Source organism: Oenanthe melanoleuca, chromosome Z (assembly GCF_029582105.1).
Source record: "Oenanthe melanoleuca isolate GR-GAL-2019-014 chromosome Z, OMel1.0, whole genome shotgun sequence".
NCBI classification, from domain to species: Eukaryota; Metazoa; Chordata; class Aves; order Passeriformes; family Muscicapidae; genus Oenanthe; species Oenanthe melanoleuca.
Genome location: NC_079362.1, coordinates 11,337,072 through 11,409,160, shown reverse-complemented (window position 1 = coordinate 11,409,160; position 72,089 = coordinate 11,337,072). Strand labels below are relative to the sequence as shown.

General features: G+C 39.2%; 1 protein-coding gene across 2 annotated transcripts; it reads right to left on the bottom strand.

Annotated features, from left to right (window-relative positions):
• Positions 1-18,895: 18,895 nt before the first annotated feature.
• CEMIP2 (cell migration inducing hyaluronidase 2) lies at positions 18,896-68,521 on the bottom strand. 2 transcript variants are annotated; one of them, XM_056513624.1, is made up of 24 exons: positions 68,245-68,521; positions 55,851-56,187; positions 51,355-51,495; positions 50,257-50,818; positions 46,982-47,151; positions 45,570-45,758; positions 42,668-42,837; positions 39,936-40,145; positions 39,328-39,533; positions 38,673-38,742; positions 35,945-36,073; positions 34,214-34,302; positions 32,308-32,439; positions 31,860-31,895; positions 31,016-31,171; positions 28,277-28,454; positions 27,602-27,817; positions 26,716-26,927; positions 25,993-26,178; positions 24,667-24,886; positions 24,024-24,122; positions 22,764-22,912; positions 21,965-22,071; positions 18,896-21,245 (listed from the first exon to the last, which is right to left on the bottom strand). In XM_056513624.1, exons 2-24 carry the CDS (start codon positions 56,173-56,175, stop codon positions 21,049-21,051), a joined length of 4,149 nt encoding a protein of 1,382 aa, XP_056369599.1. In that variant the 5' UTR covers positions 56,176-56,187; positions 68,245-68,521; the 3' UTR covers positions 18,896-21,048. The 2 variants fall into 2 exon arrangements, with proteins under 2 accessions (XP_056369599.1, XP_056369598.1); XM_056513623.1 differs by lacking the exon at positions 68,245-68,521 and adding an exon at positions 67,413-67,592.
• Positions 68,522-72,089: the final 3,568 nt, after the last annotated feature.

Genomic DNA, 72,089 nt, shown 5'->3' with positions numbered 1-72,089 from the left:
TACTGCCATGTGGGAACAGATGCCACCCGTGCACGCTGTGCGTCCCACAGAGGTTGTGGTGACATTTCAGAAACCTCCAGGCCTCTTCTCAGAACGTTACTCTAGTCTAGGAGTCTCTATTGTTGCAGCATAACTAGTCTGGAGGCTCAGGGCAGTACTTCTGAAGAGCCCAGGGTCTAGGTCTTGTAAGGTCCATCTCCAGGCTGTGACCAGAACACTCCTGTGTTTTATGGAGAAAATCATTACATACTTCTCTGCTGCTAGCTCTCCATCAATAAAGTGAAGGGTAAAAACATTACAAACTTACAAAGGGAGGATTAAGATTTAGTAACTTGTACACAAAATTGTGTATAAGATGTGCACTAAAGATTGCTATGTTTTGTCTATTTGTAATCATGCAGGACAGAGCACACATACTGAGGAAACTGAGCCATCCAATATACTTCAATGCATTTTGTGCTGGAAGGTATTGAAACATTAAAGGGCACTTATTGCACAAACTCTTCCACATAGAAATAAGAGATCTGAACCAATTATTCATGCTATATGCCTTCCTTTGTATCTCAACACCATATACAAATTCCACTTCCTTTTCTAGAGAGTGTTTGATTCTAATAAGATCAGAGTAAGCAATCAAAATAATCAAAGTAATAAATTTGTTATTGCAATTACCAAAATAATAGTCTTGTTGATGGTCCATAACACAAAACACTTTGAAAATTAGATTGAAGGTGTTAGGTGTCTTGAACTGTTTGAATAGTGAGGAAAGCAGTGTGTTTCCCTTTTTACTGGGATTTTACCTTTGATTTCTTTTTATTTTATTTATAAAGGAAAAAAATTATCTTTTTAATTATCAAAAAATAGAAATTGCTCAATGCAGGTTTGAATTTCACTCATGCAAATATTTTTTCCTAATAGGAGCTCTGTAGATTCTCAGTGCTTTCAGGTGGAGATGATGAGATGCACAAGGACTACTTATTCTACAGACTCTGCTTCTGATGTATTTTGTGACTGCATAAATTTTTCTTTTTCCCAGCACTAGCATGGAAGTAGTGCTGCTTTATAAAGTAGTTTTAAATTCTTCAAATAAAATCTGTACATTAAAAGAGCAAAAACAAAATAGCTTGTGTTATCCAAAAAACCCTATCTGGGATGCTCTCTCCTTTGACTCTGGAAAATTAAATTCTGTTTTCACTTCTGAACAGAGCCAGAGCTTTGTGTTGGTCAAATACTTCATTTTGCCATCTACATAATGAGTAGAAAATACAGTCCCTAGAATAAGCAATATGAGTCACTCATGATCTTTCACTTTTTTTCATTCTTTTAAAATCAGAAATTCATTTTCAAAGCTCATCTTGTTTTGTTTTAGCATGTGTAGAGTTTATCTTTTAAATGGAGATGAGTCTTTAAGGGCCAGCTAAATGGCGTGTTGGTTTTTAATGGCAGACACACACAGACTCGTACATCCAGACCTCCAGAAAGATATTACAGCATTTTCAAACCCTATGGTTTGCCATTGGGTGGCAAAAGGGAATACTGCCCTTAGCTGAGACAAGAAAAGCAGCTGTCCTAACCCACCACCAGTGGGCTGGCACTATTTGGGATGCATCCCTCAAGGAATCCCAGACTGCATACGTCTTACGGCTCATCTGCTCTCAGAACAATGTTTCTCAGTATCATAACTGAGAGGACAAAATGCTAGTAGAGTTTTTCATTTAAGCTTCAAATTATTAGCTGGAGATTGATGGAACAACTTACTTGATAGTGGATTCATTAAAAAATTAGTCTACTACTAAGTTTGTCATTTAACAATATCAGAATGGCTTTTAAAAAATATCATTCTGTACACTAATTACAGGTACTTGCCTAGTTCTGTAGAGAGTCAATTAATTTTTTATTTTTTTTTTAGTATTTTAAGAACCTTCCCTGACGCTACTCTATGACCATGGAGGACTTGGAAAAGTCAGTCATCAAGCAGAAGGTACCTGGGGTATCAGAATCACCCTGCACATTTGCAATAAAGGTCACGAAGATCACTCTTTTATTTGACACCATTGTAGAATGAGTTCCATGAAGCATCTTCTAATTTTTTTCCCTCTACTTGTACTTTAATAGTGTGATAAGAGATCCACTATGTCATAACAATGCTATGCTTACAAATGTTTACATAGTTTCTTTTGCATTAAATGATCAAAGAAAAGTGGAGGTTAATTGTAGATTGGAAATGGTTTGGCCTTCTCCAGCATCTAGCCACAGAATAGAGGGTGCTTCTGGCACTGCAGATAATGTAGAATAAAACCCCAAAAGAGAAAACTAGATCATGCCATTGAAAATACAGTTAATTTGGTCCAAAACTCAGCTGGCAGAAGAGGACAAAGAGTTGGATCCACAATAAGAAACCCCTAACAGAGTATTCTATATAAAATTGTCATCAATCTGGAAATATTTTAATGCATAGAGAAATATATCAGACATTTGTCTACAGATGTTTCCATTTTATACTTCATTTATTTATTTTATTATTAGTTATTTATTATATGCTCTCCTATTCAAAGAGTACCTCTACAGGAAGAGAAACTTCCTGTAGAAACTTCCATTTGCAAAGATTTCTTGAAAGACAGCAAACACTTTTTGCTCTCACCTTGACTCACAAGTGGGCTGTGTTCCTCATAGTTAATGCTTTCCTTCTCTCAAAATTATTCACCATTCTCCACAAACTTTGCCTCATTCCTGTACCTAGACTTCTATGACTGCCTCATTTCCACTATTTTTGTTGGAGTCAGTGAGTTAGGAGTCTCTCTGAATTCTTCAGAAAGAAATCAGAGTGCAGGGATTGAATAAACCTGAGAGTGAGTTCTGATGTTTTTGGTAAGTAAAAGGTCTGGATTCCACAGTAGTAGCTTGTGTTCTACTGAAGGCTGAAACATTGTGATGTCTTCAGTAGAGGCTCCAGAACCACAGTGGTGGTTCTTAGGACTTAGACATACCAGAGTTATAGTAAGAATATTGCTTACCTTTCTTAGATGGAACAAGATGGATTCTATGCGTAGTGTTATACATAACCTGATGTGCTAAGAAACTAGAATTCAAATGGACTAAAGAGTAGTGGTCTGAGCTTGCATCTTTTCTTATTGGAAAAATGCTATATAAGAGTATGTATTGGGAGAGCTGTTGCTTTTAGCCATTTGGCTTTCAGCCATTCTAGCTTTTAGCCATTGTTGGTTTTAGCTATTGGCTTTTGCCAGGCTTCTAGCCATTCGCTTACTGCTTATTGCTACTGCTTTTGCCATTGCTTGCCATTGCTTTTGCTATTGCCTGTTGAGACTGATGTGCTTTGTAATGAGATGTGCTTTGTAATAAATAACCTTTTTAACTATTAGCTGCTTTGCTTGTTTAAGTTACCAGACAAGCAAGAGCCTAAGAGCTCAGAGCAGGAGCCCACAGAGCTCTGGGAGTTAGGTGCCTGTAGAGCACCTGGGGGCCAGAAAGAACCCCCACATCTGTTGCCACATCTGCTGCCACAACTGGTGCCCTGTGGTGGATGCCCACAATTTTCTTTCTGGTGGTTGATATCTTCAGGAAACCAAAACTTTCTTGTGCATAAGGTGAAGCTGTGATTATCAGCATACTGTGGATTAGAACAAGGCAGTGGATACTGATTGTAAAACTGTAGATGCAGCTTTTCAGATGTTGTTAAGTTACTTTAAAGGAGAGAGAAAAATAATCCAAAACAAAGGAAGTTTATCCATGAAGGAACTGGATTGCCAATATAACTGATTTAATGCTTACACATGAAACATTTATGCATGGATCTTTCACCACATATTCAAGTCCACATAAAAATTAGTATTACCTAAAAACCTCATTACTTTAATTAGAATGAAAAGTCCTAAAAGCCATGTGCAAGGTAGCAATTCCTGGTATTTAAAACTACTTGGAAAAAAAAAAATTGGGAACTTTTGATTTATGCTTTTTCTTTGAAACCATCCATGTTCCAGCTGCCTGATCTTCCTGAGGTAAAGCTGTAAGTCTACCTTCCAGTCAGACCAAATGGAGACTGTCATGTGTGTCACAACTCTCTCTTCACCAAAACCCTCACATTATACTGTTAGTTTCCAAAATATGTCTAAGACCGAGCCAGAAGACTGCAACGAGCTGTACAGTTTAAGCATCCTGCAACATAAATATGTTCAGGTTATCTAAAATGATAGTTCAATAATTTCTGCCAAGGTGCCAAATTTTCAGAGGGTTTCTCTAGCTGCACTGCAAAACTTTTAAGACATATACTTGTACTTAAGGAAAAAATCTGAAGAGTCAGACACATCAGACATATGTTTCTGTGTATAATTTTTCATTCATATAAAAACAGCTTGCTACACCAACCAATTAAGATTAATTTACCAAATCTTAAACAAAATTATTCTTACAAAATATTCTTCCTACTATTGAATAGCAAAAGATTAAAGTATTAATTTTTAAAGCGCTCTAACAGATATGAAGGAACACATAGAAATGGATAAGATAGTAGCACCTGAAAGAACAAAGAACAGAAGCATTTCTACAAAGAAAAACCTGGTAAATCTAGCTAGTGAGGGCAGCAGCCCAACATGTAATTTGACCAGATAACAAGTTTGAATGTGACAGATTTCCAATGGATGCACTTTATTTTGCTTCAAAAATCTGAATTTCTTTTGCAGGCACAGCAAAAACATGCCATACAAATATTGTATATTTATAATGCTTATAAAATTTAAGTAAAACCTCTCACAAAGTGTTCAAGAAAAGCCTCTTCACAACAGTGGGAGAAAGTTGCTGTACAAAATGTCTTCAAACAGATTTCCATGCACAAAAACATGTTGGCAGGGTCTGTAGCTGGTGATATTTAATTACTCTAATGGTCAAGGCTACATTCAGAGGAAAATTAGGCAAATAAAGGGGGGCACAGGAAGCAAAAGTGCTGTGGTGTCCTCAGAGGAGCATCCTCCCAAGTGTGGACCTTCCTCCCTCATACAGCAGGTGATTTACCTCAAAACTGTTTCCCATACTAACACTACAGGTTTTCATCAGGGCCTGTTTGAAGTCTCTGCTGGCCGGTGGTGCTTTTGATGTTCAAGTGTTCGAAAGACAAATTACTTTTTGGTAGAATCATTTTGCTAAAGTTTGGGTCTTGACATGCTTCAGTGATCTCAGACCTAGGTGGGAGTTAACAAAGCTTAGGAAGAAGGATGTATCAATCATAGCAGACACAAAGAATGCAGAATTTACGGGCCACAAGGACATTTGGCAAAGCTCTCTTGAGCTTTGTGCTGGTGTGTTACTGGGTCTCCTGGGTCTCCAAAGGAAAGCCAGAGCAGCAGCTGCAGAGTAGGAAAATAGAGGAATGAATCTCATCCCACCAGCAACCACTTCCCAGGAAAATCTGCTATAACAACATCACAGAGCTGGCCATGGGCAAGGCCATGAGACCCACAGCATAGCAACAGCAGTGTGGCCACAATAAAGAGAAAATACTGCAGTTTTCTCCTGGCAAAAAAGCAGCCACAACACTCCTGCTGGAACATGAAAACTCCAATTGCAAAGCAAGAACAACTAGTTGAGAATAAAGCAACACATGCCAAAATTGATGCCTTTTCCACCAAAAGGTTTTTTCAAAATGTAATCATCAGATCCTGATAGTACAAAACAGGGTCACTGGAACAGCTGCCCAGGGAAGTGGTCCCAGCACTGAGACTGACAGAGCTCAAGGAGCACCTGGATGCTCTGAGCCATGTGGTTTAGTTCTAGGTAATTCTCTGAGGAGCAGCAGTGGGACTCAATGAGACTTGTGGGTCCCTTCCAAGATGTTCTGTGATTCTATGATTCTCTGTGAACATGCCTGGAATCAGCATTGCAGGGTAGCAAAGCTGGGTCTTGAGGTAAACATAGTCTGCTGCTCTTGGCTCTCAACTGTGTTTGAGAGCATTTATAATACAGTGCTCCTGCTGGGCTAAACATGTGCTTGGATTGTAAACTGGTGGGTTTGAATGACAAACGTTCATAGGCAGCTGCTCTTGGCCTGACTCAAGATTTTACCCTCCTTACCACAGCACTCTTTTCAGGTCAGTGTTTCCAAGCTTAAGCACAAAGACAGTTCTTCATTTCAACCAATATCCATCTCAACAAGCTTTCATAAAGATTTGATTGCCCTGTAACCAGCTTAGACTGAGAGAAGCAGAAGTCATTTTGGAGCACCAAGTCATATTAAATCACAACATCCAGGGCCTGACAACATTTACTGGCACCTCAGCATAAAGAAAACAGGTATGCCATTTTCAGCTACCTCCTTTTTTATGACACAGTGAAATGTATGTGTGATCATCCCAGAGGTTCTAACAGTTAGACTAGGTGTGTGTACACAGCAGCAGATGCTACAAAAATTTGCAACAAGAAAGCAGTGCTGAGCTAACAAAAAAACCTGCGTCAAAAATGGGAAGAGGTAGAAGCCCAGAATGAAATCAGAAAAAATTGCTGTATTTCTGCACAAATTCAAAAGCAATACCACAGCCAGTGTTAAATGTGAGATGATAAATTATCTTCACAGGCATCGGATCTAAATTAGGTAAAATTGATTATCAAATGAATAATTACAACCTAGTAACATGCTTGTATCACTTTTAAACCAAAACCTAATCAAAACCATGCTCAGAGAGTCCTCAGTATTTCTGAAGGGAAGAGCATTAAGCTCAGAATGGAGCCATTTAAACCTTTTCCAAGGCAAGAATCAAATAGGCTTGATGGTTTAAATTAAATAGTTTATGCAGAGTCATTAGTCTAACCAACATGATTGATATGTACACTGGGAGAGAGACTGTCCCCGCAAGGAGCATGTAAGGAACTAAGGAAATGGGCAGAGGAAAGGCCCTGATGGGGAACAAATGATGAACCAGACAATATTTCTCTTTCCTGGCATCCCCATCTTAGTCTCCCTGCCCTCTCTTCCACCCTGCAGAGTCTCCTTTGCCAACCAATGGCCAGGGCAGAAGTGTGCCACGAGCCTGTGGATGAGGCTGGCTCTCAGAAATCTGCTCAGCCACAGGGTGCTCCTGCCCTGGGGAGAGCTTGACATCCTGCCCTGGCTCTGGGACAACCACTTCCACTGCCAGCCACAGCTGCTCGTGGCCACTGTGAGCAGTGCTGTTTCCCCCACTCCTGCTTGTGGCCCCCCAAATGCTCCTGTGGCTGATGGGGCCACTCAAACCTGCACAAGTGTTTCCCATGTCTGCATCACAGCTTCTCATCTTCAATACTGTCCCCTCTCAGACCAGCTCTTCATCTAGGACACACCTCCATGAAATGCCACTATAGCAAACTCATTTTTTTCTGCAGCCTGACAGGGCATAGCTGAGCTTTCACGGGGACAATTTGCATTTTTATCCACAAGAAATAAAAGGGGATGATCTTGCATTACTGAACTACTATTTACACTGACAGACTGAAGTTCTAACTCATTTTTGTTGCAATTAATGTGCTACAAATGACTAGAATTCTATTAAAAATTTTTGTTCAGTTTTGGTTTTTTCAGATCTATAGATATAAATGACAGCATAGCTATATAAAGTCTATCTTCACATGAAGGGAGTATTATGTCAGTCATGCCATAGTTTATTCTCATCACTCTGGTCATCACCTATTTCTTTTCAAGCCAGTACAAATGCACAGTGTATCTCTTTTCCTCTTTTTTCTCACATAACGTTAAATCATTTTAATCTGAAAAAGTTAAACATTTAACCTTATTTTCCATGCTTCCAATTTTATTCAAGCTGAGGGTGACAAGTAAAAGGCAGTGTAGGATCTCTTTGTGTATTTTGTAAGACAAAAAGAATGAATAGTAAGTGGCAGCTGTATTGTAAATGTCAGTGTATAAATTCAACCCTGCTTTCTTAGGGACCTTCACTACCTACAGGATCACAAAAAGACACCAGAGAGAGGCTTCTAAACACATTGGGAATAGCATCATTTAGCATCATAATCATAAAATTTTAAATTGCTTGGTTTGGCCATGCAGGGCAGAATGGCCACAGAGGTTATTTCTGTGGGGCAGTGGGGGACAAATGGAGTCACACAGTAAAACACATCATTCTTCTGAAAGCAAGATTGGCAACATGTCAAATGAAAAGCACAAGTAGAAAAAACAGGCACTGTTCTCACATTGTCACTGAGGATCCTGTTAGCCTCAGATGTCATGTCTACCCCCAAATCAAAGTCACAAAAAATTTCAGACAAATTGTACTACTGCTACTCTTCCTGTGGGTGGAATAGGAACAATAATTAGATAGAGGTCACTGTTGTTTGACTTGTACAAACAGGTAGATTTGTTATTTAGTACATTTTGAAGAAAAAACTTGTCTCATTAGAAGGATCCTGCTGACAGCTTCTTGTTAAGGCAACCTGTCAACAAGATGGTGGGCAAATATGCCATAAACTTTTGCCTAAAAACAGTGCATAACTATTGTTTTTGTTAGGTGTATTGCATATCCATGAGGCTAGAAAGATTTCTCAGGACATCTGACTCCAGCAGGGCAGGACAGCCCCCAGGAAAGCCCCATTTTTGTATTTCCTGTTTCCAGCACTGCCATTAGAGACCTGCAAACCACAAAGAGCCTCCCAATGTCTCTCCCAACCTTCCCAAGGTCCCATTGTACAAGCCCTGTATAAAGGATCAGAGCAAACACCAGCAGGACAACCACATGGAGTGGATCATGTGCAACAGAAAATAATAGGTGTCTAGCACCACAGCACCCTGCAGAACCCAGGATTAAACACCTTATGTCTAAAACATAAGGATGCTCATATTTCTGTTTTGCAAAAGTATCATGTTTAATACAGAGAGGAAGGGAAAGAAGAGGGTCATTCTTAAAAAACAAGTTCTTTTTCCTCAGACATATTCTACCATCAAAACCAAATGAAAATATCTTGAATAAGATTTCCTATCTGGAGAGCTCAAAGTTGTCCTGTCAAGTCATGTATGATCTGTGAGAAACACAAATAGCACTTTGGATAAAATAGCATTAAATAAATATAAGTTTTGCACAGTAGTGACTCAATGCAGAAAATTTCAAGGATGGTTTTACTAGCCTGTATTAGTTACGTTTTGCTATTCTGACCTCATGTTTTCATACAAATATACTCATAAGGTCCTGAAAGATTTGACTGACTTATCTCTTAGAGAGTATTATCAGCTACCTAAATGGCCTTATATGAAAAATCTCTATTGCTACCCTTTCACTGGCACTTTCTGTGCAGCAGCTGAATGAATAGGATCAAAGTGCAACTGATAGCAACACTTTTGCTTCGTATTCACACGGGAGCTGCTCAGCTCACAGCAGAGCAGGGGCAGCCTGGCAGCTGAAGATGCTGGAGGTGCAGTGGCCAGTTTACCTTGGGCTACAGCAAGGACAAAATGTTAGCTTTGGTGGGTTTGTCCCTTGTGTTGGTATCCTCTGATACAGTAGCTGCTGTAAATTCTTTGTTAAAATCCTGCTCAGTACATCGTTGTACTGTGGGAAGCTATGGTACCCTAGAGGAAAAATGTCCAAGCCTTTATTTAGCTAATTTTTCCCTACAGAAAAGTGGGGAGATAATTTTATTTTTAAATATATTAATCAATAACTAGTTCTTCTCACTTGCTTCCCACCTCTTAGATATGATGAAGAGGCAGTGATTAAACTGGAGAATAAGTAAATCCTACACATATACTCCAGTGGTTTAAGGACTGAGGAAAAAGAGAATAATATTTTTCCATTTTCATGTGACCCAATCAATGGATTGCATTCTAAGAATGGTCACAGTGCCCTCTGCTGAAATATAAAGGCCTACATGAAAAAATAAACAATGTTAAAACACTCAAACAGCCATAGGAATAACGTAGTTACTATTCAAATATGAAAGATAAAAATAGTTTTGAAAAGCTATTTGGGACCCTAAGCTTTTCCTTCACAACAATGCCGTTGGGAAACATTTTGTTCCCAACTTTGTTGCTCTGCTATGAAAACTGTGCAGCATGACTCACAACAAAAACCACAGAGAGATTGCAAAGGGCTTGTGCTGACAGTCCCACTCCCACCCCAGGGACTGTCACTGCTGGGACCGAAGCCCCTTCATGGTGGCCACTCCAGTGACCTGACAGGTCCCACCTGAGTCCTGCATTCTCACAGGGTCAACCCAGGTTTCCTGGTGGTTTCTTGAGCCTTCTTAGTGGTTGACAAAAAAAAAAAAAAAAAAGGATGGCTAAGCCCAGGAGAGAGAAAAATATCTAATAGATGTTTAAGTCTGTACTAATGTCAACTAATGAGATTCACACATTTGACATGTCTTAAAAAAAGTTGATCTGGAAGGAAGAACTTTATAACAGGCAAGAAAATAGGGACTCAGATGTCCCTCCTGATATGGTGTGCTGGGCAATGCATGGGGCCTGACCCCCTGCACTGTATTTAGAGGAGATGTGTAGGCAATGGTTTAGGAGCAAACAGCTCCACAGGCTCAGCCACAAGCATGTTTGGAGAAGGCTGCTGCAATTATTAGCAAATACCCTAATGCAGTTACTGTCCTCTATCTCCATCTGTACCTTTCAATATGCAAGAGGCAGAAGCTATCAAGCTGCCATGCATATCTGCTCTTCAGAGCCCACACACTAATGTTTGGTGAAAGCACAGCTTTAGAAGAACAAAAACCCAAGATGAGAAAAACAAACTCATACCTTCCAACCAAGTTCAATTTCTCCTGTCTCCAGTGCATTGTTGCCATGTTTTATAAAAGAAGCCACTGCTTATGAGGCTTTTGTGTTGTGCTTTTAATTACAGTGTAAAATGGCATGAGAGCTATGAGCTACCTGAGAACATCTCTGTTGGTTGACTAAACCATGATCCTCAGTCATGCTGAGAGTCAGCCTCAGATTTCACTCAACAGACTGCTTTCAGGTTTTTGTTTGAAGATGGACATGTGTTGGAGATTTTCTGTCAGTAACATTTGCAGTTTAATGCTCAGGTTGGAGTGGGAGCTAAGAGGCAAGAAAAATCACCTCTTCAAAGACTTGTGTTGTCTCTTTAAATTCTTCCTTGATTTCCCCAGCACTCCCATCCATGATACTCTTTAATATGAGCTCTTTGCAATGCACGTTTTATGTTCCTTATTGTGGTGCTCAAATGATAGCTCCAGCTAAGTTCACTCAAAGGTTATTCTAATTCCCTCCATCAAGATTTCAATTTAGAGGCTTACATTAAACCATTAATTAAAGTGACCTTTTTTTCATTGCAGCAAATTCATCTTAACCAGTTAATGTGGTGGCAAGTCTTCCTTTGCTGTTTTGCCCGGCAGGGAGATCTTCTAAAATTGCACTATCTTCTGGACAGGTGCCAGGTGGAAAAGCAATCCACAATCCTGCCATTTGGCAGTGCCTTTTCCAGCCCCAAGCACACTGGAGCTGCCAATACCCCAGCAAGGGATCCATTACCATTACAGGCTGTAGCTGAGACATCAAAAACACCTTTTGCAAACAATCACAAGCCTCCAGGGTCTGAGACACTATGCACTAGCTAATACTCCTGAAAGGCTCAAGAAAAATCGTGTTTCAAAGAAGCATCACTCCAAAACACTTCATTCCAGAAATACTTGGTTGCAGGCTCTTTCTAACTGAATTTATGAGCTGTTCCACCATATCCTTTCTCTGTCTGTCTACAGCTCCAGCCAGGCAGGTGTGACACCTCTACTTCTGTGAGTTTGGCTGTGGTTTCTCTGAGTATGAGATCACAGCACATGAAGGATTTTCTCTGCATCTGATGGCAGTGTTTGTACAATCAATAGGAGTAAATTTTAGTTTTGCAGATCACAGCACTTCTTGCTTCACAAGCATTACCTTGCTGGAGGCACAAAAATGTAAATTCTACTGGTCAAAGCAGTCTACAGCCTGCCTGCCAAACTTCCCTTGAAAAATTTCCTTCAGAAGAGAACATTCCTTTTTCTGGTAATATTCCTGGGAAAATTATTTTGCTGGCAAATGTATTCATCTGCCTGCATTTGCTTTTGCACGTCTGTTGTCTTTTGATCTAAGTATCTCTAGGATGAGAGCACACATTACTCTGTCTGAATCAGTGATAACTGTATTGAAAGCTGGAGCATTAGCTTCTCTGCAATTCTGCAATGAATTATGCATGACAGAGGAAGGAAATCAGTAGCCACTGTACTTGTTTTGCTTGCTCTGCCACCGTCTTGACCTAACACACTCTGTTCCCTGGCCCCTTTAATGGAAGAGCTGTTTCCTGCACAGGAACCTATTCCTGTTTGTGACATACTTTATCCAAAAAAGAAAGAGCATGCCAACATTTACAGACATTTCTTTTCTAAACTAATTGTCTTCCATGATGAATCATGGAAGTTCTTTTTCTGTGTCCTGTGATTCCCCCCACATTTTCTTTGGGGCAGCCTTTACACATCCAGTAGAAGAAGCTTTGGGGATGAGCTTTTGTGACTTTATATATATAATATATATTTATCTATATGAGTATATATATTTCTATATATAACTAGTGAATTGGACTTCAAAACTAGACCTGAAGATCTGGATATCCCATTCCTAGTGGACTGTTATATGGATTGCATATTCTTCAGATCTGTATAATTTTTTTTAAAATTATGTACAATTGTATTCCTGTTACTTACCTGTCACATAAAAAATAAACCATATTACAGCAAATGTATCAATGTCATGGAAGGGAGGGAAATCTGTGAAAAGTCAGTGAAAATGCACACACACAAACCCCCATACCTTGCTACCCACTGTTACATGGAGAAAGGTAGGTTTTGTTTGCTTTTTTTTCCTCTAAATCTAGCTGATGGGTCCTCTGGATGCAGCTGGGTTCATTCAGTTTTTATGGAGAAGGTTCACAGGTCCAGTATAAGAACTTGGTTTACAAGGAATTTAAAGCAAGAATCAATGGACTACAAAAAGAAAAGCAGAATTAAACACTCACTTTAGGTACAAATGGCCCAATTACTTCTGCAACAATTATGAACAAAACTCCACAATTCATTCAGACACTTGTTCGTATGACCACAACCTCACGTAGCTGATTGTTCACAAGTTAAACATTTGTTGGATGACAGCTTAAAAAAAATATTATAAGGTTGTCCAGTGTAACTCCTGTCTTTAGAGATCAAGGATTTGCCTGTACCTATATTGTTGCATCTCTGCCTAGTGAGAAAACTTTGTACTTTCATTTTGCAGTTATATTCTAGCAAATTACATGTCACTGTACAGCTTCATTACTTTTGCATAACATTTCTGAGAATTCCTAATGTTTACAGTCAAGATACAGTGTTGAAGCCCTTTAAAGCCATGACCAGAATTGGGTTAACTGTAGGTGTGGGTTCACATATTGGTTATAGTGTATGTATAGTCCCCTGTGAAAGGGGAAGCTTTCTCTTTTTGGTTTTTACTCAAATTTACCATACACTGTGCTCCTAATAAACCATTTGCTCCCTTATCAAGCTCTGTATTGAGACTTCATGCTCTGGGGTGATTCAGACCTTCCAAAACAATTTCAGTTCTAGGCAATTTGTGATATAATTTACTCTTTCATATATCAGGCTTTCACAGGCAAACAAGGGAGCTGATTGAACAGAAAAATATTTTTGTAATTTTTAGGATCTTCTTTGGAAAATAGAGTAATACAGTTGTTTACCCACTTGTGTTTTAAAGGCATATAAATTTAGAAATTTTAATTCACTTAGGACCCTTGTTTTCTACTTGTACAATCAATAACTGTAAACATATGTGTATTTGTGTGAACTGTATTTATAAGCTTCATTTTAGAAACTGATCTTGTATGCCACTATTAGTCATGATGTTATTTGTGTAGGACTGCCCAGGGTGGGAGCTTGTGGGGGGTAAAGACAGCACAGTGACTGAAGTGTGAAAGTAAGGAAGTTGAAGAATAAGAGAAAAACCCAACCAATTATTCCCCCAAAGAGGGGATATCAACATTTCTAGGCTTCATATTGATACTCATTCTAATTCCATAATCTGCATTGCAAAGTGCTTAATCTGACTCATCCAATGTGATGCCTATGGAAGAATTCAAACCCACCCTGACTCACAGATTACAAAGGGCCTGTTTGATGCTCAGCAAATAACACTGTCCACAAAAACAGGGAGTGGAAATCAACATTTTTACACAAGTTCTGTGTTGTTAAATCCTTCAGTTTGAGGCTGAGAGGTCATTCAAGAACTATCTGGATACAATGCCTTTAGCTCCAGATCAACCCTCCCTGAGCAGGGAGGTTGGACCACATGACCTGCTGGGGTCCCTTCCAAGGTGACTGACTCTGGTTCTGCGACATGAGCACTGTCCCCACATTTTATTCACCAAAAATATTTCTATGAACATATTGCTACAATGTGAGTGACAATGAGCAGAGAATTTTATAAAAGAAGTATATTTTGAGTGATGACTTTAGAGAGACATGAATGAGTGTATTAGGTTGCTCAAGGAATCACTGGTAAAACAGGTTTAATATAGAAGAGAAAGTATAAAAAATTTTGTGGGCAAACTTCACTCTGTTATTTACTGGATAGTTAGAGCACAGAAAAAAATCACTCTAAAATCTGAATCAATCAATCTAAAAATAAAATCTATTTAAAATTATCTACATAGAAGCTGGGGATGGGAAAAGGGTAAGGATGGGAAGGGCAAGGATTAAAAGGAGTAAGGGAGACTGGTGAATCACAGGCTTCAGAGTGGATGCCCTTGCCAAACTGAGTCTTAGACTTCACCTAAGGTTTTAGGCCTAAAGGGTTTAACATCACTTAAACTTAACAGCACTCAATCAATAGCCTGACTTAAATAATTTGTCACAAGATTCTATAGAATTAACTGCAAGCACAACAGTAACTCACTTGTAGGTCTAACTTACAAATCTGAAGTACCTAAAAGAGCCACATTCACAGCAAATTTGCCATAGTGTATTCACACCTGTATGCACACAGACCCAGAGCAGTGTGCACAAACACACACTGTGAAAAACTGCCCCCAAGTTCAGTGAATGACTCACATGGGATGCCTTTGTGCCTTCTCAATGGGTGAAGGGCTGAGCCCCAAAGATGAGGACAGGTTCACTGTGATCCCCAAGCATCCTTCACTGGCTCCAAAAGGTGCCCACTCCAAGGGAGATTTCTAGTCACACCCCACAGTGGGCCAGGGGAGTTCAAAGGGTCTCACTTGGCACCACCCACCACTGCAGAATTGGCTTTAGCCACAGTGGTTTCCCACATCTAGGCCAAAGCCTAAGGAGCATTTCTGAAGTCAGTGCAGCTCAAGGAGGCAGCAGGAGGGATGTACCACCACAAAAAGACAGATTACATTCAGAAACTCAAAAAGGATGGGAAAACAGGAGAGGTCCAACCCACACTCTAACAAACTTTGTAAATAGATTTAACAGAATAGAAGGATTGACAATTACTCAGACAAATCTGCAGGAGGCAAAATGTTGGAAATATCAGAAATGGAAAATTATATGGGAATATTTAACCAGAGCAGCATCCCAGCCCTTAAGAACTGAGAGGAAAGTGGTGAGAGTCCCTACAAAGCAAGAAGAGAAACACGTGAACAGCTTACTGCAAACAATTTTTCCTTATATCTTCACTTTCTTCCCTGCTCACCTATTAAAGCCTGACAATGAGTTCTTACTGCATGTTCGTCTGCTGGCTAGCAGAATCAACCTAGTGGCAATTGTGCATGCTGCTATGATTCACATGATTATAGATACTCTTATCTTCTAACATTCTGTATTTCACTGCAGTGAAGGACACAAAAACCTGGTATCAATAGAAGAAGATTAATAAGAAGAATGTAACCAAAACATGCTGTATATGGAAATTTATATTGCACTATTAAAAACAGTTAAAAAGCAGAAAAGTGCAATATATACTATTGAGTGGTGCTTATCATAGAATAATTTTTCAGAAGTAGAAATGAGACCACATATAACTATAGTGTTGTTTGCTGTTACCACGAACATACACCAGTCATTTGCACCAGAGCTGAAGGAAAATTATTAGATCATGGTTCACACCCTACAGATGGAATAAACCATCTTCTGGTCATGAACTTCACAGATATTAAAAAGATGATATCATCTGACATCCATCCCCAAATGCTACCAGTTACACAAAACACACCCTGAAACTGACTTGAGGGTATCTGTTGAAAATGTCACTGAAAATGCTGCATGGAAAGAGACAGTTATGTTTCCAGCTGCTTATAGCAGTTCTAGCAAAGAATTTTCTATTTAGTATAATTGCACACACCAAAATTATCCTGAAATACCACTTTTGTTTTCTCCATTTAGAATAAAGTATATATAAATTCAGGTCTTCATATGTTCTACAAACAATTCCTCAAAAAAAATGATTATAAATTAGGATATTCACCTGTCAACCTATTCAACTTGGAAAAAGACGAAACAAAGAATCTCTTCAGGCAAGGCAGTTAAGTCTGCTTTGCACTTGTAAATACAACAGAAATAGAAAAAGTTTCAAATTTCCCCTTTAATAAGAAAGTTTATAGAGACTGATTACTTTGAAATTTCTCTGTGATCTGACGAATCCAATTTCTCACTAACGTGAGAAATAGCAAATGCGACAGCTATAAACCTTTCAAGAAAAGCTGAAGTTTCTCTGATTTTTTTCATTACTGGCTAGGAGCACAAGATGATGTACCAAAAAGGCTAGGCTGATCACAGAAGGTCCAGAGACTGTCCTCTCCCAGAGTTCATAGGTTCACATAATGGCTTGGGTTGGAAGGGACCAAGGATTGCCTAGTTCCAACCCACTACCATGGGCAGGTCACCTCCCTCTACAACAGGTGGCTCACAGCCCCATGCAGCCTGGCCTTGAACACTGCCAGGGATGGGGCAGCCACAGCTTCTCTTGCAACCTGTTCCTTTGCCTCACCACCTTTACAACCAACAGTTTCTTTCATATATCTTACCTAAGTACACTCTCACTTTGAAGCCATTCTCTCTTGTCCTATCACCACATGCCCGTATAAAAAGTCCCTCTCCAGCAATCCTGTACCTTCAGGCACTGGGAAGTAGTGGTAGTGTCTTCTCTGTCTAAAATTTTTCCTATTATATCCAAAAAACTACCTCCCCACCCCCCCCACCCTTTTTTTTCCTTCTCTTTTTTTTCCAGAATTTCATCATGAAAAAAATAGAAGGGGAACTCTATGAGTTGCCAGTCCCATCACTCCCAGCCATGCAAGTCAGTCGCCGTACAAGCCTCTTTTTAATTTAATAAGTTACAACTGGTAGTAAAAGTTTAATCTCCAAAATTGCAGTAGTCCCCAGCTATACAATTAAAAAGCTATAAATTTTATCAAGCCAGAGGCGACCTTATGTACTTCAATATTGAATATTATTTTAGAATTTTAACTAGCCCAAGACAGAGGGCAAAGAGAAGACATTAGGAAAGAAAAATATGTTTGTGAACTCTAAGAAGGGTCAAAACCTTCCCATAAAGTGCTAGAACAAGTATAATCAAAAGACATTGAAAAATGATGACTGGGTAAAGCTCACATTTTGAAGCAGAAAAGTTATTGCTTTTCACAGATATTCAGGCACATCAGGATTACCTTAAACAAATACAACCATGATAAACACTAAGTCCTTCACTGACCAGTGCAGCTACAGATCCAGATAGCATCAAGCCCAGCTGACTGAGCTTTTCAGTCAGAGCTGGATGACCATCCTTAGATCTACATCCTTCCTACATAAGGTGAAAAGGAGTTGAGTGGAAGCAGAGGAAGTTATGCGACTTGCCCTGAACAGGAAACTCATGGCCTGGGTCAGAAGTTATCTGGGGCCTCAGCTGTCCCTGCTGTCCCACAATATACAAAACTAAGTCTGTATTTTCCTAAGCATGTCCTTGCCATCATCCTGGCTCTTTGGGGAGGGTCCTCTTCCCTAATATACTGAATTTCCAGTGGTGCCTTTGGCCAGAGGGCCTTATTGATAGTACACTAATCTGCCACTGGCTCCAAGGAATTTGTTTCTTTTTTTTTTTTTTTTTTCTCTCTGTTTTGTTTTGTTTGTTTTTTATTTCTTTACTGCTAGAACAACATAATTGGAGCAAGGAATGGAAATCAGCCTATTTGTATACAAAGCCTGAGCATGAAGAAACAATTACAATGCCTTTTGGAAAGGATGTGGGGACTCACTGAGTTTCAGACATGAGAAGCGCATGGCTCAGCCCTTGCAGTCTGCAGCAGCTGGTGCACTTGGAGAGAGAGACTTTAGTATATCAGTGGCTTTAACTGTCCACAACTACAGCACCACTGTAGGGGCTGTAATGGCAATCACCACTGGAGAGGGCCCAGGACATTTGCTGTCCCAAAGCAGGGTCAGTTAAATCCACTCCGCCACAGAAAGACACTCCACAGTTGCTCTGGCAACCAATTCCAGCGCTTGGCCACCTACCCAATAAAAACTTGGATTCTGTTTTTGTGGAACTGCCTGCGTTTCAATGTGTGCCCACAGAGAAAAAAAGTTTCTCTGCCCCTGAGTACCACTGAGAATGGCTGGCTTCACCTTCTTTACTCCCCCAAAAGGTAGTTAAAAGACATGGATAGGATGCCCCTGAGTCAGTTAGCAGAGAAACTTTGAGATATCTGGGTTTCAAGACAAGCCCATAACTTCAGACACCATCACTGTCTCCTTTCCAGTGTTGCTAACTTATCTTTGAAGAGTAGGGTATACTCCAAAAACTTCATGAGTAAACTGGTGTTGAAATAAGACATTTAAGACATATTATTCACACAGCACACATTACAAAATTACTTGATACAAGAACAGAAGACACCCAAAATTTTATTCTTGTGCCAGATGTAAAAATTTATTTATGCTATTTATCAAGTATTTAAATTTACACAAAAGACAAACACTTTAACTTCAGGTCCAATTGTTCATCAGTAAGCCCTACATCAGAATACCCTTGACACATCAAGGACAATTTTTACAAGACGCTTAGAACAGCAGAATATCATAAATAATGGCCAACTTCACAAGCCTGAGGGTCACTACCTCATCACTATTTCTCTGCTGAGCATAACCCACAGAATAGAAGAAGCCTTAAAGCCATTTTAATCCCCAAACACTGTCACTACTGCACTCAGAGCATTTAAATCACACTGCCCTGCATTATTAACATCAAACATTACAGCTAGTCTTAAAGATTTATCACAGCTTCCCCTAACAAAATGACTTCTCTTTTAAACATTACAAGAGAACTGTGCATCAGAACAACTGCAAAATACACAATCATCCATTTGGCTTGATTTTGCAATAAAAATAATATTGGTCATCTATTTGTTAACACCAACTCTTGTGTTATACTCCTTAATCCCTTCCTTCTCACTTAGGAAACTACACTAGACCAGGCAGTTTAATTGTAGCACTGAGGTAGCATATTTTAATTGAACAGAGTAATACATCTGATATTGTGCCTCCTCTCCTTTAAAGCACAAAAAAAAAAAAAATCCCCACAGTTTTTTCAACATCTTTGGAGAAGACAGGCATATAGTTCACTTCCAACAGCACTCTATTTTGAATTCAAAGTATCTCTGAATGGTAGATACATTATACCAGCTTGAATGAATGAGAACATATACAAGAAGAAGGAAATATGTCAGTTTTATTAGAACTAGGTTTACATTTTAGCCCTATGGCACCTACTGTTCCCTATTATGAAATGCATCTTTACAGTCCCTGAAATTTAATTTCAAAGACAAAGATCCTGAAAAAGGGCAGCTGTGCCACTAGTCTACATGATTTTCCCACTACTGGCCGAGCCTAATAATTGCAACAAAACCAGATGAAATCAACGGACCTAATGTAAAGTCATCAGGAATTAACAACTTGAGTATACTAAAGGAATCAAAGTTAAGGCAGAAGGTATGAATTAATGAACTGAGAGCACTTTCCATGCACTTAGAAGTTAAAGCTGAGATAGCCCTAAAAATTAAAAACAACACCAAAAGACAAACAAACAAAAACAACCCAAAACCAACCAAGCAACCAAACGCCCCAAACAACAAAAAAACTTAACAAAAAACAACAACAACAAAAAAAAAAAAACCACCACTGCAAGAGTTCTAGAAGCCTAATTTCCTAACAAATTGAGAATAACAGTATCTCAGCTTTGCCCTTCTGGCTAAAAGCTTCAGAAGACTAAGCTGAAGTCAAGCTGCATTCAAGACTGCAGCCTTAACTTCTAGACTGTTTATTGAATTCTTACAGACACACCTGTGCATTTAGAGGGAATAATAAACAGTGTTCCTAAAGAACAGGAGTAATTTCCTGCTCTGCATGCCATGCTTGCACACACAGGCCTTGTAAAACTTCACTGAATGGTACACAATCCTCACCCAGCCCCAGGCTGGATCTTTGAATTCCTCCTTCAATCTTTGAACAGAAAAGCAAAAATTTTTACTGCAGTTAAAATCCCTTGAGTCAACTGCATGCTTAGGAGAAATCAGGTTTTTACACATTGGAAAACAGACTGAGAATGCAACTGAGCTGACTGATAAACTCCCAAAGAAACACCTAAACAGCTGAGGGAAAAATGCTTAAGTTATAATGACCAACTCAAGCTGTTTATGAAGGCATTGATGTTAATCTTTCAAGTAACCCAAAATGGACTCCAACACCTGTTATTAAAAACTTAAGGCTTTTATGAATACCCTCTTACATACAAAAGAAGTATTAAACAGAATGAACTTGTTTACAGTAAATACAAACATCTGAAAAATCTCTGAAACCTGTTTATACAAATACTAATAAATTCTTTATTATTTTGTACAACTAGAAGGTGCACAGATTGGCATTCAAGCAGTCAATGCTGGCAAACATTTGTCAGACAATAACATGATTTACTTGGATAACAATATAGTTTACAATGCCATAAATTAAAAAATAAGTTAGTTCACATTTTTTCCCCAGATTTTATGTACATCTTAGTCTTTAATGAGATCGTGCAGCCTTCTTCAGAAGCTCGAGGTCTTTCCGACGGCTTTTAATCGCTCTGGCACAGCCATACTCTTCCAGTTGCAGAGGGATATACTTTTCTATCTGAACGAGCCCATGCCCAGCAGGACTGGTAGAGAGCTTAATCCAGGATGGCTTAATGTTTCCTCTGAAGCCCAGAAAGGCCAAGCTTCCTGTGACAGAAAAACTCAACATTACCAAACCAGCCAAGCTCACTGCGGCACAATGCAGGACTGGTTAGGTAGGAAAAGGCATGCTCCCCCAAAATTTCTTCCCACACATTAGTCAGGACATTAATCCACTCTCAGGAAATAAGGATTTGCAACTTCCTTTCTCAATACTTAGTAGTAAACACCCTGAAATCTAAATTTGAATAATACAGCTAATTGGACAGTTATAAAATCTGCTTTCTCAAGCCCAACTTGTGCCATCACTCTGAACAGACAGCTACTCCATGTAGCCTATAAATTCATCATCCCTCAAAATACCAATAGCTTCTCATTTCCAGCTTCAAGTTTTTTTAGAACAGAAAATACTAGGAACAGAAATTTGCTTAAAGATAGATTTGCTGGGTGAGGCACCAAATATATGCTTTAGGAAAAAATTCTTTTCTGTGAGGCATAAGGAAGGCATAAAGAAGTGCTAGTCACTTCTATGTTTGCAACAAGCTTCACACAACAGGATAAAGGGGTTTTCTGCCCCATCTGCTGAAGAGCTGCTCACCTCCCCTCTCAACAAGAGCTGACACACAGCAGCCACACCAGTGCAAACTGGCAACCACCCTTCACCAGCTGCATCCTTCTCACATGCCCCATGAGAAACCCACCCACCACGCCAACATAAACACAAAGACCAAGGCAGTGTCAAAGAAATATGCAACATTTCCACCAACCGTTGCTCTGAAGATAAGGTGGTTTCACTGTCCCCAGGGACATAAAGGCTTCAGCTAAATTATTAGGAATTGCTACATCACCTCTTGTGCTCAGCAGAATGATAGACCTGCAACAGGAACAGCATAGGAACAGCTGCTGTTATAAATATGTTTTTTAATATTTTGCTACACGCCTTTACAGCTAGCTGCCCTCAGAGTCCAGTTCCTTTTGAGTACTTATGACTGTGGAAATAGTCAATCCTTTCCAAAAGCAGTACTTAGAATTTCTCGATTTTAAATTTAAAATTTAAACTTTAAATTTAACTTCAAAATCAATGGAAAGTGTTGTTTAAACACAGTTTACTATTTTGTATCAAGTTTAGATATTGATCCAAAATTGGAAAATTAAAACGCTGATAATTTTCTGACACTCTTTATCTTTATTGATAAAGAATTTTCTCTCTACATGGAGAGAACAGTACGATATCTTTCACAGTCTTTGCTACTGTCCTTATTAAACAAAAAGATATTCTTGTTTTAAGCAGTGTTATTACATGTTTTGTTAAAGAAAATTATTTTTGACAAAAAAGGCAACACCAGAAAAATTTTAAGAGTTCAAAATCTGCTTAGTTTCCTTAAATAAGGCTACACTGTCCAGTAAATTGCTCCTAAGTTTCTCCTTTTCCCTGAACTTAGACATATGTTTCGCTCACTTTCAGTGCTTGTGTGTCATTATCTATTCATTATTATTTAAATCCTTGTCAGAGAGCAGAGCTACAGCTTTCAGGACATATTGGAAATTAATGGTCATTGCACATACCTTTGTGGAATTTCAGATTTTAAATATCCATCTATATGCCTAATGTTTACTCCAGAAAATAATTTATTTCCCAACACTGTGCCAGTACAGGCATCTACTACAACAAGAAGTATTCCATTATTCTTGAAGGAAAACATGGTGCCATTGACCTGAATGGGAAGAAAAAGAAAGAGAAAAGGAAATTAATCTGAATCAAGCAGCAATTCTACCGCACTCAGTGTTAATCTTATTCTAGTTTAGACACAGTAACTTCCTCACAAATACTTGTCTGTAGCATCTCTTCAGTTTCCTCTTTGAAAAGACACTGCTAATGAGACTTCTGAAATTGCACAGGAGTCTTCAGCCTGTAGATTCTATAGGAATATTGCACATTCCAGGTGACTACCTGCCTCAGTCATTGCTCCTCCTTTATGAAGCTGAAATTCAGACACTGAACCCCCCGAACTTCTTGAAGTAATACAGTTAACTGATCCCTGCAGCAGGCTAGTTCCAGCCCAGTTTCTCCCTACTGGGTGCTCTTACTGCTTTGGATACGGCACACACATTCCCGGAGAAGTTCACAGCTGCAAAGGTTAAGCTGCTTTGTGCCATTTGCCTACCTGGATAACTGAAGGTTCAGCCAGGCCAACAATGACAGTGCAGACTGTAAGGGACATGCAGACTAAGCTCTGCAGTGGGAGGGTGTCTGCAAATGGTATTTCATCACATACAAGCCTACTTTAGCATCTGAATGGAAAAGTCAAACTAAACTACTTTTTATACAGTATCACATCACTTGGCTTATTTGAGCCACATCAGAACAAATACAAAAAATCTACTGATTCTTCAGCAACTGCCATTTGGAGGACTTTAGAAAAGCTTAATAGCTTCTGTGATCCATCCCACTAACTTGCTAATCTGCTTGCACTAGGACAATTTCAACAAAATGGATTTAACTAATGAATTGTTAGGTTATATGTTCTGTTTATTTCCAAAACCAGCCATAAATGTATACCCACACAGATTGAAACATGAAGCTGAACATTTCAAACTTGAATGGGAACGTTTTTCTCTTCAGCAAGTAGGTTTCAAATATAAAATGGAGCTTTGAAGCCTCATTTCCTAATTTTTAAACATAAACTTTTAGACTTTTTTTTTTAACAATGAACAAGTCTTTTCATCCAAGTGAAGAAAACTGAGGTCTGCATTATGCAGAGGTGTACAATTGTTATAATATAAACTGTAGTGATATTTAAGAAGAAAACCATGCAGAATACTTACATATATAAATGCTTGCTGACTTCTGCTTGACTCTCTTTCATCAGATGAATTAATCTGCACAAGGAGGTAGTTTTTGTGAGGGTCACTGGTGAATACCATCTGGATATCAAACAAAACATTTAAGTACACATATTAATATTTCTTCAACACTTTATCATGCCAGTTTACAATAGATGATCCACGCTCCCAAGCAAATGTACCCATTTGGCACTATTTATGGTACTAGTAACCCTAATATATATAATGATACATAGTGTAATCTATTTTCTCTTAATGTCAATATTTTTCTCAGCTGATACAATTTCAAGTTCACGATAATAAGCAAAGATCCAAACAGAGAGAAGGTTTGTCATACAGATATCTGTAGCACAGACAATACTGCAGTGCAAGACATCAATCCACCTACGTCCCTCTTCTGTGGCACTTGGAGCAAGAGCTGAACAAAAGAAGAAAAAAAACCCTGAAATAATGTGCTACAGAACCGACTCCAAACCTTAAAGGAGTCCGAGAAGATTAACAAGCTGACCACTGAAATTTGATAAGCGCAGTAGTCTCTGCTGAAAGACTGAAATTTGGAGTTAAATTGAGTAGACAACATCACCAATTCTACAGTGCATGAAAATTTTTGCTTATTTTATTTTACCTGAGTTGTGCCACATTTTGTACATGGTACAGTAGTTTTTTCTGGCATCTGCTTTATGACGGTTGGTACTTGGTAGTACTTTGGGTAAGCTTTTGCCATGCAATTACTTATCCCTTTTGATGAATCTTTGGTCACAATCTTGATCCTTTCACATCCCTGAGATGAGCAATAACTGTGACCATCCCTATTATATTTGGCTTGAAGAAATAAAAACAGTAATCTACACAAAAAGAGGAAAAATAACAAATTAACTGGTGAAATATAGGTATTTATATTCAATCTTAACAGCTGTATTTCATGATTTTCAGAAGTAGACAAACCACAGTATTCACTTCTGCACCACTATCCAAAGCTTACAAAGTATTTACAGTTCACTAGAGCTAGGAAATCTCTAACAACTTATCTAAAACTTCCCATAATTAAAGGAGACATCAATATAAATGCAGCTGTTTTGCAGAGAAGAGCCAGTCCTCAGATCTGTGGCTTGAGGGAAAAAAAACCAAATTGCAGGACATGAATTTCTTCCTTGGTCATAGATCTTTGCCAAAATATTCAGTTTCACCCACCAGCACTAAAAAATATAGTGCTACTTCAAATACCTGGAAATGCAATTTAGGCTGTAGTGGTCAATCATGTTCACAGAAGACTGGTAGCTCTTCTATTACATTTTAAGCTGTTACCAGAGCAGCTCTTACACAAAGCACCATAAATGTCTGCTCAAAAACTACATTCATTTGTGTATTTATTACAGACACATACAGTAGCAGGTAATAGAACAAAATAAATAAGAGAACAAATTATAAATTCAGAATCAACGTTTGCGAAACTCACAATTGAAGTACACAGGACTTAATTTATTGAAAGCTGACCACATCTAAAACCTCTCAGAAGGATCTTAGGATCTTACTTCTCTGTGAGAAGTACCTTTCAAAGACAGACTAGGACTTTTAGGTTCTTTTGAGACAGGTGAAAACAGATTAGGATTTTCAAAAATATAATTTTTAAATGTTGGAAAGAAAGCTTCTTGGAAATTTCCAGAATTTTCAGCTTAACAGAAAAACAGATATATTTACTGAAGACTAGGAAATTAAATCCTAAAAGGCACTACTCTGCAGCACACCAGATACTATATTTTCTGCAGACATGGGGTAACCATGGTTATAAGAGACATATAAGCATTCTTCCAAAGGGTATTGGGATCCTTCTCAATAGCTTTCTTTTTTTTCTTCTTATTCAGGTGTCTCAATCAGTTGCTTTTAACACTATCAAACTGGACATTTCAGAGTCAAACAACATCTTCTAGTAGAGTCAAATGACAAGAGTTACCCAGTACTGTTGTCAAAGTAAAACCTCTTGTCTGATCGATTCTTTTCAAGCTCCATCATTGAAGATACGGGCAGGTAGCGCTCCACCTTGCTTGACAGAGCAGATGACCGCCTTTGGAAGGTTTCCAGTACTATTAGAAAATCAGTCTTTGGTTGGTAACAAAGACCAACACGAATCCAGTCATTCCTAAAACCAAAATAAAATGGATGAGTACTTGTAGGAACAGTTTAGGTGACAATAGAGAGCAAACAGATCACTCAGAAAAAAACCCATAAAAACAGGAACACAAAAAAAACTCCTAAGCCCTAAAACAGATGGTCAAATCTTCACAGTCTTTCATTAAACATTTTAGTAATTCTGATTGTCTAGGATATATTTTATTATATACTTCAGAAATGTTTAATAAGTTTATCTGCCAATAAAATCAAGTATGATTCAATTGGCAGTATCAACTGCAATTCTCCTTGGTTACTCTATTGGTACATATCCTTCTCCAACAGTTTTTCCTTAAAGACACTGTACTGAACAAGTGTTTTACTTAAGGTGCAAGTCTGTTCTTTAATCCCTTACTTTTCATACTTTAGCATTTATAATTATGGAACAAAAAAAAGGCCAAACTCATGCTCTGGTCTTCCAGATGGCTGCAAACTCATGCACAGTAATTTTGCAGGACATAACTTCAGTATCACCTTATTGATCAAAGCCACGAAAAAGTAAACGTACTTGTTGAAGTTAATGAGATACAGATAGGTGACATTTGGAGCTTTTCCATTCCAATGTATTGTATAGCCCTTTTGAAGCATCACCACTGGCTGGTATTGCTGAAAGGCAGCTGCTCTCTGATTAATACCCCGAAGAACCATGGGATAGGCTGGATACTCATCTCGGACAATAGTCATGGAAAGATTCTGTCCATTCCAGGTTTGGACATAAACCTATATGATATTTAAGAAAATGAAAATAGGACGATTTGGTCTCTTTACAAAAGAAAATGAAATAATGAAGCACAATCAGCACATTACTAACCAAAATGCTGCAATATGATGTTCTTAGTTATGCAATACACAAATCTCTCCTGAAAAAAAGTCCCATTTTAAAAACTATTACAGATTTTCCCTGTTTTACAGCTAAAAAAGTGTATGGAGGAGAAAAAAGAATCCAGCTGTAACACCTGGCCATAGAGAGCAGAAACAAGAATGGAAATCAAACCTGTAAGACTTGTATTCAGAAGGCAGTATTTAACATCTCCAGAAAACAAACCAACAAAATAACCCTGAAAATCCACTCTGTGAAAAAGAGCAGATAGAAATTGTGTGGAAAAAGACACCTTCAATACAAAAATGTTTTAGAAGATACAGTTGCAACACAGAACTCGTGGAAAACACATTCAGTTTCATCTTGCAGCATCTGATACTGTACCCTCAGACTGCTGAGAGAAAGCATGATATATACACAGCTGGTTGAAGAGTGTGATATGAATAAAATTATTTTTTTTAAATCAAAAAGTTTTGAAATCGTAAGACAGGTAATTTTTATTTCTTATGCTACTTGACTCCACAGGTAGTTCATATTACAGATTTGCCCCAAACAGAAAGCCAAAAGTACTAGCCTGTGCATAGTCCCCACTGCAAACCACTCCACTCCATTCTGTGATGTTAATGCATTTGGGGTGTTGAATCAAGTAATTATCCATTCGGCCCACATAGGTATCCCTGTAGTCAGTCACTGAACCATCCAAATCATGAAATATTGAGTTCTTGTCACCATCCAGATCTCCTTCTTCAAACCAGGGGCCAGGCTTTCCAAAGAAGGCTTTCAAAGAAACCTGACAATGACAATAAAAGTTTTTGCTTTTCCTGTGGTGAAACACAGTGCACACGCGCAGAAACACGGGAATTTGACAAAGCTGATTAAAAACTTTACAGCAAGGACAGCAGAATCTTGCAAAGCAGACATGCTGGGTTTTAACAATAGGCCCAGGCCAGCATATCCTTCTGAGCATTAATATTACCTGTAAAAAAATTTGTTACTAAGGATATACCAAACCTTACAAAATCTTACTAAAATTTCTTTTCAGCTTTACCACAAGCCATTTAGTGTAACATATCCTACTTCTGTGCTGGTATTGGTTTTTTTTGCTCAGGAGACAAAGGATATGCTCTGTGTGACCTCCAGCCAGGAGATAAACTCAGAAGTTGATGATCTACAGCTCTTGTCTGCATATGTTAAATACAAGAAAATAAAACCATTTACAAGACTTAAGGAAAACTTGTAATAAACTTACATTTGGACCAAACTTCACAAGAGAAATGTTATTTTTTGGAGTCATCTGCCATGGATTTTTCATCAAAAATCCAACTGCACTGGTAAATCTGTCTGGAGTCGGCACAAAGTTTTTAAATGTGCACTTGGTAAGGTGAATAGGTCCATCATAAATCTGAAAGCCTCTGATTGGAAATGTCCTGTTGATGCAAGCAAATATTCATACCATCCTGTAATGAAACTCATACACTTGAATCTGTGTCAAATACATTTCCTCTCAGAGAAATCAATAAAGCAATAATTAGAGAATGACTTACAAGACAGATTTTAGTAAAGGAAATATGGTTTCTGTGCTTTTTCTAATGAGTCAAAAAATCCCCTACTCCTAAATTTTCCTGTTAGCAGAGTTATCACTGTCCGTTTGCAAATGTGCCCCTTTTTCAATATGAGGAATCCAGCAGAAAACTAATACCACCTGCTCTTTGACTGATCATGGCAATTGGAAGTGACTGAAACTAAGGAAAGCAAATGTTACTTCTATCTTGAGGAAGGAACACCCAGAGAATGGCAGGCTGGTAAGACTTAGCTTGACCCCCAGGAAAATGATGGAGCAGCTAATGCTAGAAACCATTTCCAGGTGCTTGAAGGACTGGAAAGTCCTCAGGAATAATCAGCATGAATTCACAAAGAGAAGCTGATAAACTTCTGTGATGAAATGACTGGCCTGGTAGAGCAGTGGTAGAGCAGTAGACACAGTCTACCAAAATTGTGGGAAGATTTTCAACACTGTGTCCCATAAGATCCTCATGAACTATGGGCAGGATGAGAGGTGGACCCATAAAGTGATGGCACAAGGTCTACTTGTGATGTACCCCAAGGGTCAATACTGAGTCCAGTCTTGTTCATTATCTTCATTAGTGATCTGGATGATTAGTCCAAGTATAGTCTATGGACCAAGTTTGCAGGGAGCACAACACAGAAGTAAGCAGCTGATGCAGCAGAGGGTTGTACCACCACCCAGACAGACCCTGACAGGCTGGAGAAATGGGTGGATGGGAACCTCAGGAAGTTTAACATGGGGAAGTGTAGGGTCTTGCAGATCTGCAGCAACAACCCTTTGTGCCAGTGGAAAGGATTTACAGGTCCTAGAGGAAGCCAAATTAACCATAAATCAAACAACGCGTCCTTGACACAAAGAAGCAAAAGCTATCCATGGCTGCACTGTGGAAAGTGTTACCAGCATCACTTTCCTTTTTTTCAGCACTGGTGAAGCAACACAGAGTGCTTGTCCCCAGCACAAGGCAGATACAGAGATACTGGAAAGTGCAGCAAAGAGCCACAAAGATGTGGAGCATCTCTCATGGGAAGAAACACTGGGAGACATGCTCAGCCTGGAACAGAAAAGGCTCAGGCAGGAATCTTAATATATATCTGAAGGGAGGGTGCAGAGAACATGGAGCCAGGCTATTCCCAGAGACAAGACCAGGAGCAATGCGCACAAAATGAAAAATAGGAGGTCCCTGCTAAACAACAGGAGAAACTTTTTCACTGGGAGTGACTTAGTACTGGCACAGGCTGCCCAGGAAAGCTGCAGAGAATCCCCCCTTGGAAATACAGTAAAGAGACCTGAATGCTATCCTGGAACATGAGCCCTAGGTTACAGTTCTTGAGCAGAGGAGTTGGACAAGATGACCTCCAGAGGTCCTTTCCAGCCTCAGTTGCTATGTGTTTGCACTCAACAAGACTGAATACCTCATATCACCACCACATTAACTTCTCCCCCTTAAATGGCTTAACAGCAAAAATCTAGGGTGGCTGGGGTCCACTTTACCCTTTGTCCCGCTTGGCCAAGGATGTGTGGGGACAGAACCTGGAGCCATGTGGACATAGCCAAGACACTGTGCTACTTGATACCATCTTACATCATGGCTGAAGGTGGGGGAAAGGGACTCTCTCTTACTTCCTAAAGGGACAGCATTCCTTTTTCTGGGGAAGTAACACTGGGCAAACACTGGTTCTGACCAGAGGGTCTGTCCACCAGGAGAGCACTTTGGGGTGCTGATGGTCTCTTGGCCATCTTGTTCTTTGTCTTGTTGGGCCAACCAGCGCCAGGTTGAGTGGTGAGCACTTTTTTTGTATATAAATCACCTTTTTTTGTATATTTTTTTTCTTAATATTGTTGCTATTACTGTTAATATTCTTAATCTCATTGTTTCCAGTTCACTGTCTCAGCTCAAGATCCCTGTCTTTTCTCACCTGAGGAAGTGGGGAAAGGGGAGTGGCTACATGGGGCTCAATTTCCAGCTGAGCCTAAACCAAAACAGTCTTCTTTCTTACTCAGTGGCAAAGGTAGGACTTGGCACTATGTTAAACAACCATCAGTGCAATTCAAAGAGAAAAGGATCATGGTCACAGATTGCAATTTGTCACAAATTGTCACAGACAGACTGCAGTCTCCAGTCCCAAACTGACCTTTGAAATTCTTTCACCTAAAAGCTCTCTTTTAGACCCAAATACTTTTTAAGTCTAAGGTTTAATTTAAGTAGGGTAACTTAAATTGCTACAGCATAGTAACCCATGGAAGCATCAGATGAACCTGCTTCAGCAAAAAGGTGAGAGTGACACAGCTGCACACATAGGATTAAAAAGAGTGCATCACTTTCAGTGGAGTCTTAATCTCAGACAGCTCAATTAAGAAGGGTCTTTACATCTGATACAGAGAATTTTTCTTGTATTGCTACTTTGTTCATTACATACTTACCGATTTCTAGGCAGAGTGCGCGTCTTGTTGTCTATTCCTCCAGTTCCCACATACTTATTTTGTCCACCTTGAAACCCATAATTCTTGCTCTCACCTATGAACAAGGACTCTGATACTTCCTGGCTGGCACCTTCATCATTTGGGAAGCTCCCATCACTATCAAAGCATATCAGAGATAAGTCTTTAGCCAAGACTCTCCAGCATATGATTACACCAAGGCACAGCATACTTTTACTTCTTTCACAGTCCTCCTCAAGTATAGACTTCATGTACCATATAGAAAACAACAGATTTAATCATTAACTTTAACAGAGGCTAGCTCACTGAAATGTTCAGCAGAGCTAAACACTAAAATTTCTAACTCCCTTTGTAGTGCAGCACCTTTTTATTTACAGGCCACTTTTCCAACCAACCCTAGAACCAGCTTGTCATAATCTAAATAGCAGTAATTTCAGCTCACTACCTAAGTTACTTGATATTTTTCATTAGAAAGAGACTACCCCTGCTAAATGCCCACCTCTTTCTTTTCTATTACTCACTTTCAGCTGTTCAGGAGGAAAATAAAATACTGCCTAAGGAATCATACACATATTTGAATAAATATAACCTTGCTGGTAAAGAGGCAGCAAACTGTGATGTAAACCAAGCACAAGCTGAACTAAAGTGGAAACTTTGGCATGGTGCCAGTTTACAGCCTTTATAACATTATCTGCATGACTGGAAATACAACCAGGCCCCTAACCAAAACTGTAGCCTTATGAAAGCATACCTATTAATTTTAATAGATGCATGTAGATTTTCTAAGCTTCTATGCAAGGAAATATGGGAATAACAAAGTACTCACCTAGCAAATGTCAAACCTATTCCATTGTCTGCAAACCTACAAGAAAGTCCAAAACATCAGTTGTTTTTTTTCTGAATTATCCTACAATTGGCTAATGTAAGAGCATATCCTGCTATGTACTGAAAAGATCTTGAATTTTTCTATTAATGGTTAACTTTTTTATTAACAGTTAACTTTTCTAAAAGCATTGTTGCCTCTAACTGTCTCTAACAACTCTTAGGCTTCTTCTTACTACAGTTTCTTTTTGCTCTTTAATGCAGGTTCTCATCTAATGACATATAAACTTGCATATTTGAAGTTGTGGGATGGCATGAAAGCTGGTCATACTGAGAAGCTCCTAAAGTTAACTATCACTACTCTCCTATACCATGTTGTAATGCACTTTCATAAACAAAGCTTCAGGGAAAGCTTCTTAACAGCGTGCACCTGTTTGCCTCCAAACACCTACCCAGAGTTCTGAATGAGGATATCCCCTCCCCTGACCCAGGCTCCATGATCATTGTTTTTGAAAGAGATTAATCTGTCAATCAGGGCAGCAACTCGGGGCTTTTCAGGGTCTGCATCTTGATGAGGTCGAAACCTGGGAGAGATAAAAAGTACAGTACAAGAAAACTTTTTATTTTACATGTGCCATGCTGCACTGAGTAAACCTGAAAGATAAACACTCATCTGATGGCAAATTCCACACTGCTTCATGTTTGAAATGAAAGAAGCTAAAAGCAGGTACAACTCTGGCTCTCTAGTACTAGCAAAGCATCCTTGGGGTATAGTGAAGCAGGAATATGAAACACCTTTTTTCCACTAAGTCTCACAGGCTCTTGCTCAGTCTAAGTTTTTTTAGCTGCCTTTAGCATCACTTTATCCCATTTTTCTTTCTGCCCTCCTCACTTGTAGTGAAGCACTAATGTGAAAGTTTGATGAAGGGAATTATAAGTTCCTTGGAAGGACACACAGGGCTGACATTAGTTATGCAAGAACAGTGTAGAGATTTGTCTAACTGGTCCTTCAGATATTTCAAACTCTTCTGACATACAGCAGTGCTGCTTCTTTGGGCATGCCTGAGATTTTTTTATTGCACTGCTACCAAGATGGTCTTGTACAGTAAATTATGACTGGAATCCAGTTTTAATAGTAGGAAAAAACAGTCTGGTTAGGAACTTTGACATTTTCACTTGATTACCCCAGGACTCCAGACAAGAAGTAATACATTTTAAAAAACTGCCAACACATATTTTGAATGTGCAAAGATACCCATGTCTGTTACCTCAATCACATAAGACTCTTTTGTTCAGATTTGGATCTGCACCCTCCCCTTCCAAGGGAGAAAGGGGAAGATAGGTATATGTTTGATACTCTCAGTCTTCTCAATTAACATTTAAATCCCTCCAGTTCAGTTCCATGTGTAATGATTAAGGACCTCACATAGTTATGCAGTGCCTCAGTCCTCATTTCTTTTTTTTTTCCTGCTGTGAAACATGACCCCAGTTCATACACTGAGTTTCCTGCATCCTCAGAACTTAGAGGCTCTCAGAGGGCATCTTGCCCCTCTCAAGTTCCTCCTGATTACCTGTTAAGACTGAGGTAAACCACAAGGGTTATATGGGAGCAGCAGTCACTTAATTGTCCTTGTCTTAAACACAGGTTAATTGACAATAATCTATGAACTGCATTTTCAGTTAATATTTAGTTAACACAAAAATACTGACAATATTGGACAATATCCAATATTCATTTAACCACTATCCCAGGCTATTTTATTTGCAGCTCAGAACAAGACTAACCAGACACACTATAACCTGGAACTTTCTTAGACTTATCATTACTTTCTCTCACTTTGTAAACTGAAGAAAATGTGGCTGATTGCACCACCTCTGCAAAGAGCCTTCAGTAGAACTGTACAACTGAGCTATGACTTCCAAGTCTAGAAGGAACAGCAGAAACATTCGCAGTAGGAAAGGTAAATGGATGCACTACTGAAGCCTTTTTCTAATAATTAGTTAAAACTCAGTTATAAATCAGAAGATCAGATTTTAAAGTAATATTTTCCTATTAGCAGCAATTCCAGAAAACATCTTAAGCATGAGAGTAGAGCATGTTTAGAACAATGTCTTCTAAGAGGATGGAAACTATCCTGAGCAAAAACTCACAAGAAATCCAGATCCTCTAAGAGACACCATCTCTCTCGTTCCCAAAACAGACAAATAAATGAGGGAAAAAGACATATATACAAACTTACAGTTTGGTTTTAATTTATAATATTTTTATTGTATTAAAAGGGTTTTTTCTTATGTAAATATAAGAGCAGTCTCAAAACTTTGCCGTTTTTCACTCACTTGAAAGTAAATATCCTTTACCTTGCATTGTTGTCCAAACAAAGATATTCTCTGGGATCATCAGCACTAGCATTAGTTGTTTTAACACCCTTATCAATGAACAAACCAGCCTGAAATAAGCAAGGAAAGAAAATTCATCCTATCCAAAATTAAAGACAGAGTAAAAATGAAATCTTAAAAATTTAAGCATTGCATTCCATACACATATTAGAAACTCTTAGATCTTTCAGTTTGGCTTCAATTGGCCTATTGTCTAGGGGAAAACTGGCTAATTAATATAATAAACCAGTCTGTGCTAAAATGAAATTAATTATCTGTGATTAAAAAAAGAGCAATGGAAAATGATCAAAGTTCATTTCAGATTTCTTTCACAACATTTATTTGAGGTTTTCCATTTATTACCAGATGCTGTTCTGAAAAATCTGGAAGCCAATCTTGTGGTGAGTTCAAATTATTTAAAAGAAGGGAAAGGGGAAAAGGAAATAAGGAAAAAGGAAAAAGGAAAAAAAGGAAAAATGAAAGGGAACAGGAAGGAAATCCAAAACCCACTGTGAAAAATCCTTTGGATTTCACTTTAAAACTAAACTACTTTTACCACTAAAGATTATTTTGGTCCAAGCAGCAATAAGCTTGAAATTCAATAATCCAGTATGAAATAAATTACTTGAGAAAATAAAAGAATGAGGAAGCATTTGTGCTCTTTTACCTGAATTACATACAAATACCTGTGACTACTTTCACCTCTGATCCAAGCTATGATTACAACTGTCATATACAAGCAAATTGTCAGATCTGCTACTGGAGTTCTCTTTCAGCATGGAATTTTGCACACAAATTGCTACCCTTGTCTAAAGATGATAACAGCTATACAGGTGAAACTCTTTTCTTCACAAGGCACTTTTGTATTCAGTATATTCTAATTCCAATCTGAACAAAATGCCCTACAGTCCCAAACACAACCTCCATCAAACATTACACCATTTCTTGGTACCCCAGGCAACCAACTGTCAGGCATGATGAGTTTCACTTGGCAAAAAAAGATTCAATAACGATTCCATGAGGTTTCACAGGTTAAACTGTGAGAATCTCCTGCAGCAACCAAACAGAAATAAGTCTTTATTTAGAGTTCGGTGGCTTTGTAAATTTCATTATACTTCTACATACATACAGCAGCTAGATTCCAAATGAAATACTTTAAGGACTTCAGGTGAAGTGGAAGTGGTTTTAAAGTCATACTAATAAAACACTCCTCAATGACTGTAGGCTAAGAACTCCATAAGAAAACTTGCAAATAAGTGAGCTCCTGAAGGCAACATTAAAACTTAATTTCTAGCCAGAGACTGCATCACCATGTACAAACACCTGAGACCCAGGAAAATAAGCTGCAGCAACTGCAGCAAGCTATCAGATGAATCACTGCTATAATAAACTTTGATTTTTCAAGGGTCAGCTTTCTTTGGAGTAGGAAACAAAGCTGTAAAGAGTAGCACCTGATATGCTACTTCTGAAAAAAATTATTTTATTAGAAGTATTAACTGATTTTATTTGTTTGTGCCTTACTAGGATCTGAAACAGTGAATACTCAAAATGCAACTAGAAAATATACCCATGCTGATTACACATTGTTCTACAGCACAGTTCAAACACATCACAAAATCTACCTCCTATCCAGCTTAAAATGTGAACAGTCAAGTTCTAATATAGAACACTGAGAAATAACTTTGCTTTTTTTAAAATAACATGCTACATTACCTTAAAATTAGAATGAACCCTGTTGTTATAGAAGATTCCTAGGGGTGTAAGCTCTGATTTGGTTTCAATGGCTAAACTATGAGAATCTCCTGTAGCAACCCTGTGGAACAAATACCATATTCCAGCATCCTGCAAATAATGAGAGAATAATATTACTTGTAAGTGATTCTGATACTATTATTGGTGCTGATATATATTTTAAAATAAAGTCTCCAAACAACAATTTAATCAGGGAAAAGTGGGATTTTGCAAATAAAGCTATATTCTAGTGTATAATATCAACTAAAATGTGTTTTGCTTCTCCGTGAAGCCATTCAACACCACATATTTAAGATGTTCTAAAATTTCACAGTAGGAATGTGTCCAAGTTAATGTACCTTCCGCATTTCAGTCATGATATCCCACAAACTAGATTTTTATTTACTAGTAGATAATACTATTCACAGTAAGATAATTAAAATCATTCCTCCTATCCTTACTGTTCCAGTCTGTTAAGGTTGGTACATCTCTGTTCCCATCACAATTTAAATGGAACAGCCAAAAACACCCTCAAGAGCTTTCAGAGGACAGGGAAAAAAGCACATCAAGCAATCTGGTCAGTTCAAGGCACTGTGCCAATAATATGCAGTAATAATTTCAGTATCTCTGCTCCTAAAGAAGTTGGATTTGTCTGCTAAATGAAACCCACAAAATTCCCTTTCAATTACATCTGGGTTTGCAACACGTGGCATCATGACATCTGCATTGCAGAGACCTACAGACATCAAAACCTTTACCTGACCATAGGCTGTATGCCCTTAAAAAATAATCACCCCACAGGCCACATTAAAGGATTAAATGCTGAAGAAAATATAGCTGAAGAAAAACTGAGTGCTCCAATTCATGAAAAATGGTCATCAACCTTTTTAAGAAACATGGATAAAGTGAATTCATCCTGGCTTAAAAGATTTAATGCATTTCACTCCAAGAATATATTAATTTTCCAATGAGTGCTGGAAATTCTACTTTACAGTAATGTTCCCATCCCAGTGTGTAATGATGACACACTGACATTTCTGGTGATTAACCATTACAAAGCAAATATGGATGTTCCATTAATAAAAATACCAAAATCTTACCTCACATATAATTAAGTACAGCTCTGTGCTTGGCAGACAAATTTTATCCAAAACACCCCCTGATGCTTGGAAAATAGACTTAGATAAATTTAAAAGCTTGTTAAGCATCTGCAAGCATTCAGAAATACTAAAAAGGCTGGGTTTTTTTTCCTCTTTTCTCTCATACACACCAAAACAAAAGAAACATCTACTGCTTATACAGCCTTACAACAAGCTTCATTGCACAACCAAGGACCTCGGAGAAGAATGGAATTATTTGGCTGTGAATTGCTCTAGCAAAAACTCCATAGTGCAGAGTCTGTATGAGAACATTTGAATTATTCTGTTTCTGAAACAATAAGCTGTGGTCCCTTTATACTGAGGTGTTTACATCCAGGCAAGGACACATATCAGAGTGGCTAAACTTTGTAACACAAATGCTTGCTCCAGTCAGGCAGATCCTGCTAACAAAAGGAAGTAACATCTACTGGGATGAGCTACACAGGCAGAAAAAGACCTGGCAGAACTTAAGCACCAGATCAAGGAAGCAAAAAAGTTGTTTAAATTAGTGTCTAAACTAGTTACATTGCATAAAGCAGGCAAAATGGAAAGACATTGTGTTGGACAGAAAAGAGCTGTTTTAATTTGGGAGATGAGTCCAGATCCCTCCTAGCTGTAGACAGTCAAGTAGAAAACAAACAAATAGAAGTAAACCCACTACAATGAAAGCAACAAGAATGAGACCACACAAAAAACAGAACGAAATTTTCCGATTTCTTTAATACTCCAGGTATTTCAACTCATGTAAGTATTCTAAGTCCTATTCTATTTATTAATAACAGTTGCCTGTTCATAAATACATGATTTAATTATATAAATGTTATCAGTAAAAGTACACAGGCTCATATTCTTCCAACACCGGAGCTTTTGCAACAACAATCAACAACCCTTCCTGTTTTGCATTCCCACTGATCTCTTCAGAATAATCCAATTTATAAAACCTTACATATCTCAGCCTCTCATCCAATACAGAATAGACTCCAGCTGTCTCCTCCACAGTATGTACAGACCTTTGTATCACAGGAAGATATGACAAGATATTTGCACTAATACAAGGTTCAGAACAAGCAAAAGCACATCAGCAGTCACTGGCTGGAAACAATTGACTAACCAGCAACAGATGAGAAGTGTTTTAACTGTTTTTTACACAATGAATGCTTTTTTGCAGTCATTTTTTGTTCCAGTGACTACAGCTCTTGCAGAGCTGTCACCAAACTCATGGCAATCTACAGAAAATGTAGAACACTCATTGTGAAATACAGCAATTCTGTGAAAATAAAGGGATTTCTGCATAGACACTACTACATTTCTACATTGACACTACTGTCAGGTCTATTAAACACAAAGAAGAGATCTCCTCTGTTGCAGCCACAACAAAGATTTTTGGCATCATTTAAATGCACACCTAGACACACCCTGCACTTTCAATGCCAATATGCTGCCAAACATAAAAATATATAAAAAAATATATAAAAAAAGAAAAATATATGTATATCTGGCACTGTAAATGTTACCGATTTTACAAATGCCAGTGAAATAAGCAGCTTGTCATGAATTACCTTAAGCCTTACCTGTGAGCCTGCTGCTGCATTATTTATAAGATGATTATTGGGATGAGAAATCCAGAATGTTGAAACGGCCCTGCAATATTATTCAGAAACAAGTTACTACAGAATACCTCTAGCTCCAGCAGAAGTATCTTCCCTTTTTAACATATACATCAGAAAAAGCTAAACTGATGAAGTAACTGCTTCACATTCAAAATACAAATCACAAAACCTTCCACATCTAGAAGTCAAAAATATCTTTTTTTTAATTTTTATTATTTGTTTGCACAGTATTGTATTTAATGTTGTGCAGATATTCCATGCAAAGATAAAATGTTTTAAGAAGCTTTCACAAGAAAGAAATAGTATTCATAAAAAATTGTGGTGACAGCTTGAGAATATGCATACATTTATGCAGTAGTGGAGATGTTCAACAGACTTTTAAGGTTCCAAGTATCGCAAGAAACAACAATATTCCTATAAACCATTTTTTATCTTCAATAGAAGACTAAATGTTTATTTTTATTGCTATTTTTAAAATACTAGTACTCTGTGAATTACATTCATTAAATTATAGATAAAAATGTTTTCCATCTGTGTTGTATGATAATCAAGAGATTATCAGGAGTTTAACTGCTACAGCTGGTTGGGTTTTACTTTTTCATCATAACATACTCACATGCAGTCTGTGGCTGGCACTGGGACATAACTTCCATACACCTTATCCCTAATCCCAGTACACATGCTGCTGTTTCTGTCTGTAGGTAAAAGAGTGCCTGGTTTTGTGACTAGCCCAAGGTTGTGGAACAAAGTATTCCTCTGCTCAATGCCATCTTCTATGAAGAAACAGTGACCTAGTGTGTCGTAGCCAATGGTATCCTTTATCTGTTGGAATACAAGTTCATTATGTCAGCAGTAATAGCACTTACTGAGATTTATTTGACAAATACCATCTAGTTTTACTCTCTTGGCACAGCTGCAGTGAAGTGTCAGTATCAGCAGCTCAGATGATTCAAGCACAGATTTATTCACCCCTTACAAACACACTGCTATGTCTGGAGAGCTCAGCTGCCTTACAGCTGTCTTACAGCAAGCTGCTGTAAAAATCTGAAAAAACCGAATTGTGAGAACTGTTAAATTACTGCTTGCAGTAATTTATTTATCCACTGAAATAAAAAAATCATTGCTAAGCATTGAATTTGCAGAAGAGATAGGATTATTTTGGCATCTAAATGTTTTTTATAATATTTATTCCAACATAATATGTTTTACTCTCCATGCACCTACCAGCAAACCATTAGTAGCATGAACAGTCACACATCTGGAAAAACAGTGATGAATGGAAAGACCTTCCAGATAGGTTTTAAAAGTATATCCTCCTTTTTCATCCACATCCCCACAAAGGTGAAAATGAACAGGGTAACTTCCAATCTGCTGCTGGCCCATTTGCTTCAGTTCCACATAGGAAAGGTGAACAGATGTAAAATTCTTCAAAATCTAAAAAAAAACCCAAAAAAACGAAGTCCAGAGTAAATAACCAATTATTTGCTTTTTAACCAATGGAAATTTTAAGTTAATATATCATCTACCCCAGATGTACAGAAGCTAGAATCTGTGCACAGTTGGCAGAGGCCAACACAATAAAAGTTAGAACAAACTTTACTGTCTTGGTCTACAAGATGCCTTACAAAACTGTATCCTTCATAAATAAGTTTAAAATTTGAATCTCCATGTGGCTACAACAGAGGAATTTTTACCAGACATATTGCCACTCTTTATTGCTAGGTCTTTATCAGGTGGCACATTAAATATTTTCACACGTACTGTCCAACCAAACAGAAGTCACCCACATCTGGGTGTCTGTAATGAAGCTGCACCACCATGGGTGCAGCCTTAGCTGAACAAAAAACCCAGAATAATGCAGTCTCAAAGGAACCCATTGAAAAACCTAGTCCAGTTGACAGCTTGGTGCTGGGTCAGCTTCATAAAACAGTAAACAACAAAACAGCTCAGCACATTGCTCAGAGAATCCTCCAGTCACAGAGACACTCATGGTGTTAATTGGTTCTACCCTTTCAGTTTCCCAGTACGATAGGATTATTTGCCGTCTTTAAGCCTGGTCCCACTGCCTCTTGTCCTACTACTATGCACCTCCAAGAACTGCTGTGGCCACTCTGAACCCTCACCAGCACCTGAAGACAGCAACAAGATCCCTCCTCTCAGCTCCCTGTCACTCATCATCACACACTGCCACACCACCTATCCTGCACACCCCAGTGCATCTACACTCTCATTGCAATGAGAATCCAAAACTGGACACTGCACTCCAGAGAGATGTCTTTACTAAGGAATATGTGAAATTATCCTCACAGTCACACAACTCCACAGTAAAGTTACTGTGTATGAATTAAAGTCATAATGGGGTTGTACCAGTAACACAGGAGAAAATGTTTTCTTCCACCTAACCTGCTATGAAAGCATAAACCAAATGCAACAGCTAAACTGCAATGACCTATCCTGAGTTAAAAACCAAACAAAGAAAATAAAAAAAACCAGAAACCAAACCAAACAAGCCCTACATCTTTTTTTTGGTAACTCAATTTCATTAACTTACCTGCACTGAGTATTTATCAAAAATACCAATTTTCATAGGGAAATAAGTAGAATTTTTTTCCTCCTGCTTTAATCGAACTCTTAGGGTTTGCATACCTAACATCTAGAGAGAGATGGCCAAAATCCAATCTTTTAGGCATCCCTAATCTCTAGCTCTTACTACTGAAAAGCACCAAAACTGCAAACTAATGCCTCTCCTCACTGCCACTGAGTCCCCTTTAGGCTACAGAGCTACTGTCCAGTAGGAAGTTCAGGATATTGAAAAGCTATTACATTTCTTATTGTCTAGGATCCCTCTGCTTGAGCATGTAAGATTAGCATAAGTCAAAAATACTTTCAGTGCTGAAGTCTAGGTTTGGCAACAGATACTCATTACTCAGTCTCCTGGGAACAATTTCACTTTGATGAGTCAAAATGTTTGTTTTCTCTTCTACCTTCCAGACAACTGAGGGTCTGCTTATTTACACTTTCGTGGCAATCAAGGTCACACTTAGCAAGACTCATCAAGATTCACAGCTTGTCATTATCTTCTTTCATTACATTATCTTGAACCCTTGACATCTTGAATACACCTACCTTCTTCCACAAAACAAAAGCTGCCATATATTAGGAAAGGGCTAATTTTCTTTCCCACTATTATGGCCACCACTATGAAACTAAAATCTGCATCCAAATAAATTAGAAAGATATTTAAGCTGTGATGACCACATAATGAGCACAAATATATTTGAAATTAAAATTTGAGGCCTCAAACTTCTCTAGCATCACTGAAGCACTGCCGCTCAAATCTTTAATCTAAAGATGTAAATGAACACAAGTTTAAATACTAGTTTCTGGAACACTCCTTCCTCTCAGCTTTGTTTATGTTCATAATACAAGAAATTTGAAGCAGTTTCCATTATATAACCTTAGTAGTTTCAGATTTTTAAGAAACTAAATACAAAACCCCATAGTACAAGTCAGTTTCTCCCCCCTCCATGCCTCTATAGTGATCAGGTTCAGATGTGAAATCTGAATTAGGATTCAATGTTCATCATCTGGGGAGATACAAAGGCAGTGAAAGGAAGGAAGACGGACACAAGGAAGATCTAGCTTTATTCTGTAATGTTACAGGATGCACATGCATGGATGTCATTCATTTAATCCCTGCCACACAATGCTACAATACCTGCTGGACGTTTCTAGAACAGCCTGTGCATTATATCCCTCCTTTCAATTCTGCAGACTAAGTCTTGAGGAGTTAAATCTAATCTCGTTAAAGCTGAGAACGAAGCCATTTCCACACAAAGTAACTAAATTAATTGATGATCTTTAAGTTTTCAAATCCCTTGAAGTTAAACATTGATCTTTTTGCCCTTAATATATGTCTTTACATGACAGAAAGTTAATTGGAGATTTTTTCAAACCTTGATATGTCCACCAAATGTATCATAATTGAAGAACTGACAGTCCTTTTCAAGATAGCAGGTATTTTCTGTCTCCCCCCGTATTAGGATGTTTCTTGTAAGAACTCCAACTTCTGCTCTCATGTCCACTCCATCAATTACTTCTCCTACATGAGGAAACTGAGGGTTTTCTGTCCAACAACAAGTTTTGAAGCACAAGAAAAAAATAAGAAAAAAGGTCACCACTGATTAAAACCAGAATCAACTTATATAAATAAGCAAGATAACTGCAGCAACAAAACCTATGCACTCCTCTTCCTTAACATGCTGGTTTCTCTTAGCTTTTCTTATGGTAGATGTATTTATCATTTTAATACGAAACCAATCCTCAAAAAATATCAACATTTTATTTGCAAGTGTGCCTTATAGTTTTGATCCAATAGTTTATGAACAGAAGAGGGGGAAAAAAAACAATGAAGAGCTTAAATTAATCCAAATGTATCAAATTTTTAGTGAAACACAGATGCAGACTTGTTACACAAGAAAAAAGATTCTGGCTGCTCAGTCTATTTCAAAAACAAATTAAGAACTGAAAGTGAAGTCTAAATACTGTTTGAAAATGCTGTATTGATCTCCTCCTAAAAGAAAAAACTACTTGCTTTCCTAACTAAATTTCCTCCTTCTTAGGTAGTTATTCTGAGGATATAAAAACTCAAAATTAGGGAAAAGAAGATAGTCTGGTTTTACACCCTTCTTCAAAAACCCAACCAATTTCTCATTGAAACTGAGAAAACTACCTGGTTCTGTAAACCTTAAAAAATGCATTTATGCATTTATTGATATCCTGAATTCAGACTATCACTATCCCTCCAAGCCTTAGAAAAAGTATATAAGCTTAAACTACCACAACATGAAGCAGAACTAAGAGCGATACCAACACTGTATCTGCTTCTGAGGATTTAAAAAGACAAGAGGTGTCTGTAAACGGGACTCTCTCCTCTCTCTAAAGGCTTGCCTATTGTTTTTCCCTGTATTTGACTAGCAACTCAAGAAATCAAGCGCAGAAAGATCAACAAGGCCCCTACAACACAATACTTTCTAGTTTTCCTACTACAGAAAGGTGAAACCAGCAAAAAACCTAGCAAAACAATGCAAGAAATAATTTCAAAAGATGGTATGTTCTTCAGCATGTCAAGTTTACTATTAAACAGAAAATTCCTTCTTTGTGGAACAAATATGCAGCATGACATGGGGACTTTTTAAAACTGTATACATTGCTATGACAAGGAAAACTATATCGAAGGTGGCAAAGAACCCCAATTGGGAAAGCTGATATTAAGTTCACCTCCTTTAATATGTCTTTAGTAGTTTAGCTAGGATTTACTTTAAAAAAAAAAAAAGGCCAAGATTTTGTATTTCATGCCACATTGTACATCTTGTGAAAATACGGGGCTTTTTAACCTTTAAAAGCAGCTGCTTTTTCATAGCACATGATTTCCAAGATGAAATACAGTTTACACACACACCATTCAGTGGCGACAAGAAACTTCTTAAACTTCATACTGCAGCCTTCCAGTTAAGTTTACTCTTTAAAACACCATGCCCAGTAAAACACACATGACACTCAAGAACAAAACTCAGGAAGTGTCATGTTCAGTAGCACTAAGTTAGCTCTACAGCTTCACTTAAACTGGTATTCTCTGACATATAATAAGGTATATAATAAGGTAAATATATATAAATATATATATATATATACACCTTATATAATAAGGTCAATGCGGATATGCTTTCTTCATGCTTGAGATTTCTCAATGCAGTAGTACACACGTGATCCATGCTAACAAATGTGTGAGAAGCAAATTTCACCACCAGAGGGACAGACAGACCTGTCCCTTAAGGAACAGGTGGGCAGGGAAATCTGAGGCTGTTGGCAGAAAACTTCTAAGAATGAAGAAGGAGAAAAGCAGTTTGAGGAAGAGGAAGTTGCACTGTGCAGAAATAAATGGGACAAAACCAGAGAAGAGCATCCACAAGCTGCTGCAAACTAACACTGCAGAACAACAGTTGTAAGTTTGTGCTATGGACTGATGCTGCAGCACACCAGGAGTGAGGGGAAGCTCCAGACCAGAAGCTAGAGGACATCACAGGGGAGGGCAGCAGCACCATGGAGCAGGTGTGGAGCAGAAGGAAACAGAGACGCCAGCATAGTTGGCAAGCCAGTCCCCTGGGAGGCTCTTGTGATGTCAAGCAGAATGACTCAGATAATAAAAAGGAAATGGTCAACAACATGCATGACCATTTACTTGTGCATCACACCCAAAGGAAAAACAGATTGCAACGACTCAGGGATATCCTGTGAGAGCAGAATCTTGGAAGGGCTACTTATTGTATAACCATTTTGTTGGGGAGGTGGAAAAAAGGAGACTTAGGGAAAGGAGAAAAAAAGAAAAAAGGTACAAGTTCAAAGACTGCAATTTTGTTTTCCCTTCCTGTTTTTATTTCTACATTTTTAATAACAAAAGAAACAAAAAAAATTTAATGAGAACAGTTCAAAATATGAGAATTACACTAAAGACAAAGGAAACAAGTAATGACACAACAGCTATTCAAGCATATGTAAAGAGAACTTATGAAAAGATAGAAAGGAGCCAAGGAAGGAAAACAAGCCTAACCCTACTGGAAAAGAAAAAAAAAAAAAAAAAAGGTACTCAAAGAGCCTGGGAAGAAATAAGAAAGAAAAGTTAGCATGGTGAGCTGTAAGGGAGACCTGACATACCGAGTCATTTTATAGCAAGGAGAATTACACACCCGTGTATGTGGCAACAAAGCCATACAGTGACTCAAGAAAAGGCTGCTCTTTACTGCTTGCACTGCAAATACATACTTCACTCAGATCTTCACATGGTGACTGCTCACATACCTTTGACTTTAACCTGATGCTTGGTACACTCCGGGCAGGGAAGGAGGGTGAATTCCTCTGTCTGATACATGGAATAGTCTGTGCTCGCAACCACAATCCTGTCTCCTGGTTCCCAACTACTAACATCATCAAGAAGATTCAGTATTACTCCACCCACCGCTTCCACCTGGAAGCCTGATATTGGGACACCTAATTAAAAAAAAAAAAAAAAAAAGATTATATTGACCTTTATGTGAAATGAAACAATTCCCAAGAACATACTAATAAATATGTAGATTTCACAGGCCCCAAAGCCCTCTGAAGTACAACTCTGACCTCAAACATGCCAGTGTGAGATGCCTTTACAGCCTGTTTACTTATTGGATCACAAAACAAAGGGAAAATACAGAACAAATGGTGACTGGAATCATCTATGATTTTTTTTTTTCTTCAAAAAACCCTAGTTTCATATGGCAGTAATTTGTAGGGCCAGCTACCTCCAAGTGACACTGTTTTGCCATTTTAAACTGTACAGATGTAATCAAGAATGTGGAAAACAAAGCAGAGGACTTTGTTTTTTAAGCACAACTAACAGAACAGTTTGGCAGACTAAATTGCACACACATAGAATTTCACTGGCTAATGATGCATTTGCATAAGTTAGCTTTTGCTAACTCTTGAACCTAACTCTACAGCACCAGCAGGTAAAAGATGTATTTTGGTGGATTTTTTTTTTATATATATAAATCTATACATTTCCATGGGGCTGCAATAAACAGTAAAGGGGTAGTACCAAATAGCTCAACTGCCTAACAAATAAACTTATGACTACTAGAAAAATTTTTGCAGAAAACACAATAACATTTAGTAATTCTAAAAACAGAAAGAGATAATTACCATAAAAACTCAGATCAAAGATATCTTAAACTAAAGAAATTAAAAAAGGAAAAAAGCAAGCAAGTGGCAGGTCTTTAAGCTTTTTATATCACAGGTTAAACTTTGTATCAGAACAGCTGCCTAAAGTTCAACACTCTAGCAGCTGCTGAAAATTGTAACAAGAATAGAACATTTCTTTCACCTTCCGTAGTTTGTTTCTTTTTATCATAATCAACATCTCAGAAGCTTAGATTTAAAATATACATGAACTCCCAAATTACAAAAATAAACTTTAAAAGTATCAGAACTTACAAGATTCCTATCCAAATATACTAGAATTTAAGACTCAATATTATGCTGCTCACATACTGTATACAGAGTGAGAAAATATGTCATACTGAAGAACTGTGTCCTTCTATTTCATCCATAGCAAGAAAAAACTACTTATAGCAGCATTCAAAAATTTAAATTGCAACCAGAAGTTCTAGTGAAAAAAAAGCATATAAAGTATTTTTTCTTTTTCCCCAACTGTAGGATTTCACAAAACACTTTCCTACCATCATTCCATTCGCTGTAAGCTCTCACAACAAACTTCTGACCATCCACTGTGAAAAACTCTTTTTGAGCAAGAGCTTTCCCACCAGTGCTGTGGTTTTCATAGTTTCTCACTGATTCATTACAGGAAGAATTTCCACCACCTATAACACCAACTAAAGCCCAGGCTTGCCTGTGAAAATCAAAAGTAAATGTTTAAATATAATGGCCCTTCAAAAATTCTTTACAAAACCAGGAAAAGACAAGGAACATAGAAGTAATAAAAAACCTTTTGCTTGCTCTTCCAAATTAATTTTAAAATGCAACTTCAAAATGTAGAAGGAAATGGGCAGATGTAATAGCAGAGAAAAATAATTTAAAATAACTCTGTGTCCTATACACAACTGGCAAACATGAGAGCTCTTACTGGGGAAAACTTCCATATACATTTTTAGTAAACATCCAACAAGATACACATTTTTCCAGAAGTAAATTGCTAGAGATGTTTGACAAAAGCCACACAGGATCCTACTCTCAAACAGCTTTAGCAGGGCCTAGGAGGAGGAAGTGTCACTGCCAATGTTCCTGCCATTTGCCAGCAACACCCCAAAGGAACACTCAGGACTCCAGCACATTCCTCAGGCCAGGAGGGATGGACACAGCCAGCAACAGCCACTGGTGCTGGCCCCTGTGCTGGACAGGCAATAGCTGTTGAATCTTTCAGGATGCTCAGACCCAGAAAAGGAAATGCATGCTGTTACACAACCTTTGTACTATATACCACTGACATGGGAGTGTTTGGAAACTAAAAGCAAACAACATGCCACAGATAGCTGCCACCAAGTTAAATAACAAGTTTATTTTGCTGTCCTTTACTGCTCTGTAATGACATAACTATGTGTGCAAAGGAAGCAGTCAAGATCATCTATTAAAAAGCCAGACAATTTTGCATCATTAAAATTGAATCATTCTCCCCAAGTGAGAAAGTGACAGCTAGCTGGACTGCAGTCTGTTGATAATTATTGATTCAAAGGCAGATATTAAACCTACCTTCAATCCAGTAGCCTTTATTTTAACCCTTCTTGATGTTTTTGTTGATTGAGATCAAAAAGCCAAACAATACTTTAGCATTAACATGTTCACAGGAATAGTATATACTGGGCCAGCATTTTAGCAGCAGCAAACACGCTGAGCATTTCACATATCAACATTTAAAACAGTTACTTTGATGCATGCTTTGCATTTCAGGTGTTGCAGGAAGAAGTAGAAGGGGTGAGGGCTGTAATGGAGTATTGACCTCCATGCTGACATATTTTTCACTAGCTTTAGAGGTTTAAGAAAATGACCCTGCTTTTCCTGAGCAAGCCATCAGGGAGAGCTTCTTGCCCACCTTCCACCACAGAGATGGTTATGCGCTTACAGAGCCTTTATTGACTATGGAAAGCATACAAGAATCAGTTCAGCAAAGAGAGAGAAAAAGGCTGCTTCTCCCCAGTTATAGGCTAAAGAAGTTCCTCATTTCAGACAAACTCGTGTGGATGTCATGGGCAGAGACAAACCCCACAAACCTACACCTCTCAGGACAGCCTGGGCTAGCTGCACCACAGCCTGAGCAATCTGAAGTCACGCAGGCTTTGCTGCTTTCAGGAAGGGGTAATCTACTATAGGACATCCAGGTCTTGGCACTTTTGGCCAAAATGCTTCAGAAGCAAGAGCATTCCATCCCACACCCTTGTGCTTACACAGCCAGTGACACAAACGTACTCCTGACGGGAATTGAGGTCAGAACATGCCATCCTGACTGACACGCCAGCTCGCCTCTGCCAAAGCAGAGGGAGGAAACTAACTGGAATCCAGATGTCAGGAGATAGTGAGGGATAAGAATAGAACGGAAAAACCAAATGACCAATTTCTTGGAAAACACTGGACAATACAAAGAGGTTATACAACACCATCCCAATAGAAGAAGAAGAACAGACTGACAGGCAGTTAGGAGACTGGGTATACTTTTCAATTGTACTGCCAACACAGAATCACAGAACCATTTAGGCTGGAAAATACCTCCAAGATCATCACATCTAGCCTTTGACCGATGGCCACCTTGTCAACTAGACTATGGTACCAAGTACCACATCCAGTCATTTCTTGAACACCTCCACAGATGGTGACTCTACCACCTCCCTGGACAGTGTTCCAATGCTTAATATCCCTTTCCACTAAGAAATTCCTCCTATGTTCAACTGTAAACTTCCCCTGATGTAACGTGAGGTTACATCCTCTTGTTCTGTCACTGGTTGCTTAGGGGAAGAGGCTGACCCCCACCTGGCTCGTAGGGAGTAGTAATAAGGTCCCTCTGAACCTCCTTTAATTCAGGCTAAACATTCCCAGCTACCTCAGCAGCTCCTCATATAACTTACATCCTTCCTCAGCTCTGCTGCCCTTCTCTGGACACACTCCAGCACATCAGTCTAAGGGCCCAGAACTGGACACAGGTATGGCTTCACCAGTGCCCAGCACTGCTCTGGTCCTGCTGGCCAAACTAGTGCTGATAGTAGCCAGGACTTTCTTGGCCACCTGGGCACATTGCTTTATGCTGCCCAGAGCAGTGTGGACAACTCTGCAGCACAAAGCCAAGTTTAGAACATGTACTGCAAAAAGCCATCTGCAACAATTAAATGAAGAGCAGTGTAAGTTTCCTGCTTTGGTAACTCCTGTTATACCTCTTCTACTGTCTCACCATCCAAATCCTGACCAACTGAAAAGAATGGCCAAAAGACATACGAACACCTTGTAACTGCATTTCAATCACAAAATAATTTTACAGGTCAGGTCCTTTGAGAACTCAATGGAGAGATAATGTACTTTTATTTCAACAGTGCAAAAGTATAAATAAGATGTCTGATACCTGGGTTTAGTATCCCCTAGAAACAATGCTTTGGGTTGGAAGAAACCTTAGAGAACATTTAGCTCCCCTCCCTGTCCTTCCAAAGTCATACAAATTAAAAGCTTCACATAGCAACTGTTATCCATCTGTGTCTTAGAATGAGGAAAATATCCTTGCTGCACCCATTTTTAATTTCTATAAAGAACAGTGAAAGCAAGCAATTAGGAGAAAGTAAAAAAGCCTGTCACACAGATACCAGTCTCCGCATTGTACTGCTAACTGAATACTATTATGGCAGGACTACATACAAAAATTCTCAGAAAACTTTATGAACTGTCAAAGTTTAACAAATCCCCCACAGCAGAATCTGCATATCATCTTTACTCACCACAAAAGGGAAAATAAATTACTTACCTGTAGCTTAATCCTCTGACAAACTTACTTCCCAGAAGATTTTGAATAGTCACTCTGGTTTCCTCCAAAAGATTTTTAGCAGCTGAATCTCCTACAGCAATAGCAATAATGCGACCAGGATGCCCATTTTTCAGTAAGTTCTGGAGTTTTATGCTTTCCTCTGCAAATTCATGAGTATCAAACTTCAGCACTTCCAAAACCTCTGCTGTATCCTGATCGATCACTCTAACATTTAGTCCTCGGTAAAAATTCTTTTTAAATGTATAATGACCATAGGCCAGCCCTGAGAAATATATAGTCTTTGACAGAAGAGTCCATGATACTTTCTGGTGCCCGTGCAACTCCAGCACTCCTTCAGGGCCCACACCAATAAATTTTTTGCCAAATTCTGGCACATCAGCACCTTCGTTTGACTTCCCATACAAAATAATAGTTGCTTTGGATTTATAGCGGCATTTCTCTGCTCCAACATGAAGCATTCCACCATCCTTTATCAGGATAAATCGAGTTCTCAAGGTAATATTTTTAGAACCTTCTTTATCATCACCAAAAACAAGTAAACCTAAAGGGAAAAAAAAAGTATTTCTGTACATCAAAGCAAAATTCAGAGAGACTCAAATAACCAAGTTCTGCAGGAAGAACAACAGAGATGTCACACCCATGAATTAAGCTGTTATACTCTTATATATAATTCTTACATATATTACACATACGGGTAAGTAACTGCTACCAATTGTGATTTATCTTTCTAAGAATTTGCTGGTTTCTTCCTATTCTTTTTCTGCCTGTTTGGTAGGATTATACAAGAGTTACCATTGGAGGACCAACAGATTGAGTACCACAAAAGCTACTAACAACCTTGCTTTCCTATATTGCACAGAAAACTACATCAATAATGCACTGAAAAGATACTAGAGTATCATCACAGAGAATTCATCTTTTGAATGATATACCTGACCTGGCAGCAAGATGAAAAGTAAAAAAGCATGGGAACTGTCAATCAGTTGCAAGATGAAGTTTCAACATATTTTAATGCAATCATAGAAGTAAAAAATATGCAGGAAACTGAAGCAAGGTGTTCATCTTGCTATTTCATACCTCCATCCTGTATAACTATAGAGTGTACTGTAGCGTCTGAGTTCAGACGAAACAAATCCCCTTTTTTGATAATAACTCGTTTTTCAGGATCTTTTCCAGGGCTCCAATTTTTAAGGCGAGGGTTCTGATCAGGACAATTCTCTGCAATACAATGTGAAATCCAGCTTTTAAAAAAATTAACATCACCACACCAATCAAGGCAGCATCAGGATGAACACAAGTAAGAAAGGGTCAGTCACCCAAAAAGGATGCCCACATCCTGCTGTGCTTTCAATACTGCAGTCATTGTATCTAATTAGCCAAAAAGACACTGGGAAAATAGCTAAAGTCTCAGGGGAGGAAAGCATTCTTTTACTGAATTAAGCTACTGTTGACCATAGATACTTTGGAACACCATCTGATTTTTCTCTTTATTTATTAGATCACCCAGAATAGATGAGAAGAGATAAGTGGAATGCAGTCAGATAGAGAGCAATCACACTGAGCACTGGAAGCCTTAGGCCAGCTAACTAGGTTAACATAGTTGTAAATAATCTAAGTATCTCACATCCTCAAGGTCTCAACCCTGCCCCTTCCTACTTGTAAGCACTCAAATCATTCTTTCAGTGGAAGTCTGCAGGAGGGTCAAGACATCCTTAACATATTTCATATGAAACCAAACCAGCTAGAGTAGTTTTCCAGGAGATGAGACATTTGGGTCTAACTTAAACATTTGTATCCCTTAGGAAGTCAGCTTAAATATCAGGCTACAAACTACATGACAGCAGAGACACACATAGTCCTTGGTGAAAGCTGAGGAACTACTCAGGCTAGAAAATGAGCTACAAGGCCAGAGGAAGAGAGACAGTAGCAAGAAATGACAGACTTCAGGCAAAAGCAATGTTGTATTTATACCACACACCTCTTTAGCTAATTGAGCATTTGAGTAATGTGGAAGCATAGACACACTACAAAAACTGCAAAGTATATTCCTTGGATTATCTTACAAAAATTAAATATTAAAAAAAAATTAAGTAGTAAAAGTATTTTTCCTATGCAAAAGACAATCAAAAAGTTGACAAAATAAACATGTTAGTGGGCCAACTGAGGTTAACTGCCAAAGCAGTCTTTTAATATCCTGTCTTCTGAAGAAACACCCACACTTCTGAACTACTACTTTGGAGGCCAAAACCTATCAGAAATAGTCCATTCTTGCAACATCTAAAGAAGCCAAAACCTATCCACAAGTTTAATACAAGCCAGCCTTAGTTTTGCTGACAGAAATGTTTTTTTGTTTTTTTCCTTTGGTATTAACTCTCCACATTTCAAATCCCTCCCAACTCAGGAAAGCCACATAAACCAAGATTTGACTACCAGTGGGGAAAAATTAGCAAGTTGCAGAAAGGGCAGAAGGCATACAAGTAGTATTATGAAAATAAAAACAAAATAAAATCTTTTGGGATGATCCTATGAAGATCAGCTTTTAGAAAATGTAATTCAACACGAAAGAAAGCTGAAAAGCAAGAACTGCTATCAGCAAGACTTGCTGAGTACTCAGCAGATAAAGGCAAGTCTACTGCCTGACTCATGCAGCATTCCTAATCCCTTTTCCCCAGACACCACATACATAAGCAGTGTGAAGAAACACTTATTTCCTGGCTGGTAGGAAAGGGCAGTGTGAGGAAACCATGAGTCAGCAACCTGCTGACTTCTGCTTAGTGTGATTCACAGAAGAGCAGATCTAGTGACCGTATATTTTTCTACTGAATCAGAAAGAAGATGTATAAAACAGTAACTAAAAAAAATTACCATTTTAATGTCTATTGTACATTACAATCCAGCAAGAAAGCCATTAGAATCAGAAACAGGCACTCCTGTAGCATAAACATGCTTTTGGGGCATAGTGGGTCAACCTTTTTGGCAAGCAGATCAGACGTGTTTAGCAAAATTTTGAAATTCTCCCTTAGCAATTGCAGTGGGCTGCCTGAAAACATCAAATATTTAGAACTTCACCATATGTTATCTCCAAAATTACCAAGTAGATTTTACAGATAACAGTTACTGCCTTTAGAGTTAAAGTTAACTAAAAACAGAAGCACCTATCAGAAACCATTAGGTGCTGACCTTGCCAAATTTAGCCACGAATGTTGGAAGTTTTTCAAGTCAAGCCTCTGCCTCAAAACATTTCTGCAAAAATGGGTCAGCATTTCTTCAGGTTTAGTGGCCTCTATTAGAGCCAGGGGAGAGAAGTAAAATTTCTGCAAGTGGTGGAGGAAAAGTACACCATTCCACCCACAAGAAAGTAGCCTCACCAAAAAAAATACAATGCTAGAACCTCTCATGGAGCAAGCACGTGAAATTTGAAAGGAGAAAAAGACAGGTAGGGAACAATTCTCAAGATACAACTAAATAGTTATTTTCTGCTTGTTTAGGCATCATGTCTGGAATTTTTAAGGCCTCCAGGAAAGTTATCAGTGTTATATTAAGCTCAGCAGAAGTTTGTCGGACTTTGGAAGCTAAATTTTCTGAGGGTCCTGTTTACCCCCTGAGCAAGGTCCAGCAAGAGTAAAGAACTTTTCCCTATGTCCCCAGCTTGTCATTCTGACCCCACATCAGAAGCTCGGGGAAATGGGGAAGTAAATTGCATTTCCACTGCTCTCCCTGATCTCCAGTGTTCCGGACTCCTTAGATGAGTCAGGAGTAGATGTCAGGAATACAGAAGCAAGGAGGAAAAAGGAACCAGCTGACAAGCAGGAACAGAAATGCTGACAAGCAGCACCTTCCCTTCAGGGAAAGTAGAGTGGCAGTTCAGAATTTACGCGCATTTACTACCAAGTGTCACACTCCTTCCACTGCTTTTTAAACAGCCACCTGTGTTGTTTGCTGCAGTACTACACATGCTTGGGCCGGAGCTATTATGCACATGTTAATGCACATTAACATTTCAACCTGCTGGGGAACTTCTGGGGAGTTTCTGCAGCAACCATACTGCAAGATTAAAACATCAGCCAGGCTTTCCTTAGTGCCTGAAGGAGTTTCTCTTGTGTCAGGGTTTCACAGTATCACCGAATAAATACACTGGAAGGGACCACAGTGGGTAATCCGGTCCAGACTCCCTGCTTAAGCAGGGTCATCCCAGAGCAGACTGCATAGAATTGTGTCCAGACAGTTGTGGAGTACCTCCAGTGAGAGATACTCCACAGCCTCTCTGGGCAATCTGCTCCAGTGCACAGTCACGCACGCAGTAAAGAAATTCTTCCTCATATTAAGGTGGAGCTTCTTATTAACTCGATTTCTGGCACAAGAGCACCAAGAAGAGCCTGGCTGCACTTCAAAGTATTTCAGAGCGTTAACTGGGCAAGTCTTCCTCCAGTCTCCTCTGGAATTTGTCTGTAATGGAAGTGCTTACTGCTTATCTACCTGTTACCAGCAATGTGTGTACAAGCAATGTATAACAGAGGAATAATCTTCCATTTACTAGTCCCTAAGGTTTTGTTATTTTCCTTCATAATTATTAGGAAAGCTCAGTAACTTCACCCAAGGAGGTATCTCAGCAAGCCATCACCAAGAGCACTTTAGCTGTATACGTGTATTTATTTTGTACTGCTATTTGAAATCCTCAGTTGGTTATCTGATTTGTTCAGCCTGTGTTGCACTGACTTTGGAAACAGTTTCTTTTTAATTCCTATGTCGAAAGCCTCTGAAAGTCTGTTATTACAGTAGCCAACAGTTTCAATTCAAATTTCTGTTTAGCTTTCAGAAACCTGACTACTACCTTAAAAACAGCCAAAACCTCCAAACTCGCCAAAACAACCCACATTCCAAACTTCACCACCAATATTTAGCAACTGCACCTCATAGCATCTTCTAGGAGTAATTTGCTAGAGAGATGTACACTTTGTGTTCACATCACCTATTAAGGCTTTACAACCACAGACACACTTCAGAGATTCTCCAAATTCAAAACAGTTTTCTAAAATTAGCTGAAAACAAAAAATAGGGGCTTATAGATCAAAAACGTTCCCTGCTCAATTTGGACATAAACAAAACAAATACATACTATTAGCACAGGTTCACAGAGATTTTTAAATTATTTTAATTTAACATTTTTTACTATCTTCCTCAGTTACTGCAGAAATAGATAGGATTTAGTTTTGCCTACAATTTGTGAATCTATGAGACAGCTTCTGCAGATAAAAATAATTATGCTTAAAAAACATTCATGCCTCTTTCTCCCCTCGCCAATAGTAAATCAATAGTAAAGATTATTATCTTTATTTACTGTTATGCCTTACTGCTATTCCTTTCTGTTTCATATAAGTAAATCAAACCATACATAATCAAAACAACATTGATAACAAAAAGAGGAGCTGATCTTTGCCCCCAGTCTCTGCCTCCTTCGACATTAAAATCACTGTGAGTGTCCTATTAGATTTCAACATTAATCCTGATGCTGAATTATTGAGTTATGCTCACAGGTAGCATAACTTCTAGGATGACTTCCTTAATGAACTTACCATCTGGAGCATATTTTGAAGCTATTCCCAAAAAAATTCCCAGTGCAACAAAAAGTGAAAGGCTTGAAATGGCAGAGCAAATAAGAGTATTTTTATGCCTGTTGGCTTCTGCCTGCCGGCGGTGCTGCTCCACTGGCAAGGACGGGAATCTTGTCTGGGCTTCCTGTCTCGCCGAGGTAAATTCAGCTGCAGCATGGCTCTGCGAAGGCGGCGGGGGACGGAGAGGGGCAATTCTCCCCGGGACGTACCCCGAAGACCTGTGACTGCTCCCGTTCTGAGGACGGAGGAATGCAGGGGAGCTCCCCCTGGTATCAGTGCCTTGCATGTTATAAAGTCACTGGAACACACACACAGAGGGAAAAGATAAGAGACAGGATTTCAGAATACAGGTCAAAATGCATAAAACAAACAAAGAAACAACAAAAGGCAATTTTAAGCCATGTGTGAAGAGCAGCCGCTGAAGCTGCAACTGTTTACAAAATATTTGTTACTCAGTTTTACTGGTCGCTTGCCACGATATAACTGCATGGAACAATAGCATATGTGTCCAACAAAATTAAACTCAAAAGTATGTGGTGTGGGAACCCAGTACAGCACAGACCATTTCTTCACAGTTCCAGTGGGTATTTTTCACAAGTATTTTCACGGTTAACTTGTATTATGACATTAAGAAATCAGATGAACAATGAGAAAGCTAGCAACCCCTGCTTCCCCACAGTTATGCAAAGAATAAACGTATTCTTTCTGTACACAGAAGCTGAACAAACTCCTCACTTTCCCTTATGGAAAAGAAGCTGAAAAAGACAAGCCTGTCTTCTACACTGGAAGTCCTAAAAGCTGTTTGAATTGAAACACCAAATTCTACTTTATTTCTAATTATGCTGATGTAACTTAGCCAACACTTTTAATAAGCTGAGGTGCACAGAGCCAGCAAACTCTTAATTTACTCACAGCAAGATTCAAACGCTTGTAAAGGTGCATCATGAATGGTTTTTTAAGAAACCATACCTCGTATTCAGCAAACCTTTTTTTCTGATTTTCTCTGCTGAGATGCCTGGATTTGGACAAAAGCCTAGAAGCAACATGACTGCTCCGGATCTCTGTGCCTACTGTCTAGAAGTGAGTGCTGCTTTTATTTCAGTTACAGGCATTGTTTCCATCTTTCTTCTGAAGCACACCAAGAGGAAAGCGTACCAGTGCCATTACTGCCTGGCCCATCCTCAGCAGCAGTTCTAACTCATCACAGTTGTCTAACTTAAGAGAGCAACCTGCATTTGACTGTTTTCTCTGGTTTTCCAGTCAGCAGTGTGGTACAGAGTATGCACAAGGCTGTAATAATTTTTTTTTCCTAACCATGGTTAACATTTCTCATAGATGAAATTATTTGAGAAGGATGCTTAAGTCTCAGTTAACTGAAACCTAACTTTTGAAACTAAATCCTGAAAGGGATTTAGGCATAAGTCATGTGCATTAAACAGCAAAGGGTTGGAAAAATAAGAACTACAAATAATGGAAGAGTATAAAGATCCTCTTTCTCTTCCATTAACAAAGGGAAATCTGAGCTACACTCTGAAGTGTCAGGCATGCCGATGAAGGAGAAATGTGACAAATGAGTCAACTAATCTTATTCTGAGAATAAGTAAAGGAGCCCTTTGTCCCACACGCTGCAAAATCTGATACTTCACTGTTTCAAGGAAAAAGAGCTGTTACTATTGAACAGGCTGGATTACCCTTTCATGGGAGACAATACATCTCCAGATGTACGCACAATGACAATGAAGGCACTGAAACATTAACTGGAGTAGCTATTCCAGAGTGCAAAAATTATTCCAAGTCCTCCAGAAGCACTTCTTGCACCTGTTCATTATAACTAATTAATTTTCAGCATTCTCCTTTTTGTTCTCTGACAAACCTAATCCTCTCCTCTTAACTTAACTGCCCAACCTGTTACATGCACTATGGAACACTTTGCTTTAACCTCATGTGCTTTTACACTCAGCTTATCACCTCTCAGCAGTGAAATTAATTTCTATGTTTTAGATGTGGTATTAAAAGCTGAAATCTGATTCAGTATTGAGATGACTTTTTTCAATGGCTTGAAACCCCAATTTCTTAAACTTGGTTAATTTTTCAGTTAGGACATTTTTCTGTGACACTGAGGAAATTACTACAGTGTTCATTATAGAGTAATAACAACAGTTAAAGAGTCTTGTAACTACTCAGCTATATCAACTGAATCCATATTGGCTATGGAAGACTTGAAATAGTTTTACAAAATAATTTTCCCACTATTCTTCCCACCAAGTTCTCCTAAAGTACTGCCAGGCCTCTAAAGAAATAACAAAAAAACCAAACAAAAAGCACTTATTGCACAGCCATTGGAAACACTTGTGTCATATTTCAAGCATATTTTGTGTCACACAAAGCATTCTGCTTTGTTTGCAAACCTCATTTTGGCAACTGCAAAAAGTTTCCAACTATCCCACTCAAGTAAAAACACAGGTCACCCCGAGGATGAGTGGGAAAGAGACAGTAGAATTTCTGTCTTACCCATGACAAAATGAAAATAATTAAACTAAGTCAATAAGGAGATACTTAGCACATTTTAAAGACCCACCATATATTTTCCCATTACAACAAGAGTAACCATTGCAATACTTCCTTCCCTCTTCATGTGTTATCTGAAATTCGCCAGCTGAAAAAGGATCTCTTCTATCCTGTAAAGCAGCTACTAGCTTTTTTTGAAAGACAGACTGATAATCTGATTCAAATTATTGGCTTGTTTATTTCCACTCTGTGGAAGCCTTCAGCACACATAGTAATTGTCTGTATGGCCAGTTATGCCCCAGAGAATGCTGGCTGCACAAATACAGTTTGTGTGTCACAAATAAAGGACAAGTTTTACTCTGCTAATGCATTTACAGAGTAAAATACAGAACAAAATACCCAAACAAAAATTTGCTTGAAAGTTTCTATGCATCTGAATTTTCACATGTTTCCCTTTGACCTCTGCCTAAGCTGTAGTCTCCTAAAGGAACTCATGATCTGGTCATCTCTTCCTGATGGTCAGCCCCAGAAAGAACACCTCTCACTTTTGCAGTTGTATTGTGGTACACAGAATGGTGCCATATTTTACTTTGCAGCTTGATTTGGAGCGCTTTCAAAAGTTTTCACACCATATACAACCAATTACCTAACATTTATACACAGGTCTATTATACAGTTCTATGAGTACCAATGTGTTATTTGTCATGACATTTACGAATACTGCTGTCTCACTATTCCCAAACTTCTTGCACGTCAGCTTTCAACAGAGTATTATGCAAGATTTAAAATCCATTATTCAACACAGCTTTTAGTCAGAGCCACACTCAAGCATGTGCTTCCAGCCCATGAGTAAGAGGGAAGCTTCCAATGGCACAGACTCAGCTGGAGTGTCTCAGATCCTTCAGCCTACAATGTATCTGGAGTATCTCATATAATTCATTGCCACCCATCTGCTGGATGACTGCACTATCTGCATATCGCTCTTTAGCAAGAGTAGTGCAACTCCACGCAATCCAGGTCTCTGCTCAGGCACCCCTTCCTACAGCATGAGCAAGCAAACAAGTACTTATACTGGTCACATCAGCCAACCCAGCTTAAACCACCTTAAATTTAAAAAAAAAAAAAAAAAAAAAAAAAAAAAAAAAAAAAAAAAAAAAAAAAAAAAAAAAAATTTAAAAGGTTTATTTTGCTCAGCTTCCAAATGAAAACAGTGAATGCCTGCAAGCCTGGATATGTCTACAGGGCAATTGAGCAAGCAGATGTGGACAGCAAACCCCAGCAGGCAGACAGCAGTGAGACACTGAACAGGCTGCAACATCTCCCATCTCCTCAAGTATTCCTTCACTACTTTTAACTTGTGCCACTACCACACTCCCATACAAGCCCGAGTTGTTCCACACAGTCAGATACTGGAAACATATGCACTGTACAAACAGGGGATAACCTAAGAACCTCCTGAGACATGACTCTTGTGCTCAGAAGCAAGCAGCATGCTTATCCATTACATGCTTATCCATTACTCATTTGGGGGCTGATTTACTGGGAAGAAATTGGCTTATTTTACCAGATAACTTAAACGTCACTCAAAAAGTGAGAAAAATACCAAGATATTTTACACTTCCATGTTGTCAAATGCTAAGTGTCAAATATGCTAAAAAACTCCCACACCTGCACCATCTGAAAACATTGTAAAGAAAGTCTACTTACTTCATGCAGTGCAAAGAAATTAATGCTTCTCTTCAGGCATATTTTAAGGATCACAGGTCTTAAAAATAAAAAAAAAAAAAGACAAACCAGAAGAAATTACATACTTGTGTTGATCTAGGCCATCAAACACCACCAGCTCTAGTGCTGACCTATTACTACACTGTCTAGTCTCGGAGTATATAATTCCTGCTAAGGAAAAGACTGAGCAAAGGGTGGAGGAAAACAACACATACACAAAGAATTATTTCCCCATGCAGATGACACTAAGCTGGGAGCGTGTGTTGACCTGTTGGAAGGCAGGAGGGCTCTGCAGAGAGACCTGGAACAGCTGGATAGATGGGCAGAGTCCAAAAGGATGAAGTTTAAGAAATCCAAGCACTGAGTCCTGCATTTTAGCCACAAAAACCCCATGCAGTGTTGCAGGCTGGGGATGGTGTTGCTGAACATGAGCCAGCCCTGTGCCCTGGTGGCCAAGAAGGCTGATGGCCCCTGGCCTGTATCAGGAATAGTGTGGCCAGCAGGAGCAGAGAGGTCGTTCTTTCCCTGTACTTGGCACTGATGAGGCTGCATCTGGAGTGCTGTGTCCAGTTCTGGCCCCTCAGTTCAGGGGGGATGTTGAGACACTTGAGCGTGTTCAGATGAGGCAACAAGGCTGGTAAGGGGCTTGGAACACAAATCCTATGAGGAGTGGCTGAGGGAGCTGGGGTTGTTCAGCCTGGAGAAAAGGAGACTCAGAGGTGACCTTAACACACTCTACAACTTCCTGAAAGATGGCTGTGGGCAGGTGGGGTTGGTCTCTTTCACCAGGCAGCACTGACAGAACCAGAGGACACAGTTTCATGCTATGCCAAGGGAAAATTAGGTTGGATATTAGGAAAAAGTTTTTTATGGAAAGAGTGATGAAGTAGTGGAATTGTCTGCCCAGGAAGGTGGTGGAGTCACCATCCCTGGATGTGTTTAAAAAAAAGACTGAATGTGGGACTAGGTACCATGGTTTAGGGAAGGTGGTAGGGCCCTTCAATGATCTCGAAGGTTTCTTGCAACCTAGTGACTCTGTACCACAAAAGTTATTACTGCTTTCCTGCACTTGTCTGGTATAAAACCAAAGAGCAGTGAGAAAAGCATGATGTGCACACCCTTACAGACCAAGTTGGTCAACTACAACAGAAATACAAATTTCAATGCTTCAAGTGTCTTGAAGTCCCCAGTTCAACAAATCTCAACCTCACCGGTAAGAGCAATTCCAAACAGGGTACTGACATGCTTTCCTTTCTGGTTCCACATATTTTCCTCCTTTCTCATTTCAAAGTTACACCTATTCACTAAGACAACAGATAGCATGTTGGAAGGAACCTACTTTTCCACCCATGTATGAAAGCTGGGAAGAATATGTGCAAGGTAAAAATGCACTGCTACAGTAATGTAACTCTTATAAATGACAATATTTAGAACAGCTCGAAAAAGCTCAGATGAGTTAAAAAAAACCTGTAAAAACTCTGACATGTAGACACATACACTGTTTACTGCATGCCTCCAAGTTTTTTCCCATGCTCAGCACTTTCAGAAGAAAGTTAGAGCAAAAATTGGCAAGAAACAGAGATATAAGAATGGTAAAAGTTTCAAAACTTAAAAGATAAGCTCTATTGCAGTAGATTTTTTTAATTTCCTGTGTTGCAACTAGTTTTTAGTGAATTTCTTGGCACGTAAAAAACATGTAAAATTGCATGATACACAACCACTGGAAACTCTCTGAGCCAAGGTCCATATTTCTTAAGCCAAATCTTTCAAAGTACAGAATCACAGAACCACTTCAATACCACACATCAGGAGACAGACCTGAAAGCATGCATTATATTTACAGTATAGAAGGCCTATAGATAAAAATAATCTTCATCAATTGGTCTAATGAAATCTTGGAGAACACAAGCCTCTCTCCAGTTCAGAAGAAATTTCAAACTTATAAAAGTAGGGAAAATTGGACTATTTGCTATTTACTGTTTAGGTGATATGCAAAACAATTAAGCTATTATCTGTGGATTAGAAAGTATGATGAGGTGAGGGGGAGAGGATGGTGAAAAGATTGTATTCCACAGTAAAGAGGTAAATAGACACTCTGGAATAGAATTTGTCTGTGGGAATAAGTACGAAATTATGGGCAAGTAAAACCACTCTCATGTCCATAGCTGACAGCACACAGAAGAGCCATGAATTTCATTTCTACCCTCTCGTGCAGGTGTTCTGCAGATCACCATTAAGGATGTGACAAAGACCAGAGGGTATTTGTACAAGAAAAATGGTTCCCTGCCTCGATGACAACTGGGCTTCTGTTCTTCACATACAGTTTGTGTGATTAAGTTCTGCAGTACTCACCTCATTTCACCTACAGAACACTTGATGTAGCAGATGAAGTATCTGATCTTACAGAAAATTTACGTACAAAACTTAGGGATTTCTGTAGTGCAGCAGAGATACATCTGACTGCAGAAAATGCAGAGACATGTTTTTCTCCATTTCCTAGATGCCAAACATCCTGTAAGCTTTCAGGAATTCTAAATTAACCAGAAGATACTGCAATTTTCAGTCTGCTTAAACAGAACTGCAGTAGCTTCAGATTTTGGCCATTTAAACAAAGAAACATAAGCCAGCAGCCACAGCAAACTATAGTCAATGTATCAAAAATGGTATCTGACATTTCCAGTGAATTCCATTTTCCTGCCCTTTGCTTCTTTTTGACAGTTTATCTTTATAAATTACTTATAAATTGAGGAGGTCTATTCTGTTTTTCATTCAATGTTTAAAAAACAGAATATTCTGCTGGAGGAAGCCATGCAGAAACAAGTGAATTATCGACAATTTAAATATAGCACATCCAAGAACACACTAGGAAATACAGGCAAAATGAATGGAATTGTTTTACTGCTCCACTTTCAGAAATGAAATGTTTAATAATTTGTATGAGAGATCAAGAGTGGAAACTTGCATTTTAGTCACCATTTGCCATTAGCATTTGCATTTGCCATTAGCTTGCTGCATGAGTCACAGATTATTGGGCCCCAAGCCTGTAACATGAGGAAAAGAAGTGGTCACTAGCCTCACAGGAACATTGTGAGGGTTAGTTTAGAGAACGCTTTGGCCTCAGCTTAGTGATGCATCAAAGTACAAGCCCACTTTTAAGTAAATAAATAACTACACTTAAGTCAACAACTTTCACAGGAAAGTGATGATTTGCCACATTCACCTTAGGGAACCTGAATAAAATGGTAGGTAAAAATCCAAATTAAAAAAAAAAATAAATAAAAAAGCTGGCACAGAAGTCTCTGAACTTGAATCCGTACTATATGCTTTGGACTTCAAGAATTTAAGTAAGTTCAGAGTGCAACAAAGTTGCAGAAGTGAAATACTTCAGGATTCTTGGATAAATAACACTGCCTCGAGTTTAGGAAGTCCTTGAAATACAAACTGGAAGCAGTGGCATCACAATACAGAAGCTTCACCAGATGACTATTACTCACCACTGTCAGACACGGGGTAATTGCCAGGATGGACACTTTCCTAACGTGATGTGGCCACTCTTCTACTATGCTTTAAGACCTCATTTAAATGTCTTTCACCTTCACTTTTCCAAAATCATCTCTCCTCCTCTAAGCCACTGTAACTGCCTGCTGAGTTCAGCAACAGAAAATACACCTTTACCTGATCGCTTACATTAACATGCCAAACTGGTACACAGTAGCTGGAACAGAGCACGATTTTCATTTTGCCGTAGGAACAGTGGCAATCTAGCTGAAGGGTAGAGCACAAAACAGCTAATGCATGAAGGCACAAGATCTTGTGAAAAGAGATTCTACTGATGAACTAAAAAATAATAAATTGTGTGCATATCGCAATGGCAACACTACCCATGGCTCTAGAGTCTCTCAGAAATCACAGAAGCACATGAGCTGAGAGCCTGGTGAAAAAGGAACAGTGACTGAACTTACACAGCATGATATGCTTGTACAATTTTATAAAAGAAAACAACATGCTATAATTTTATTTTTACATTAAAAAAAAAAAAACAAACAGCTTATTTAGGATCTCAAAATGGCAAATTCTCAATCTTCAAACAGCAAAACAAAGCCCTGTAATCCACCGTTAAGTATGCATTCTGCTGAGCTGGTGGCTACACTCATATTTTGGCTTACTACAGTGAATTCCATTCTAGGAAACTCCGAGAACTCTGCACCCTACTCCAAGTACTGCAACATCCTGCCAGGTATAGCTAGTCATCCTACATGACTGCACTACTCTTTTTGACATGTTTTTCTTAATCCCATGAGTCAAAAAAGATAAAAGAGCTACTAGCACTTACCCTTCTGTTCACCTACTTCACAACAAAGCAATAAAATCAGTTACAAGTTCTAAATTATGCTTTCTTTAATGCCTTCAGTATTTTCTTTCCATATTGGCAAATACATCACTTTTCCCCCTCACATCTTTGCTCAACTTTCCAACTCCTTTTCCACTTTCTTTCTCAGTATTACTATTCCAAGAAAATATTTCTGTGGATTTCTACACCCACATCTACAAATAACTCCTTCCCATTTATATTGCCAATAATACCTCCATTAAATCAGTAGTGAAATCACTTTTGGTAAAATAAGCTGAGAATATATCAAGTCTAATCACAATTTGACTCCAAACAAGAAGCTGCAATTTACAACACAGATTGTAATCACGTTTTGATGCATACCATAGGTGATTCTACAGAACAGCCTTATTAATGCAAAGCATGAACCTTACCTATACACATCAGATTACATGCCTATGATTTAATTTTTTAATATACAAAAAGAAAGATTTACTAGGCGACAATTTTCCCACAGATTTCTGTCTGAAGTTTTTAAATCACTGGTGCAGGCACATAGAAGGTGAAGAACAATTCATCAAAAGCACTGTGGGACAAGTTTCCTTGAAGTCATGCATGATGTGACCCATCAGACACATGCAGCTCCTCCAGCTGCAGGGCAGAGGTAGAAGAGGTGTGCCCTTACAGCTGTGGTGGCTGCAGCATCAGCCTCCAGCAGACAGTGGGACCCAGGCTCCCTCTCCTCCCTGCCCCCCACCAGCTCTGGTACAAGGCAGAATCAAGCACAGATGGAGCTCCAATCCTAGCACAGAGAGTAGTCAGAGCCTTCCCACAGGTAAAAAAGCAAACAGCTCCCTCCTATTCAACACGTAACATAAACAAAACTGAGTCACTGCTCATTTTCTGCAAACAAGACTTTCACAGCAAGAAGCTGAACTGACTTACCTCAAAACACAAAAACAGTACACTAAAACTGTTCAATAAAACTTTTCTGAAACACACTGGACATATAAATAAAGGAAGTTAATGATTGTGCTTTGTATTTGAAGCACATTAAAAGTTATCCATAATTAAAAAGCATTTCTAGTCCTAACTGTCCAAGCCATGCACACATTTCTCCGCAGCCTTGGTGGTAAGAATGCTGTTTGGAAGTATTTAAATAAGATTGGAAAGCACCTGTCCTACTGCACCCTGTCATTACTTAAGGAAATAAAACCTCCTTACTTCCTTTGAAGTACGAGCTGCTTAAATATGTATCAACTCAATGCAAAAAAAAAAAAAAAAAAAAAAAAAAAAGCTGCAAAATAACCAAGGTAGTCCCACAGCTTGCGTTCTACCTATTTTTATATTCATGCCTCAGAGGAAAAACAACCTTTTTTGGTCCCCTAGTTTGTCAACTTGGAATAAAAGTGATCTGTACCATCAAATGGCAAGTTCCAGTCACAGGACCTGTTACAGCTAGGAAACCTTCAGTGGATTTCATAAGGCCTTCTGAAAGCAATAGTTTTTACACACAGGGGCCACTGCCTTCTACTAGTTAGCATCTCTAACAACTAGCAACAAGTCAGATGAACTGGCTATAAGCTTCCAGCTAATTCTCAACATCACTTTAACCACAAAATACTGTGCGGGTAATGCACTAATATTTGTAATTAAAAAAACCCACAGTGTGCCATTGGAAAACATATTTCCCCATCTCAAAACAGCACATACCACAGCTCCTGTTGAGATCATAGGCTGAACTTCAGAACACACTCTCATTTTACCACAGGGTCTCACAAGACCCCATTGTCTTTGTCCTCTTCCCCTTCACACTCATTTTCTTCTTCCTGAATTCCTTTGTATCTGGGGACATTTCTTGTGCTTTACATGTAACTTATTTCTCCGGCCTCTTTGCCTAGCTCAATTCCCTGGCATACAGTCTGCTGGATGCTGTATTAGTAGACAGAGTGCAGGAGGAGCAGCCCCAACAAACTTGATCTGGCAGAAGACTTCACATTTGTGCAGGCAGTGCGCAGGATCTGTGCAGACAAAGCACCTCGAAGAGCTGTAGACTCCTAAGAACAAAGATGAACCTCCCTCCTCCTCACCGCTACCCGTGGGCTATTTCACATCAGTAGCTAAGCTGCTGCAAATCTTCTCCCGAGATTCATGAAAACAAGACTAATGCCACACAAAAATATGAAGTACTACTTTATCCCCCTTATTACATTGTCTTTGTCGAGACACAGCTGCTATTTTGTTTTTTAGAACTATCCCGAAATATAAAATCTCTTCCCTTTTGAGAAAACTGTGTCAGTAAATACACATGTAAAATACAAACAAGCTAGCATCTTCAGCCTTGAAGCCTTTAGCCTTCATCTAAGCTCTGATGTATCGCAAATGCAGAGGATTGATCGCTGCACCTCCTCCTTTCTTAGAGGGGCTGCGATGATGTACAACTCTCACTGTGTCTTCCGCGCCCCTGGGCAAGCCAAGCAGCTGTTGGTGATCAATCACAAGGACTGGAAGGCCACTCCACGACAGCCCAAGCACTCGGGGATGCCTGTGACGAGTCCCAGCGCAGTCACGCCGCGATGCGGACCCGAGCCCGGTCGCTCCCCACCGCGATCCCGGCAGCATCGGACCGGGCGCGCCAACAAAGGCGCGGTCCCGGGAGCGCGGCCCCGCCGCCGCACCTGCCGCGGCCCCGCGCAGCGGCCCCAGACCCACACCTGCCGGGCACGCGCGGCCGCCGGGCGGCTCCTCAGGGCGGCCGCGCCCGCCGCCGGCCCTCCCGCCCCGCCGCCGGCTGCTGCCGCCCCCGCTCCCTCCGTCCCTCCCCTCCCGCCGGCCCCGGGAACAAAAGGACCGGCGCGGCGGAGCCCTGCCGGCCGGGCGCAGCGGCCCGGCCCGCGCCCCAGCCGCCCCGGCCCGGCCCGGCCCCGCGCTGGCCCCGGCCGGGCCGGGCGCGCTCTCACCTGGGCCCGGCGCGGCGGCGCGCTCAGGGCGGCGGCATAGCGCTCCCCGCCCCGGACACGGCGGGAGGCCGCCGGCTGCTCGCCAACTCCGCCGCTCCCCGCCTCGGCTGCCGCCCTTACGCAATTGGCAGCGGCCGCAACCCCCGCGGGGCGACCCAGATCGCGGGCCCCGAGCGGAGGCGGCTGCGCCCCGCCGCCGCGGCCCCGCCTCCCGCGCTCCCGCCGCCCCCGCGCCGGGGGAGGAGCGGGGCCGCCCCCCGCCCCTCGCCCGGCCCGGCCGCGCCTCCGCTCGGCGCTCCGCCGGGCGCCGCGCTGCCCGGCCCGGCCCGGCCCTGGCGCTGCCCCGCGGGACTGCATCCCTCCGGCCCTCCGCCGCTGCCGGGAACCAGGTGCCGCCTCCTGCACCGCCCGGGCCTGGGGGCAAAGAGGAGGCAGGGGGTACTTTGTATCCGTGCCCTAACCTGCGGCTCTCTTCTGGGCAGCGTGGAGAAGAGCTGATTTACAGCTCGAGTACTGGACAGAGAGTTAGATGCCGATGTCCTTGTTGAAGTAATAACAACAGTAGTTGTAGTAATAATAACAATAACAGTAATAATAATAATAACAGTAATAATAATAATAATTCCACGGAATGAACGAGCAGGTGCTGCCTGGGCGGTGTGAGAGGTGCGCGAGGTTCGAGAGCTAGGCGGCAGCCGGGGAAGACACGGCGGGCTGTCCCGGAGGGACAGCGGGGAGAGATGCAGGGACACCCGGAGCGCGCGGCAGGCGACAGTAGCAGAGACAAGAGACACGCGGTGCCTGTCCGTACAGGCTGAACAAAGTTACTTACGGCAGCTGGAGTCCGGGCAGCCTGACCAGGGGAAGGAGCTGACGGGAGAACCTGATTCCGCTTTCTGATTTGTTTTTCTTTGTTTTAATTTTGTTTCGAGTTCTTTATGTTTTTTAAGTAAAATCAAACTAAACCCCAAAACGTTTTGAATGTCAGGGAGCCCCTGCCAGTAGCTGTTACACAGCAAAGAGCATCAATTGATATAGACATTCAAGAAGGACTGTGAAGCCCCAGGGCACTTTAACCGCAGGCTGCCGGCTTTGATGTAAAGCTGACAACGGGCTTCTCTTAAGTTTGGGACCTCCCACCATTTCCGTGCAGCAAGGTTGGGCCACACTCATTACTAATGAGCCAGTTAAAAAAAAAAAAAAAAAAAAAAAAAAAATTCACCAAAAAAAGAAGTAAAAAGCCGCACCCTGATCGGATCCAAGATACTTCAAAGAAATGCTTCGGGAAATACAAGCATTTCCCAACATAGTTATTTTCTTGGGAATATTCCAAACAGATGAAGTCAAAGTGATAACTCACTTGTATGTCTATGACCTACTAACTCTGCCTCCAGCGATTTCCTCTTTGTTTAAAGCATAGTAAGCATAGCCAAAATGGTGTGCTTATAGCTCATGGAGACATCTAGTGCCTGAATAATAGACTGCAAATCAGTCTATTTCATTAATCTGAAATCTCGGAGATCACAGTCGGATCCACCGCTTGCAATATTTCACCCCAGAACCGCAGGGTGCAGAGCAGTTTTACTGCGAACCATCGCACCACTGAATAGCAGCTGTCTGCGAGCAGGGACCACGGTGGAATGAACAGCTGCACTAGCTCAGGAGGGGCCTGTGACTGCAGTTTCGCTGCTTAGCTTGAGCTTCAGGCCTGAGATTTACGGCAATAATTGACTCAAGACAGATGTATGCCTGTATAGACACAAAAGGGGTTGAGACAGTTCCTAACTTGCCTTTGTCACAAAACCTAGAGAGGAAAGCCCTCAGGCATATGAATAAGACAATTTCATCTTGGCTTTGATGGTGTGTCTCTACTTCTTTCTTTGTTAGCCCAGGAGCACAATCATTGTAACACATGTAATTATAAAACTTTGCCTCTTTTCAACAAACATGCAAACTGAATACTTACATTTGCCAATTACTTTGGCTGAAATTAAATTGAAGGTAAGCACTGCTTATCTACTTGAAAGATATTAGTCCAGTAACAGAAAGTATTTATTTACTTTTTTATATACTTGTCTAAAGAAAGAAGAAATACAGACTGCTGATCAACATTCTCAGCCAGAAGCCTGGAAAAAAAGGTCATTTCAGTGATACCCAAGTGCAGATGTTTTTCCCAGTACTACTGTATACGGACATATAGTAAAACATTTGTACATACTTAAATAGTCTGAAACTAAATATATTGTATTAGGTATGTGTAGGAGTGCACACGTGTGTTTATTTTAGACAACCCACATAATATATTCTTTTCAGTCTCAGGCAGGTCACAAATACATTTGACCTGTAAAAGCACTTGATCATAAGCCTATAGAAAAATTAAGGCTGGAAAAGACCTTTAAGATCATTAAGTCCAACAGTCAACCCAGCACCACAGCCATGTTCACCATTAAACCACGTCCTCAAGCGCCATATCCGCAGGTTTTTTTTAACACCTCCAGGGATAGTGACTCCAACATGCTTTACAAATCTTTCTGTGGAAAAGATAATCAAAACATTTAATCTAAACCTCCTTCGGTGCAACTTGAGGGCATTTCCTCTCATCCTGCCTCTTGTTACCCAGGAGAAAAGACTGACACCCACCTCACTATGACCTCCTTTCAGACAGCTGTAGAACTCTTACAGAATAGAACTATCACCAAACAACTTTAGTGTTTTTAAATGATAGATACATTTGAATAAAACAATCCCTAAACCCTGTAAGTATGCAAAATATTGGACTTTGAAATTTCCTGAGTATTTGAAATCTATGAAACACAAATGACGCACTAAAGCATTAGTGCATCTCAGTCCAGTATCACTTGTTTCTTCATGCTGCTTTGGGTTTCAGCAGAAAAAAGGTTGATAAAACATATAAATCAAAATTTTAAAATGACAAAAGATGGACTTGAAAGTGTTGATTGATGCCATCACTATAGTCTAATGATTTCAAAATAAGCAAGAAGGAAGCAGCTTTTGTCCTTCTGAATAAAAAGACATACTAGGAGAGAGGAAGGAGCAAGTTAGGAAGCAACAGGCAAGAGTAAATAAGTATAGGCAGTTACCAGTTAAGATTATGTCCTATCCTCTCAATTCCCATGCAGATCCTTAGAAAACATTGCTGTTGGTCTATTGAGGTAAGAGAGCAAATGTACCTATTTAATTCCTTATTTAAGCCTCTCTAGCATATGTCCCTGTGGTAATACCTTTTCCATATAGTAGCCATGTTTTAAATTAGCATAAAAACCATATATTTTTAATTAACTCTCTGGGAGTTTAGCACTTGTGGCAAAATAAAAGTTAAATTATTAAGGTAATGCAAACACTGCATAGTCTGGGGGCTGGTTTGCTCTTGGTTAAAGTATGATCTTACTTTTACATATTGTGCTTCAACCAAATGTAACAACAGTTAACAAACCATAACAACACTTTAAGGGAGAAGACAAGAGTGCAAAATACATATTGGGGGAATGTTGAGGTAATTTTTAACCAAATTTAGTCAGGAGCAGATTCAGTGCATCATCTTCTCCTGCTTGCTGAAGAGCCAATGCCTTTTTTTTTTTTTTTTTTTTTTGTTTGTTTTCTGTATGTCAGGACAACCCATATGCAACTCATTTACTTTTTGCAGGTTTACAAAAAGAGTGACCTATTTCTGAGTTCTGCTAAATCCTCCCTGTCCTTCTCCTCTGTTACTCTGTACGTTCCCAAAATCTTTACAGTGGAAAACTTGCCAGAATTTCAAGATTCTGGGTAATATAAAAATGAAAAACTGTTGAAAACCAGCAACATAACCTGATATATTTTTAGTGGCTTTTAGATTTCCGCCTCAGTAATCAAATGTTGATAGTGAATCAGCAAAATATGAAACACTTGTGTTAATGAAGGAGTATCATAGGCTGCATTGGAGGGTGAAAGGAGAATTAATAAACTGGGTTTTTAAGAGAATAGTTGAAAATAAGTATAAAGAACAAATAAGAATGGGAGGGGGAAGCAGATATACATAGATGGAACACACGAAAGGGAGCAGATAATTGAGACAAAAGGAAAAAATACAAAAAACAACCAAATCCCAATGTACTAGAAATCTGTATTTTGCCTTTTACACTTCTAGAGTGCAGTTTGATGAAAGACAAAATTAAACAAAGCTATATTGCATTAATTTTAATATCATCAAAGTCACAATCCCCTACCAAATCAATTCATGCATTTACATTAAGAAACACAGATACTGCTTTCTCATTGTGCTTAGATTTTAGTTCAACATTATTAAAAATATTTAATTGTGATTGTCTTCCATATTTAAAAAAAATTTCATTAGGAAAGTTCTCACAGCAGGTGTCCACCTTCCAAGCCACTTCAATATTAATTTTAATGTGAACATTTATTTTAATGTGACATTTATGTCAATTTTACAAGCTAAGTGCAACAGTAAATGCCTTGCATTTAAGGTAAATATTGATGGAAACTGATTGGTAAGTGAGTGACTGGAAATACAGCCATAAGGACTGTTGGTTCTAGTTGCTTGCTTGGTCAATAACCATAAGCAATATGTAAGTGGATACACTGCTAGGCTATTCAGATGCACAAGGGTTGAATTTGGAGTGCTGTATTCATGAGATGAGCCACAGTCTGCAGACCTCT

What these genes read in the sequence shown, in the direction of transcription:
- CEMIP2 (XM_056513624.1), bottom strand. Translation starts at nt 56,175, where the DNA reads ATGCAAGGCACTGATACCAGGGGGAGCTCCCCTGCATTCCTCCGTCCT. An exon ending in TATAGTTATACAGGATGGAG is followed by an intron (nt 50,819 to 51,354) that starts GTATGAAATAGC and finishes TTTTCCCTTTAG; the next exon opens with GTTTACTTGTTTTTGGTGAT. An exon ending in ATAGGTTTGACATTTGCTAG is followed by an intron (nt 31,172 to 31,859) that starts GTGAGTACTTTG and finishes ATGCTTTGATAG; the next exon opens with TGATGGGAGCTTCCCAAATG.